Source organism: Lepisma saccharinum, chromosome 1, assembly GCF_977018435.1.
Source record: "Lepisma saccharinum chromosome 1, izLepSacc3.1, whole genome shotgun sequence".
Lineage (NCBI taxonomy): Eukaryota > Metazoa > Arthropoda > Insecta > Zygentoma > Lepismatidae > Lepisma > Lepisma saccharinum.
The window spans coordinates 211,092,751-211,164,839 of NC_139229.1; the positions used below are offsets into that span (position 1 = coordinate 211,092,751).

A 72,089-nucleotide genomic window follows, 5' to 3' on the forward strand; every position below is an offset into this window, starting at 1 on the left:
TCTTCTGTTTTTGATATTAGCAGGTAATGGCAGATATGTAGAACCTTTTAATGGGCTGAATTCAGAAATATTAACATATAACTTGTGCGGAGAGCCACATAGGCTCCATCCAGACTCTTTTGCCGCAAATTCAGAGTGTTTAATGTTCAGTTGATCCATCAATCTGCTTATTATTCTGTCCAAATTTGCATTTGAATATACCGGTACAGTTTCTGTTATGTGGGGCTGTGTAAATTTTGTGCCATTTGGCTTCTTATATTGTACAAACAATTTGAGGGACAGCTTATAAGAGCCATTTTGTGCATTTAGAATTGCCTGCAGATCAGAATTTTTACTGTTCAAAAAATTCTCAATACCACATCTTGGCTCTGATACAAAACGGTGATCCCTTAATTGGCCGTTAAAACTGCTACGGATAGGTGCATAGCGTGGCTGCTTTGCTGCTCTGGCATTAAGAGGTGCTTCGTGCTTTCTTTTCAGACCAGATGTAGATGGTTGTGTTGATGACTGTGCAGAGCAAGTATCTTTATGTTTATATGTGAAATATTCCATGTTATATTTTCTATTGCATTTGGGGCAAATTTTTGTGGGAGTTCTGTATTTGTCTGGGTTACAAATTTTTTGGTGTCTGGCCCAATTAGAGCTAAATATATTTTTATTGCACTGATTGCAATATTTTTGATTCGGCATTTTTGCTGTTGTTTATTATATACAATTTCCTGGGTTTCAATTCAAAACTTTATAGTGAATAAAAAATATCAGTTGGGTTCAGCACTGTGCTTTGTATGTGTGTGTATGTGTGTAGGTGTGTATACACTTAATATTTTTAGCTTTGGTATTTATATAAAATTTCCTGGGTTTTAAATCTAATCTCTATGCTTATTTTATGACAGGTTGTAAAGCCAATAGCCCACAAGTGGAAAAAGAGAATAAATATTCATTCACACTGACTCTAAATATGAGTGGATTACAACAAATATCAGATTTTATATTGTTCAATTAAAGCAAACAGGCCTGTAAGTATGAAAAGCACTGTATCAACACATCTGTCCCCCTCAGTCAATCTCACAATACTGGCTGATGCAATACTCGGGAATTTCTGTAAGTACTGGCGCTGAGGAGAAACATGCAAAACAAAAATCAATACTACCGTCTCGGGAATTGTACACACTGACACAGAGAGGGAAACATGCAAACACGGAGCAATTCTAGAGGGGCTCTGCATATTGCATTGTTTTAATATTAGATAAGCAAATTAAACCTGGTATCCAATTGAACTTAAACTGGAAGTAAATATGTGTGTGTATGTATGGGTTTTTGCTTAATTTCAGGTGTAGTCAAAAATATATCAATTTTTGACAAATTTATGGACAAAAATCTGGCTGATGCAACTTTTGTAAGTATGCACAAATCAATCTGAGAAGAGCTCTTCTTTTCTGAAAAATTCCCGAGGGCATTTTTTACAAAAATCTTGGATTAAACGGGGTACCACACTTGAGCAAAAAGCTCATATAGGCATGTTGAGCTAGTTTTAAGTGTAGCAAAGCTGCTTGAGGGGAGCTCTTCCTTTCTCGCACTGTCCCTATTGTAAATACCACTACTTGCGCAGCTCTTCGTGGATGTATCCGATTAAAATCGTGTGCAATGGCATGCGAACTTCTCTCCCTAGACATCACTTTGACCTCGATGCATTACCGAAGCGCTAAACAAATTTTAAGGCATTTTTCTAACACCTCGAAAAGGAGCTAATTGGTACAAGAATTCAGTCATAACTTCTTACTGGTTAAAGATACATCGAGAAAACCTTCACCATTGCATTTCTCGTGACATTCTAGCCTGATTTGATATATCATATCACCCCCTTCCCATTTAAAATTCTGAAGTTGAATTCAAAATGGCCGCCGATCGCGCGGGTGGCTTCAATGTGGTTCCCCGTTGGCCTGATAACGATTGGTCATCACCATTTCCATGTTGCGCGTTGCAGTGGCCTTGTACCGGGGTGTTAAGTGACTTTTTGAGCCACCCTGTAGATTTAGTTTTTTCTGGCAGATTATTTTTTGTCATATTTTTATCTGATATGGTAAGATCACACATGACATGTCCATTGAGAAGTTCGCGTACTGATTTAAGCATTCTGGTGTCATATATGGGCATCAAATTAAACTCATTTTCTAATTAGTAAACGTTGAGAAAATATTATGTCGCTTAATTGTGTTTTTATTAATTATATTTCCAATCATGTACGACAACAACACGAGAAATAATGATTTAAAACTGTAACATAAAGCCTCTTCATTTTCTTATGAAGTATATCTTCACATTTCTTTGTATATTAAGGCCGATATAGAAGGAATACAGTGCTCATATGATCGTCAATTAATTGAAAATATTTTCCATTTAATAGTATTGTAAAACTTCCCAATTTCTCCCGACTGTTGACAAGAAAAGCTCACCAGGTTAGGCAGTGAGAGTCCGGGTCACCTCTGGCGCAGTGAACGCCCTCTGCTGTATTCTTCTCGTGTTTTATCTAGCTCGACGGAAGAAGCCGAAAAAAGCAGGGGGGGAAAACTGGGCATCGGAGCACGTGCCCTTCCGATAGAAAACTCAACAGATGGCAGCAACTGTTCGGAGAATGCCGATAGCGGCCAGGTGCGAGGTATTTTATTTTCGTTTTGTTTAGCTTCTGTATTGGGGGAAAGTAAGCAGATATGATAATGCAAGCACTGTTTGCATGCCTTGTTATAGTAATTCCTAAGATCTTCGATGCTTTTGCCTAATATCTTTTCTTTCCAATCCATTTCGCGAAAAATTAAAGCCGCAAACTTCCTCAACAACTCCATTGCAAAAAGTTGTCGCGCACCCGAAGCCTTGCAGTTGCATGCCGAAGGTTTTGTTTTCAAACACTATATCACCAATATGAGCAAATTTACACTTACATCGACATTTTTAATACGTTGATAAAAACCTTTAGATAGGGTGACCAGACATACTCTTTTTCAGAGTATTATACTCTTTTAGAGGTTCATATACTCTATACTCTTTTCAATTTGCAAAAATCCCCAAATATACTCTTTTCCTTGCTATTTAATTTCATTCATTATTTTACGCGTAAAAATGCCTTAAAATCCACAGAACGGAAAACGTCAAGATGTCAACAAACTGAAGTATTTACTCCTTGACTCAAGAATTTCCTATGAACAATTTCAAGAGTCATTTTCATATTTCATCAACAAGCAAAACATATTTCAAATTCATTGGAATTTAATGATAATGATTAGGGCTGAGCCGATACCACTTTGAACCGATGCCGATACTCTTATCGATTTCCACAGATACCGATACCGATACTTGAAAATTGCAATAATTAAAATTTGTTCAAAATATTGATCAATATTGGTGTGAAAATATTCTCCTCCAATTATATGCATAAACATACCAAGAAAATTGCTTTAGAATATTCAAGAATTGCATCAGAATATTAAAATAGATATTATGTAGTCACAAAATATAGTTTTTCGTGCAAAATTAGTGTAAAATAAAAAGGAAGTTCTAATTTTGCATAATTTCCAGGATAATTAGACTGTCAAGAAGTCGCGCGGATTTTTGCGGACCCCGTGAAAGACCAAAATGCCGGAAAGTATCGGCTGGTATCGGTAGCTGAATTCCAACCGATACTTTCCGATACCGATACATCGGCTCAGCCCTGATAATGATTTTTTTCCAACTTACTGTGCAATTTCAAAAGCCGTTGAAAAACATCTTGAAGATCGGGGGGAAAGAAGAGAAGCAATGATGGGTAAGTGGAGGTCAGTGTGCAAAGATTTAGTACAGGTTGGGTCAAATTTAAAGTGATTGTGCCTCTTATAAAATTCTTGTTTACTCTGCCTGGTACAAATGTTGGTTGTGAAAGACTTCAGTGTTATTAAAACTTATTGGCGAGAGGAAAAAAGTACACTCCTGGTGTCAACACTCGAACAAGTAATGAAAGTGAAATTCAATGTGGACATGACCTGTGAAGAGTTTGGACTGGCAATAAAGTACGATTTAAACATACTCAAGAAAGCAAAATCATCCCAGAAGTATGAATGATGGTGCCCATTGGTGAGAAAGTATTTGTAATTAGCTAATTACATTAGACCCATAAGTAATTTGAATCTGTAGAGTGTAGGCCTATTTTATAGGGGCTATAATAGAAGCAATAACAAATAGCCACCCTGATTTTCGTTTTCTTTTTATGTTTTGTGCATGCGCACCTTCAACCTATAGACTATACTCTTTTTGGTCAACAAATATCTGGTCACCCTGCTTTAGATAATGTAGACGGGTCAAAGAGAAAGAAGACGAAGACACTGCTAGTAGAAAATAATATTTATCTTGGTACACATGTAAGCGATTATGGATAAGTCTGGGCGTTCAGCTGAGTTTCTGTCATCTGCATTATTTTTTGTTTTGCATTTCTATGATCATGACGAATTGGCCTGTGCTGGTTGTTCAGTGGAAAGAATGACGTGTTAGCCTTAGTTTCGGTTCGTAAATGAAGTATCCATTCCAGTATATCACGCCATCCTTTGCTGCTTCAGATCCTCTCAACATTGGCCAGTTTGCATTCAGTTCTGAAATGTTTCCAGAGTATTGTTAGATGTTGTATATGCAGTATGTACAGTAATGTGGCAACACTGGTGGCTGTTTGTCAACGTTGCATCCCAACAACAGCGCTCCATTCCGACATGTCATATATTCAGGGAAGCATTTCACAACATTTGCCTGCTAGCGAATCTCACAAGATAACTAACTAACTCTCTAGCGTTCTTAAACCCGAAGGTTTATGGCTGCAGCAACACAAGCCTTCCATCTGTCCCTATCCTGGGCAATCCAATCTTTTCCACCCTTACCGATTTCGTTAAGGTCCATCACAACGTTATCCCTCCATCTTCGTCTTTCTTTCATTTTTCGAAACAAACGGAGACCTGTCTGTGTGCCATGACAACGGCATCTTTGCATCGATGAATACATCACATACGACCGAGGACTGGAGGAACTGTCTCCAAGTTCTGCCTTAAAACAGTTTTGCTGCACAACGGTAATGTTCTACCTTCAATTCCTGTTGTCTATGCAGTTTACATAAGGGAACTTCTGAAAACATGAAAGAAAATCATCAGTGATGGTAAGTGGAATTGCTTGGAATGCATTTCGACAAATGTGTCATAGTTTTCTGGGAAACATGAGAGCAGAAAACTATGAACAACTCTTGGAGAATCTTCTGACGTATTACGAGAAGACTGGGTGGGAATTCAACATTCATGGTATTATTAAATTACTTTTTTTCTTAGTGCTTTGCTGTTAGTGGTTTTTACTGTTCAAGGGATCTATTTCAGTAAAGAAAGGGTACTTTCTCCTATACTCTGTCCCAGCTAACTGTAGAGCAGGCAAACGAAATCAAGTCTCTGCGCAAGTACTGACGCGAGACGGCTCCACCAATAAACATGTGAGAGGAACGGAATTTTGGAGTGGGGGAAAGCGACTGCCTTCCCAGCAGCGTTTACTGCTTCGCTCTGTTCCCTCGATTTCCCTCGCTTCTCTGACGCTACGCGCCCTTACTCCACAGTTAGCTGGGATAGGGTATATGCAGCAGAAAAAAACATTCTTGTAGAGGATTCAGTAAACATTCATTTCAAGGCCGCTCGCAGGATTGTGCGTGTTTGTGTGTGTGGGGGGAAGGGGTCAGTGTTTAAAGTGGAGGAATCATAGAGTTATGGTTTCCCCCATTATGAGAATTTGCATCACCACCACTAAGTTAATTTGCATAGACGCTTAATCTGTCTTTCACAGCACCTCTCATCTATGTTTCCACGCCATAATTTCAAATTTTGAATTGTATTAATTCTTCCCAGATATCTTGGAGGGGCGAGTACCACCGGCCTCCTTTTGTGGGCGCCTTTTAATATATTTATCAAGTTATGCCCACATTGCTTATGATTAATTGTTATTTAACGTGAATTATGCTAACTTGAAAATAAGAGCCAATGCATTGTTTATGGGTAACATGAATTATGTCGTAACTTCAAATTAAGACCCAATCTTAGAAAATGAAGTGCATATTCGTGTTCAGGAGGTCAATTTCAGTGAGAAACAGCAACTTCTTTCTTTTCTGTAACAGAAAAAAGTGAAAATTTTTAGAACAGTGTAATCAGCCGCCCGTCCAGAAATTTTCAAAGGGATTGATGATCTGGAGGAGAATATGTTTTCTTCTTCAGAAGTAAGTATTATATGTGGACCATGTGGACCATAATATCATACATATCATACAGTTGCAAAATTAGAACGTAAACTTTCGGCCAAGATATCGTGGCAACGACTGAATTACTGTGTAGTTGATTCTCTTTCTTAACACGTATGCACGTGTTCTAATCTTACGAAATTGTACAAGCCTCTGACAATCGCATGAAATAATTTCCGTGATTATACGAAATTTTGAGAAAAAAACATTGTGTACAATCACGTTTATTTTCTTATAACATTGCAAGAGGTTTCCTCGTTTTTCTGTGCGTTTCCTCAAAAGTATTCATTGTCAATGCACTCTATTATGTTACTGAGTTATCACCAAAATAAGTGATACAGCATTCATTGCAATTGGTGTAACGCAACGCATATTTTTCTGATATGGTTATTACGTCACTCGTTCTTCTACCTCTTGGATTAAATGCCACAATGAGGGTCAATGACATGGGCGTCCGGAAGGGGGGGCAAGGGGGGGCCGTGGCCCCCCCCTGGAAAATGAAAGTCAACCAAAAATTATGTATTTCACACATGTAATTTCATTTTTGCCACAATAATATGTGTTAATTATTGCATGAACACCATAAATTCAAATTTAAGCAATGTTTTTTTTAGGGAACAACACTATTTTTGGGGGAAATGTGCCTTGTTTGCCCCCCTGGAAAAAATACCTTCCTTGCCCCTCCCTGGAAAAAATCCTGCGGACGTCCATGGTCAATGATGATATAATGATATAGATGACCATGCTTGACCAGAGTTCAAACCTGAGACCTTCGGCTTCGTAGCACTTCACCTTGGCCACACCACAACTGTATATACAGGGTGGCGTGCGGGAGTGGGAGATTTTGATAATGCCCTAATGCACAGTAATAATATATGTATTGTTATTTAATTCAGGACATAAAAGGGTACATGTACCATACGCCATTTGCAAAGAACAAAACATAACTCACGGTTTGAAAATAACGTCCTCTAAATGGCGTATCATGTCCACGACGATATGAACTGGCCTGCAAGATCGCCAGATTTGTGAGTGTATGATTTCTTTTTATGGGGATATTTTAAGCGTCGTGTGTTTACTACTCGTCCTCATTCACTACAGGAACTAAAGGCTGCGATGTGAAGAGATTTGGTCTATCACTGCGGACGTACTGCAGAAAGTTATGAGAAACGTTCATTCCCGAATGCAGGAATGTTACCTCAGGGAGGTACGCCATCTAGAGGACGTTATTATCAAACCGTGAGTTATGTTTTGATTTTTGCAAATGGCACACATGTACCTTTCTATGTCCTGAACTATGTAACACTATTTATATATATTATTACTGTGCATTACGGCATTATCAAAATCTCTCACTCTCGCGCGCCAGCATATATATACACGAGGGACATTCCGAAAGTAAGTTTCGTCATTTTTTTCACAGGGAAGCTGTATTACAAAGTGAGAAAACACAGTACCATAACAAAATACAATATTCCCTGAATTCACTACGGGAGGAGCGAGAACAGAGGAGCGATGGCGCATGCGCATAGTGCCGAAGAATAGAGATAAGCAGCAGACCGACGTGCCCGAGCTCATTCGAGTGCAAACCAGTATGGCAGAAAGACGTGTGCTGGAAACGTGGTCACAAATGGAAGTGCATGCTGTCGTGCGCTATGAATGGGCGCGTGGGATCAGTGTTTCAGATATTCATCGACGCCTACAGAGCGTCTATGGAGACAACGTCATGTCCCGTCAGATGGTTGGGCTCTGGTGTTCAATGAAGGAAGGCAGAGGGTGGAAGATGAAGACCAATCTGGGCGCCTTTCCACGTCCATGACTGCAACAAACGTCGACAGAGTACAGGAAATGGTGTTAGCCAACAGGCGCGTAACTGTGTCTGAAGTCGTATCCACATTGGGTGTTGGACGTGCCGAAGTCCACCACATGATTCACGACTTGTTGGGATATCGGAACGTGTCGGCAAGGTGGGTGCCGAAAAACTTCACCCCTGAGCACAAGACTGCGAGAATGAGAATAACCCTCGAACACTTGATGCGTTACGAGCGCGAGGGCAATGACGTTCTGTTCAGGATCATCACAGCCAATGAGACATGGGGGCACAACGTTACCCCAGAGACCAAGTCCACCTCAACGACATGGAAACATCGCAGCTCACCCGTCCAGAAAAAATCAAAGTGTCGCAGTCCGCAGGGAAAATTATGCTGACAGTGTTCTGGGACGCGAAGAGTATCATTTTGTTTGATTACCTCACTACAGGGACCATCAATGCGGCACGCTATTACCACACACTACGCAAACTGAAGTCCGCCATTCGATGCAAGAGACCAGGGCCCTTGAGGCGAGGGGTTTTATTCTTGAACGACAATGCAAGGCCCCACACAGCAATGGTAACTGCAGAACACATTCGTCGTCTGGGATGGGAGAGATTGAATCACCCGGCCTACAGCCCCGATTTTGCCCCATCAGACTTCCACCTTTTACCTGCGTTGAAGTCAGCACTATCGGGACGTCACTTCGGAAGCAACGAAGAGGTGCAACAGGCTATGAAGAACTTCCTTAAATCGCTGGGCACCGATTTTTACCAGGATAGTTTTTTGAAATAGATTTAACGGTACGACAATTGAAGACTAAAATTGCTAAACGCTGTAAGTGCCACAATAATTCAATCACCGTTTTTCACGTTAAACTGTGAAATGTGCCATGCTTTATAATGTGGTAAACATGAAATGTGGCTTATAGAACTCTAAGTAGTTCAATTGTATCAATGTCGGTGGCGACTATGTGGAAAACAACCAAAATACTGTATTTTGTTATGACATTGAATTCTTCTGTTTGTTGTAAAGCTTTCCTGTGAAAAAAATAACGAAACTTACTTTCGGAACGCCCGTCCTACATAAGAATGTCCTACAAAAAATGTCATGCCATACGCAACGACTTGGAAAAAATGATTTTTTATTCTTAATTCTAAATTCTGCAAAAAATTAATCGCTTTAGAATTCCTGCTAGAACATTCGCTGTTGTCTAAAATAGAAAATATAGGTATACAGTGTAAGGAAAGTATCTCGAATATCAAGACAAGGTGATTTTCCTCCTGAATTCTCTAGCAGAAATTCTTAATAGATTTAATTATTGTTGAATGTAGAATACCACTGTGCTTGGGACAAAATTAGAACTTACCAACCGATCCTTAACATAATAAATGCTACCAAATAAGTAAGAAATATTCATGCATATTCTAAAACTACAAAATATGTATTTCTTTAAATTTTACATTAAATGTCCCCTGTCAGTTGTCTATACAGAGCTATTAATTATATAATCTAAATTGTTTCTTTTTAACTTAAAACCATTCACTCCATTTAAAGACCCCTCTACAAATTGGTTAATAAGAAATTGAAGTATCACTTTAATCACTAATCAGGTACTCAGTTCTATTTATTAGTTAAATTTTTCAATTAAAAAGTGAAAATAAACTACATGTTCTGAAAGATAACAAGTGATAATTTTAAATTTAACCTTACTGATTTACAACGGACTCTGGCGTTTCTTTTTCGAACTACAACTTTTTCCAGCAACACAGACTCGTTTCATAGAGCAGCCTCGTTTTGGGATCAAAAAGAAAGAACAATCTTTCACTCGCGTGATTTGTTTCATTCCTGATACATTATTTTATTTTGGGCTCCGCAATGGTGCAGTGACTTGAAGTAAAACAGTCTGGGGATTGGTTTTTCAGTGTTGGAACATTGCACAGTGTTTGGGATTCCACGATTTGCTTACCTGGCCTCTAAGCAAATGTTGTCATTGTTTGTCAATCCTGTTTTCTACCTTCGCTTCATAGTAATATAATTTTAATAGGGGATGGTATTAACAAAATTGGGATTACCGGTATCCATTTAAAACACTCTAAATGAGACCTAAAATATGCTTTCAAAACCATGCCTTAACCAAAATAAGACCTAAAGAAAAATTATAGTAAACACATGTAGTGTTACATCACCAATAAAAGCAGAATAATCGTATTCGCAAAAGTTACAAACTTGTCTAAATGAACTAAAGCATCGAGAAACAGGCGATAATGAAATATGACGTCACAAAAATCCGGCTCTGATAATAAATGTCAGGAGCAAATTGCACTGATCGCTTGCAACAATATTTTATCTCAATAATGCTTATATGTTCCCATAGAACTTATCTTAGAAAAAAAAGTCAATGTAAATGTGACATGCAAAACTAATAAGAGACGAGAATAGAATGAAAGAAGCGAAAAGGTAAGGAGGACATTTGTATAATAACAAAAACATACATTTTTCGGTCACTCAGAACTTAAGAACTCGCAGTATCATTATAAATTTGTGTATGAGATCATGAAATGAATAACAATCACCAGGCATGTTAGGTTTTTGGAAGCTTATGGCTTGCTACATAATCAGAAAGATTTGCTGAACACATTTTTATTTCAGATTTGCAAAAACGATTACTTGATGGGAAAATATTGTCCAGAACTTGAGATTTTCAGTTTTGGAAAATTTAGAACATTTGCCACACGAAATTTAAAAAAATTCCCGTACCGTCCAGTCCCTGCCAAAAACATTCGGTCCTGCACATCCTTAATAATTCCCCATTCAAGATTGCACATAGAATTGCTCATCATTAGTAGATATGAGAATGTCCTGCGTTGTTCGTGTATCAATACTTTGACTTTATTGTGAAAATATGGATTCGTACAGTAACAGAAATGCCAAACATTGTCATAAAAGTAATAATAGCATTTCTAGTAGGCTACCTTTACTTCTTCTGAATCACAATGTCGCTTATTGTTTTAACTGTTTTAACTTTGCTGTCTAGCTTGATTAGTGCTGTACAAAATCACAAAAGTTCTTTTCTACGGATCTTGAAAAATAATTGGAAAGATTTGATGTTCAAATCCTCTTCTTTAATGTAACATTCAAAGATCACACAAGATAAAAATCCTTACCAACAGCTGTGCTTATTGTTATAATTACATGAAACATTTACCTGAAACAAACACTTTATTATAATGGAAAGAATTTAAACCATAGGATATCGTCTGAATCATCATGCACAATTCCGTAGGTAAGATTAATCTGAGTTCATATTATTATTATTATAAGCGAGCAAATGTTGAAAGAGAATATCGAATCAAACGCAACGTTCACATTTTACAAAATTTAGAAACCGCGTAAATAACATTTAAGCTCGTTTCCCATGGAAGTAGAATTCTTATTAGAAGACCTTCTAGCCTCAGCGATTAGAAAGGCGATCTAGCAGGAAGTCTATCTATGTATATTACAGGCTTCAAATCGCAAATGCCTCAGAACATTACAATTATACATGTCGCACAATTTGTTCAGCGTTAGTTTTTATACGGAAAGTTGTAGTAAGAATTTAATAGTACAAAAGAACGCATTTGTATTTCTCAGAAAACTGTCTCAAGATCCTTTGGGAAGTGGAAAGACGCCACCAAACCCACATTGCCTGATGACAGCCAAGTTCAAGATAAACTGAACACCAAGGCCTTCACGTCTTCTGAGTAGCATGGGCAGAGGACGGTGATCACGATGATCCAGGCAACAGCATCTACCAAGAGGAGGACTGTAAAAGCAACAGGTGAGAATTTTACATCCTGTATATAATGAATTTCGCTTATTATTCCAAGCAAAATAAGTCTCTATGTGGCTCTGCTCAATAGTTTGGGGTGCAAAGGGACTCTGTCCACAAAGCAAATTTGGCTCAAGCAAGAATTAAAAGTTCATATCATATGGGTTCAGAAGTAGCTAGAGATTGTACCATGACGACCTTTCAAATATCAAATTACTTAGCGGGGTCTATATTTGTAGGGGTTCATTACTGCATGGTTATCAGTTTTGGAGTGAAACATATTTAAGGCAACAAAACCTTTCAAACTTGAAGAAAGCTTTAGACAAGATTGTTCCATTTTTCTGTCGTTCGAAATCAGTAAAATCTCACAAGTGTGTTGAGAAGCAAATGAAAAGACTCTTTAGGAGGGCACTTTTGACCTGTTCCATATTTTTATTATTACACAACTTGTAGATTGACCCATTCCAGAAAAGTTCATACTGATTTCTTCATTCTTGACAATCTTAATAATAAGGTTGAAACTTGTCTTTAGTTGATAATGAATTATATCTCAGCATTGTGTTTATTCGTCTTTATCTTGTACCTTTCAGAGGCAACTCGCTTATCCAGGGACGACAAAATCAAACTGCTGCAAAGTAGAAGCGGAACAATCACAACTAATTGGTAAGTACCGTTGACTCCATACTCTGTACTTGCTGTTGACATAAATATATTTAAAAATTTCTCACAATGTTATTCTTGAAACTAGAGTCATTCTGTTCACATCAAATCGAAGATTACAACTCGTACATTTTCGCATTAGTTTTCAGCCAGTTCTAAAACCCTATCGTCAATGTCAAAGTTAATTTTTTGGCTGATTTTGCAGTAAAACTAACGAAATTTCAACTCCCGAGTACGAAGCTTTCAATTTCTTCGAGAACATCAACACAACTAATGTTATGTGATGAAAGAAAGCGGAAGAATTATTTCTCTTTTGTAATTTTTTTAAAAGTTGTATTTAATGTTATTTTGTTCACAGAGGTAATAGTTTAATTGTATGCTAATTTAAAATGGACGGCTTTCATATTAACGAAAGCAAAATCATAAGCCTCATGAATTTTTTCACACTATTTCTACATTATGTAATCAACTTTATTATTTATGCGTGCAGTGGAGTGCCCATGGGGATAGAAGTTATAATCCCCCTTTTGATTAAACTTTCCAAAAATAAATTAAATAAACACATGTCCCCCTCAAGAAGTCTGTGTGTGCCACTGATTGATTTTGTGGAATGCTTTCTTCACTTGATATGTGAGCATATGTTCAGCCCATATGATTGCAAAAGAACAGCACTTTTCATTTATACTGGTATTCGATTTAATTTGCTTCGCTGTTTTGAAGCTTTTGGCTAATCGCGAAGATCACGATGAATGATCATGTGAGGAAATTGATGAAGAGAGACTCACGAAGAACAACCATGGCCAGGCCGGGATTAGAACCCAGGTCGCCTGTCATCGTAACGCACTATGCTAACCACTCGACCACGGCGGTCGGAAGGAATTCTCGCGTAAATGTTACAAGATGAATGCGATAATATGATTGGGAAACTTATTTCTGCTTAAAAATTGAGTGAAATGGTTCAAATACAGTTTACATAGAAAAGAAAAATCATCACAACGAATCCTGTGAACAAAAAATGAAATAATTGGTTTCAAACTAAATGTGGAATAAGCAATAATGAAGCAAACTGGTTGAACAGGTACACCTAGAAATGCATAACACTTATGAAATATAAAACAAAACCACACACTACACCAGCCTGGGGTTGGGGGTTAGGCGGTCAGCCTGTGCGCCAAGAACTCAAATGCATTTGCCATTGAGGTGTCTATTCCTGCAAATAGCTAGTAGCAAATATTTTACAAAAGTTGTTCTACATGTGTAAGGTGTGGGTGGATGTTTCCTACACTGAGTTTGGAATAAGCTGTCACCATTTCTGAACTCGCCGAACGTTTCCATAGCAAGAACCGCGCGATGTTGTCGCTACCTACTGTCAACTGCCTTCTGGTGGGAGAAGCCAGGCCGCCAATAAGCTAAAAGAGAATGCACAAATGTTTGTGCAGCACACTAAACACCACCACGCTAACTGTCCAAAATGAACTTCTTGAATGACATAAAAAAGCTAGTAATACAGTAGGAAGTGGCAACACCGTGTGCTCCCCATTCGCTCTTCGCAGAAACTGTCGACCAATCGCTAGCGCGGGAAAGGTGACGAGTTGGAACAAGCGAGGTATGGTTTCCGCCTAGTGGCGTGCACAAGGGGTTTGGTGCGGGTCATATCACCCTTTTCTTTGGCCCAGTATTTCTAAGAAAAAAAGAACGTTTAAGAGAGGAAAATATGGGAAAATGAAGGCAGACTACTAAAAAAAGTATACGACCCCCTCTTCCTTTCGAAAATCCAAGCCACTTGCTTTCGCCATTTCTCTCTAGTCCCTTTTAACTCTCTTCGCACTCACGCCTATAGTTGGTTGCAAAATTCAACACTGAGAAGTCCACTTCGCTGATTTAGTGTCTTCATCGTTTGCACTGCATTCTGGAGCGGTCTAGAATGTGATCTATGGTCACGTGATGCGTGCTAACCAATCAAATGAACGCTTGAGTATCATGCAGGAGGCATTTGTTAAATTTTCTGAACTTCAACACCGCTGTTCTTGTGTACAACGTCTGCTTGGTTCAACACAATATCCTTGCAGCAGACTGAGACCGGGATGCAACTGAACTGCATCTGCTGACAAAAAGTTCAGCAAACTAGACGAGACCTCTGAATCACAATGTGCTCCACTGATCATTGGATTGCTCATTGTTTGTATTGCAATGTACCACTTTTATATTTCGTTTATACCAATAAGTTTCTCAAGTAAACTGATTAAAGGTGGGGGGGGGGGGATTTTACGCAGCCTTTCCCACCACAGTTCTGTGACGTCAGAAAAAAAATGACGTTGGAGACATCATTACATCCTTTTTCGCAAAAAAATTCATCGATATGATTTTGAAATTAAAATTCCAATTTGGAAGATGTCCCCTATTTGAAAACTTTAGCAAACCGGTGCAAACGAAATTTCCGTTACACGGATTTTTTCTCCGCTTTCAAATAGGAAGCCAGATCCCTAACTTTGAATTTTATTTTCTTCCTAACCGTAACGATAAAAAACATGAAATATTTCGATGATCGTTTCTGTGAGGAAAATGTCTCTCCTATACTGACATGTTGTTCTTGTGAATAAATTGTTAGTTAAGTGTTATTGTTTGTCATTATTTTCTAGATCACCGGTAAGTAACACTAAAACAAATACTTTCTTTTACAGGTTCCAGTAAATTAATAATTTGATAAAAAAAAAAGCAGATCTTTGCCTTAACCCTCCCCTCGAAAAAGAAGGCCTATCTTGGGCCAGTGAAAAAACTGGGGGTCCATTTTTAAAGGTTCCTTCAACTTCAGGGGGAAAGGGGTGGGGCAAGGGAGGGTACAGAGGGGGAAGAACCAGCGCTGCGGAGGGGTGAATGGTCCGTGGGGGATGTAACTCAGGCCAGGAGGGACGTAGGCACCAGCGGGTTGCTGAGAAAGCAGTCGTTGGTGAAAACTCCATACTTCCACCCTTTGACGAGCCCTGTCTGAATGGGCTCCTTGGGGCTCCTGGTCTCGGTATCGGGGTGGTGTGATGGCGTACAGGAGGCGTGGGTGACTGCTCGCCTCTGTCGGTGTTCGTGAGAGGCGGGGGAGGCCGTCCCTTTTCCCTCCTTAGTTGTGTAGGGGAAGGGTTGTAGGGGATGTAGTGGTTGCATGGAAACTCGCACGACTCGCTCCTCTACACTCCACACCGCTCGGTCCTCTGTCGCCTGGAAGCAGTTCGATCTCCTTTCCATTTTTTTCCAGATTGTTTTCCAGTATTCCTCCAGTGACTCATGGTGCCACAGTCAGAACAGCTATCGAAAAGTATGGAGCATTCTCAGATTACATTCTCTTTAGACTATTTTACGTAGTTTTTGTACGTATCTAGGTGCATCGCGACAATGGGGATGAATAATAAAACGTACCCCAGGCTTCACAGAGCGTAAGGTCAGTTAGGGCTTTTAACTAGGGCATCGGTATCGAAAAGTATCGGTTGGACTTTATTTACTGATACCAGCCGACAAGGTTTCGTCGTTCCGATCGATCGGGGGGTAAAATTCGAAGTTTTCATTAATTTTGTACCAATATTATGTGGAAAATACTGTATTTTGTGCTTACATAACAGAATATTATATTCTGATATAATTCTAAAGCCGTTTTAAAGCAAAACTCTGGTAAATAATTGCTTATAATTCAAGTGGATTATTCACCCAGCAATATTAGTCAACATGTTGAACAATTTTCAATTTTTACAATTTTCAAGCAACAGTATAGGTATCGGTATGGGGTAAGGGTATCCGTTTCAAAGCGGTATAGGTTCAAAGCTGTATGTTGCTTTAATGACACACAGAACTTTTCTCAGTTCTAGTATTCACTATTGTTTATTTCGGATCAGCAACACCAATAACATCACTTTTCTAATATTCTCAGATGAGTTCAGAAAACATTAATTGTCACAAAAAAACATGAATTCTATGAACACATATTCATGTTGCAGAGAAAAACTTCTAACAGTTTGAATATTCCGTTGAAATACTTCTGTTAGCTACAAACATTATAATTGCAGCCACCAATCTTACACATTGAAAACAAACTAACATTTTCTGTAATTTTTATGTACATTTCTTGAACAGTATGATAGTTCAATACTCCTAATGTTCATCTCTAAGTTTTGATTTTGCGAACTTCACAAAAAATGTGTTAATATTCTAAACATTCCTTACCCATAAGTGTGTTTAACAAAGCTTCTGCAATCGTTTTAAGCTATCGCTAAGTTCCATCTATGTAAATCCACACACAATGTGTTCAAATATACCTATGAAGAACTTTTCCAATACCACAGATATTTTGTGCCAGATAACACTGTTCGCTTGTCGCATTTACCTTTACACCTGTGGCGTACACTGCGTTCAAAACCTGGGATAATGTTTAAATGGACAGTAATTTGCTAATGGGGAGTCCTTCTCGTTCGTTATTTTGAATTGGAAGTGATGTGACATTGTGATTACATATACACATCTCCCAAGTAATTACGAAAGAGTATAATTAAGAGAACAACAATAAGGAAAGGATTTCAAGTACTTCATGATTATTTATAACAACTAGTTCTCATAAAATATAACATAGGAATAAACTTCTTACCTTGAATACTTCATTTCAACAGGAACTTCAATTTCAGGGTCACGTATGCACAACAAGTTCTTTTTCACCACTATTTTTATCAAAGAACAATCCTTATCCTGGTAACAACGAAATTACTCAACCGGAATTGCCCAGATGCGGTTCTGAAATGATTTAATCTTCTTAAGAGCAGAGAAACTTGCCTCAATCGTCGAAATTGTAGATGGAAATGTTAATACTAATTCTTCAATAAACTTACGAGTAAATAGTGTCATTGTCAATAATAGTTCGTTAAACATGTAAACCATTTTTAGTTCACTGCTCACAAGACAGAACACAGTGTAATTCACAGAAATATAGTTCTTTCACTCACAACACTACACTCAAGACCTTGCTACATGTATATAAATATTCCAGACACTGAACGCCGCCTGAGACCCGATGAGATTTCGGCCACTGGTTTCTCTGCTTTTTGTTATTTTTGAACTGCAGTCATAAACAATTGCCGGTCAGCCACCTTCTCGTCCTAGCTACGGATCCAAAAATTTCTCATCATCGGTATCACGCACCTATCCTGGTTGTTTGAAAAGGACAATACCCTCTTTTTCTAGTGTTCCTTGGAACAGTGATGTTCTTGTCCCAGAGGGAAATTTTTACGTCATATGCCATCCTTCCCCACTTTGCTGTAAATTTTTGTCTCCAAAATTGCCGTTTCTGGGAAAATTCTATGCTGGGTTGGCAACACCGTACAATGGGTACGAGACGACTGACTGCGTTCAACGTACGTCCCTCTTGCAAACTCCTAAGAAATATGCTTGCCAACTCCTAGAAAATCAGGTTGCGAACTCCCAAAGCTGAATCATCTGAAGGATTTTATTCAGATTTTCTAATCTTCTCTTCTGGTTTTAGTCCCTGGGCCTCGGTCTCCCCAGCAAATAGCTACGATGAGGATGAATGGTGAATATATTATGATTAAACGATGATACAAACGCAACATCTATGCCTTTACCAGGATTCGAACCTAGAACGTAAGCATCTAGCAGTTCCTGGCTATTGAACGTGTCCCACCATGAGTCACTGGACCCCACACACTATTTCATATATGTGTGTGTCCATTACCCCCCCCCCCCGTATCCAGTAAGGTAATTTTATTTGATATCTACCAGTAGGACTTTAGGAATTCTCGAACTTTTTGTATTGGCTGTTTTACCCAGCTCGGCTGTATGAACATCTTACATTAATAGTCTTTTGTTCATTCTTCATCTTATTTGGGTTCTTATATCTGCTTCTGCCCTCTTCCATTCTGGTGCTTACTGTCACTTCTTCCCTACTTTCATCTTTGTGTTTGCCTTTGGCTAATTTCCGTCACTTTTTACTCCATGGGATTAGTTGCGACGACGAGGATAAAAGAGAATTGATGAAATTCCGTAAGCTCTGGTGATTTTGTGACACTTTTCTTATTATTTTTTGTTTACCACAAGAAAGTATCAAACTGCAGCGTCTCGGTAAGAAACTACAATAGGAATTTCAAATTTGAACTTTTGAATGCTGATAATTATTTTGTAAGACATTTAGTGAGAATTGAAATAATGCAACAATAGTTGTCAGAATATCAACCGATGGATTCGGGTGACTTTGTGGCAGTGCAATTTGCAATGTATAGCTAAATAATATGCGGCCACAGATACGATCTTTTCTTGTGGTTAGCTACTCATGATATGTTGCTGTTCTTCACAAGCTGTAACATATTGGAACATTTTGACAAGGAAGAAGAGAACAATACCCACTGGGCCGCTGCAAGTGCTGGTATACTCCTCGTCCTGATTCCAACCTCACTTTACTTCAAAGAAAGTTCCGAAAGATCAGTTTTCCCCCTAAGAACAACATGTCAGATCCACGTGGAGTCCAATAAATCGTCCCTTGAAACCTTTCCCACCAATAGCGTTCGTCCAAGAAATGACAGCTCTCGTCAATTCCACGTGGACTAAATGAGATGTTGCTAATTCAGTTTCTTTAGAGATTTTTGAACGCGAAGTTGCGGTTGCGTTATCTTTGCTAGGGTGTGTTATCGTATTGTGCTACTTTTTTATACAATATAAAGACCTTGGGAGTTTAACCTGGCAGTGAATGAATGGATGTCTAAACACTGCAGGCAAAAGTGACAACATCGCTTTACAGAAAAACAGGTGGTGGCTCGAAACCAGATACGGTTCCGGTCAGCTTCCTCTGGGGTTGGGTCAAAGATGCCGAACTGCTGCTACATTCAGGACTTCAGCTATATATGCCCATGTTATGCTCACGCTAAAATCTTTATTCAGTCCAACAATTAATTGATTGATTGTCGCCTTTCTGCCAATCTTGTCTAATCGCGACGGTAAGGATGAGTGATGATATGATGAAATTTATGAAGAGACACTTACAAACACCAAAGCTCAGGCCGGGAATCGAACTCGGGACCCTCGGCGTCGTATCGTGCTGTGCTAACCACTCGACCACGGAGGTCGGTAAATCCTACCATTAATTTGAGATTTCAGAAACCTTAAATATATTTCGACGTCCAATTTTCATAGGGTGATCTATTTTAGACAATATTTCGTACCTTGAATAAAGATGTTAGCTTCTGTGGCAACTTCCAGTGTTGCCAGTTCTTTCTATTGCAATTACAACAAAGCCGCACCTTTGCACTTCCTTGATACGCTGGATGTAAAGTTGTCCCTCGAAGTACTTTTCTTCCACAGCGCGAGGACTTATTGGTTTAGATCTCATTTAAGTTAGGGCATCATTTAATCTTCACAATAATTTATGTATACTTATACGAGGTTCTATGCGCCTTTTGTACGTGTGTGACATTCTTCAGCCTCTGCAAGAACAGAAACTGACTTTAGAAACTGAAGTAGATTTATCGGAGCGCCCTTCGTGTTGGACAGAACGTTCATCAAAGTACAATGACCTGTACTATCCACACACCACGTCCCACAAACTTCACATCAGCAGCGTACTGTTTCGGTATCTACAAAACTCACAGTACCTTCCCCCTTCTTGCTCCAGAGGGCGTACACGAACAAAGATTTCTAGACAATGTTCGCACGGTCACAGTGCAGACAACGAAATGCAACTGTCTGCTGTTTTCGGCAAAGCATCTGGAAGAACAGATTGCTGCACAAGTCAGGCACGCAAACGACTCACTCATTGGGCAACAGAACAGAAGCCATTAGCGTGGGATACCAGAATCCGAATAACGCATCCTCTGTCACAAAGTCACCCCAGTTTACGGTAGAAGAAACGTCCATGCCTTACCGTTTATACCTCTCTAGAATAATCACGAAGACGATAATGGTGAATTGATGAAATGTCAGTGTTTTATCCAGAATTGGAACCTAGGAGTACAGGCTAGGTGGCATGCTACGCTAAGCACTCGGCCACTGAGGATAGGGTCACCTTCTTTTTAAAACCCCTGAAAAGGAGATCGGACAGCCTCTATTTTCCTTCCTTGCCTCTTTCTCTGAACTTAGGGTCTTCATCTAGATGACACTCTCTGTGCATTGTTCCATACCCTACGTTCATTGTGCTACTGAAGCCATGTTTAATTGTGGCGTGATCTTCTCCATCATCAGTTCAAATTTTCAATATTTTGACTCTTTGTTATATATTTGTCAGACACCTTAACTTTCTTCTTCTAAAATATCTTATGGTATTTTATGGTTCTAGTCAAATACTATTAGTACTTAGTCCTAAGAAACATGACGAATTAGTATATATAGGGTTTAGGCACCTTACAGGGAACCGCTCCTGATGTAACAAGAATTACCTACTATTTCTTTCATTATAGCTAATGTGTAAATAATAAAAACATGAATTATGGAATCTAGCACAGAAAAAGAAGATAGAAATGGTGTGTGAACCACATGGTAAAATGTACAAGCGTTGTGGAGTTAGGGATATGCTTCATGGATCAACATGACATTCAAAAATAATAAAAGATAGAATGTAAGCCTCACATAAGTTAGGAAGATAGGAGTAAAGACAATGGTGTGTATGCCATACCAAAAAATACATAGATGTCTTGGAGGATATGATTCAGCACGACAACTTTATAGAAAATTAGGATAGGGTTTATATATAATTATTACTATATCATAAAATCAAACAAAGGAGACATCAAGATTATGCACGAATGACAACCTGAAAGAAAATTAGAATAGGATTTATATATAATTATTACTATATAATGAAATCAAACAAAGGAGACATCAAGATTAAGCACGACAACCTGAAAGAAAATTAGAATAGAATTTATATATAATTATTACTATATCGTAAAATCAAACAAAGGAGACATCAAGATTAACCACGACAACCTGAATGAAAATTAGGATAGGGTTTATACATAATTATTACTATATAATGAAATCAAACAAAGGAGACATCAAGGTTAAGCACGACAACCTGAATGATAATTAGAATAGGGTTTATACATAATTATTACTATATAATGAAATCAAATAAAGGAGACATCAAGATTAAACACGGCAACCTGAAAGAATATTAGAACAGAATTTAGATATAATTATTACTATATCATAAAATCAAACAAAGGAGACATCAAGATTATGCACGAATGACAACCTGAAAGAAAATTAGAATAGGATTTATATATAATTATTACTATATCGTAAAATCAAACAAAGGAGACATCAAGATTAAGCACGACAACCTGAAAGAAAATTAGGATAGGGTTTATACATAATTATTACTATATAATGAAATCAAACAAAGGAGACATCAAGATTAAACACGAGAACCTGAATGAAAATTAGGATAAGGTTTATACATAATTATTACTATATAATGAAATCAAACAAAGGAGACATCAAGATTAAACACGACAACCTGAAAGAAAATTAGAATAGGATTTATATATAATTATTACTATATAATGAAATCAAACAATGGAGACATCAAGATTAACCACGACAACCTGAATGAAAATTAGGATAGGGTTTATACATAATTATTACTATATAATGAAATCAAACAAAGGAGACATCAAGATTAAACACGACAACCTGAAAGAATATTAGAATAGAATTTATATATAATTATTACTATATAATGAAATCAAACAAAGGAGACATCAAGATTATGCACGAATGACAACCTGAAAGAAAATTAGAATAGGATTTATATATAATTATTACTATATAATGAAATCAAACAAAGGAGACATCAAGATTATGCACGAATGACAACCTGAAAGAATATTAGAATAGGATTTATACATAATTATTATTATATCATGAAATGAAACATAGGAGATATCAAGATTAAGCACGACAACCTGAAAGAAAATTATGATAGGATTTATACACAATTATTATTAAGATTTAGCAGGAAAAACACACAGCTAATGTTAGGTTTAGAATATACTTTTACAACTATTAAAGGAAAAAGTTTCAGATTGGAGTAGAAAGAGTTTTCTTGTCGCACATGTACAAGAATATTTAGATAAAGTTTATATTAATTTACATAGGTTATAAATTATGTTAGGACTAAAATCAATCAAGAAGTTTGTGATGTATCATCCATTCTATCGGCATTTACGTCATCATCATTATTACCAGTTTATCAATTTCTCTTTTCTCGATTTGACACTTTTCGATGTCATCGTGGGGCTCTGGGATGGACGCCTACAGGGTCCCCGCTTTTTGTTAACCGTGACAAGTGAAACAGAAGTGGAGCGATAAGATATAAATATAATGTTATGAAAATACACAGTGTTACAGCACAGAGCATTAGCATATCCTTGTCAGAATAAATAAGGTTACCAGATCACTCAAAGGGAAACGTAGGGCATGCTGTCCCAAATTCAAGGACTTTGTCATAATGTAGGACACATATCATTCGCATTAAATAATACAAATTACTAAAGCATGTTAGCAAATAATATAAACTTGACACATTTTAAACTTTAAGAAATATGATTTTCTAGCTATTTATTAAATACAAAATTCCCAACTTGTAATTAACACCAAACAATACACTTCTTACTACATGTGTTTTAAGTCGTACTCCTCAGAAGAGCCATTCTTTTTTCAACATTTCAAGTTTAGTCAAAATATGCGAACTTTGAACAGTCAACTTTTATCATTGGTCAAAATGTTTTTGCAATTATACTGAATCATTATCCGATCTTTTACAAACATTAGAGAAATGTAATTCTCGCATCAGTCCATTGTACTGACATTAGTGAAAATAATCTATCAACATTTGCATTATGACCTGGATTGTTAAACGAATATTCAGCAATTAGCATAACTTGAAATAATATAAAACATACGCTATTGACATAAATTGAAATGATTCAAGAAGTTTCATTTGGGGTGATTTTTAATTCCATAACTTTGTTCTGTATGTTTCCTGCTTTACAATGAAAACATTGGAACGGAATGAGAAATACCTTCAAAGCTCTGTGATTGATTCCATCGGTACAAACCCCAAAATTGGGACATTTAATTTTTATTTTCAAAATCTTGTTGGATGCCGGTCATAAAGATAAAAAATAGGACATGAACGGGAAAAATAAGTAACTCTAAGAATATGTAAAGTATAATAATTGTGTTATTTAACTAGCTAAATTGGAATGTCTTATATATCTTCCATTTCATGTTACAACAAAGTACAAAATAATTCTATATTCTGTGCAAATATTAACTTTATGTAAAGAGGGCAATCATGATTTAAAACATTGAGTATAATCAGAACTATTAAATTATAGTTTCTCACTAGTAAAAGAACCAGAAATGTGTTAAATAAGCTGATATGCTTGATACCGTGCTCTGCCATTAACTTAGTCAACATAATGCTAACGTCAATCCAAAGTCTGCTTAGGGATTCCCAATCCTGAAGGCGTCCATGGCCTCAGCTTTGATCCTCTTCAGAACCTCATCTTGGTTAAAGATAAGCACCCGCAACAAGAGGCAAGTGGGAATGGCAAAGAGGCTGAGCCTAAACAGTATCTTACAATAAAACAATCGCCACACACCAGAGAGTTTCTGTGCTACCGCTATTTCTGAGGTAGCATGTGGGTATTTATTCATGTTTAGTGAGTAGGGGTGGTCTCCGGCCGTTCGAGCGGCTGGAGACCCAATAGTTAGTAAGAGTGACATCCGGCTGCTGTATGGCGGCTGGTGTCACCGTAGTGGTTAAGGGTGGTTTCCGGCCGTTCGAGCGGCTAGAGCCACAATAGATATTAAGGGTGACATCCGGCTGCTGTATGGCGGCTGGTGTCACCATAGTTACTAAGTGGTGGTCTCCGGCCGTTTGAGCGGCTGGAGACCCAATAGTTAGTAAGAGTGACATCCGGCTGCTGTATGGCGGCTGGCGTCACGGTAGTGACTTAGTGGTGGTCTCCGGCCGTTCGAGCGGCTAGAGCCACAATAGATATTAAGGGTGACATCCGGCTGCTGTATGGCGGCTGGTGTCACCATAGTTACTAAGTGGTGGTCTCCGGCCGTTCGAGCGGCTGGAGACCCAATAGTTAGTAACGGTGACATCCGGCTGCTGTATGGCGGCTGGACTCACCATAAGATAGTTCACCCTCCAATTCCCTCTTAGTTCTTAGTTACTACGTTATAGCTTTCTTTTTTCTTTGTGTGTGTGTGTGTGTGTTTGTATGTGTGCGAGGAGGTGTGTGCATGTGTGTATGCGTGGGCCTCTCTCGTCCCTTTCGGCACTCACTACGGAGGGTTGATCCCTAGATCTTCTTCTGCTGCACCATCACTACGGCGTCCGGGAACGCTGGGGGGCTCATTCCCACGGGGAGGGGGGATTCGGTGGGAAGGAGGGCGGAAGGCATGGAGGTACCCCACGTCCCCCTCCGACCTGGGCTCCCCCATTGCCAGGATCTCCTCTGCAGTGTTGGTTTTCCCCCTAGAGGGAAAATGGGGTCTGAAGGGGGTTCCAGGGGTTCTCAAAGGGACCCTAAGGAGCCCTGAAAGAGTTAAAGAGGGCCTAAAGAGCAAAGTTGAGCCTTAAAGGGCTCATGAGGCTCTCAGGGCCCAGGGAGGGAGGTGGGCCACTGGTGAGTGAAAACTCACCAAAGCATCCAAAGCTGAGGAACGTATTAGATAGTGGAACTCCAGTTCGAGCCAGCATGGTAAAGGAAATAAAGGGAAAAGCAAGGATCTGCAACAAATTATTTTGAAGTCCAGTTCAAGGATGCAGCATGTACAAGTAAGTGTTGATATTTTTTGTAGCAAAGTATAAAGTAAGCATAACTTGAAAAGGGTACAACATTTAGAAGGTAGAAAGATAAGACATTTCATTAAAATTACAAACGTACCAGCACACACAGAAACAAAGACGCACACACACGCGCGTGCGTAAATAAAGAGAGAGAGAGAGAGAGAGACAGAGAAATGCTACCATATGTATAGCATAAAACAATAAGTGCTTACATGTTAATTTTCTAAATTTTCCTTTAAAAAATGTTAAGCCTCACGTAGTTTCTTATAACTTTTGCGCCTTGTGGATCATAGGTCCTACACCGATTTCTCAAAATGTGGTGATATTTTCTCTCTTGACGAAGTTTAGTTAGTGGAAAACATTTCTTTGCGCAATGGTTCTTATCCTAGGTAGTTAGGATAAGAACCGAAAAAATAAACTGTCAAATAATATTATGATTTATATGTAGGTTGGGCAAATAAGTTTAATGGTTGTCTACATGTAACAATTAAGAATCAGTAACAATGAATGAGTAGCGCGAAAGTTGCATTTAGAAAAAATTAACATTATCATTGAGAAAACTTTTTAAAATACGTTCTAAATACACGTGGTCTACGAACTTTTGATATCACCTTAAAACACTAAGTGTTAACGAGGAAATAAGAATTTCTAAAAAGCAAAAAGAATCTGGAGGAGACCACCCTATACCAAACTCTACAGACAAGCACGCACACACATGTTTCAGTCACATTGAAGAGAAACGTTGCATGGTTGTTCAGTTTAACATGTGCACAAGAGATGAATCCCTCAAAAATCGACTCATCGAATGCTGTCTCTTTGGTACAGTGAGATGCATATATATTCTCAAGTTTTAAACTGGGTACGAGGCAAGTGGTATATGGTTCTGTGTAAAGAGAGCATAACGTGATGCCACTTGTGTCGTCCTTAGCCAGAAATGTTCGGAATACAATAGTTACTGACTACACAAGGTTGCGACTGTACATAATTTTCGCCATCGACCACTAGAACAGCGTTACTAATGTTCAGATTTTTATGACATCACATTTCTAGCTTGTCCTGCTTCCCCATGTCTAAGTGTTTTGTTTTTTTGGTCCTTTGTATTAAATGAATTACTTTTCAAAAACATATTTTAGCTTCAGGTCATATTTTGTCCAAAATGTGGCATAAGAAGCATAAGCATAAAAATCATTTTAAACCATTCAACAGATATGACATAATGCTTGTACAGGCTTCAAATTGAAAATAAATGTAATCTTCGAGCACAACCTATAAAATGGAGTCAAAAGTTAAGGTATGACTTTTTGACATGTAATTATTTCTTTATTAATAACATATTTGCAGTTTCTCTTTTTCCACCTCAAAATATTACAATTCTGATAATATTTATGTAAGGTCAACAAAGTATTTGCTGGACATTCTACTGCAAAAGAAAATAACGACTTTCGGAAATGCTTAATAAAATTAATAGCTACCTTGTTATTATTTCTTAGCAGTATTGTTAGTTTATATTTTGAGATATTGGATAATATTTGGTATGTTTTAGGGATATAAAACATCATAAAGATTTTAGGTCATAATTATTCGAAGTCGAACCCTAATAAACGTACTTCTTTCTGCTTGCATTCCTTACTAAGTTATTTATTTATTTATTTATTTCAGGGTCAAGATAGAACCTCTGAAGGTGTAGAAAACAGCAGTGTACTACAGTCTAAGGGAACAATTGAAGCCTCGATAGATGCTGATGTATGCAGTCACAATAAACATTCTAAATCTAAAACTTACAGCGTGTATCATTAATCCTCAATGTTTAACTTCTAGGATAAGGAGTATGTACATATATAGAAAGCATTTGTTTCGGTTGAGGTGTGTTGATTCTGACGCAAGTATGTCGTATTTTATCATATAAAATAAGCAATTTAATGTCATGATCATTATTACTTCGAATAAGATACAATAATATAGAATAACAGAAACTTGCTACTTGCAGAATTGATAAAATATCATAAAAGTTCTATAATAGAACATCACTTAGAAAGGTGGCACAACTCAAACCGTAGCTATTTTCTGTTAATGCTATGGTGAGATACACACCTTTTGGTGTGTTTGTTCTTCGTTTAGTCCGCTTTTGTATAATTAAGATCAAGAGGATAATCATGATCAGATGCAACCAATAAAGGGACATTTTCGAAGAACATCCATTCCCAGGCAGGACTCGAACCCAGGAACTTCAGTGGTGAGATCGATAGTTGTCCACTTCAACGCACCTGGCCACCGAATCGGCTACAAATTTTGATTCAATCATGTGGAAAAGTGACATATATCTGTGCAGTTTGAATCGTTACTGGAGAGAACTATGTCAGTTCAATGTATCAGTTCTCCCCTTTATATAGTATTTTTAAGCATCTTTCCTACTGCTATCATCCCCTTAATTTTTATGTGCGAACGAGCATTTTATTTTCCTTGTACACCATATGCCACTATGCATCCTAATAATTTATTTCCTGTGTAGAATTATTGAAGTGAGTCAATACGTTATTATGTCCTGAAGGTATTGAAGGATCATCTGTATGCAAAATAATCGCCAGCGTAACATTAGAGGTAATTCATTAGATTCATAACTTCTAACCGTGATACAAGATACAATATCCTATTTTACAGTCTGTAAATGTTACTACTAAATAGAAACTAAGGTGACCCTAACATTGTCTCAGAGGTAGATTTTTCCTTAATAATATTTTATGCTTTTCTATCGGAATGAGCATCACCGCTATGCCAGGGGCGTGATCAAATGGGGCTTACGAGGGACAGAGCCCCTCCTTTTTGAGATACTATTGCCGAACCAAATGCGACTACAGAGTAAATTTCATCATTTAATTGTGCTCCTTTAAAAAAAATCGCCCCCCCCCCATATGGAAGGTGCTAAACTTTAACATTGAATTTTTTTCTTTCCAGATTGACAGATTGGGTACGTAAAAGTACCATGTAATCAATCGCTATTCTAATTCGCTTTTCTCTCATTCCTTTCAAAGAAATAAAAATATATTGATGTTGGTGTTGATACCGAGGCGAGACCGATACATCCTCGTAAAAAAATCGAGGCGAGAAAGAAATTTTAGTTTCCTGGACTCTCGGTCTCGTTTGAGAATTGAAAAATTTACCTAAATCCAATTTACTTTACTATGTGAGTTAGTCAAACATACGAAGCCGATCTCTATTGTTCATTTAGAGATAATTCATATTTTGTTTATAGCCTTTACAAAGTCAATCCATTCGTGGCAATTGTCAGGCTGTAATACGTGGATCCTAATATTCAGCATAAAGTTTCGTTTTTCGAGGGTTCGTATTGTCAAAATGAAGGGTCAAACAGAACAAGGCTGGAGATGAAAACGAGACAGTTGTTTATATTTCAAGACATAATCGAGAATGACAGGCACGCAACTGGAGACGAAACTGATAAAAGCAAAGCAGAGGCTTATCCACATATTTCCACCTGGACGAATATAAGTTTGTATTTTGGGATGTAAGGATAAACTTAGAGCCAAAATTCTTATGTGGTTCTACTGGTTAACTTTTAATTGGAGTCCAAACTTGAGTGTCCGTAATTTTTAATCCGACAGTAGTCCGGTATAATCTGTTTACAACATTTAACACAACGCATTACAAAAGCCTAATATTTAGTTTTCTGACTGAATCGTTCCTTCTTATTCATTCAGAACGTTGCCATCACTTCAACGAACATTTCAAATTTTTCATAACATCAGAAAGTAGTTAAATAATACTGATAAACTTAAAATCCAATCTTTACCGTTCTCCATAATCTAACTTTATTTTACAAATTATCAAAGGAAAGAAGCAATATACAAGCTAGATAAATTTTTAATCTGCATTTGAAACTTACTCTAATTTCGCAAATAATCCCCAACCTCATATATTTATTTACTGTACAATAATTTACGGATCATAGTTCCACATGCAAACACATTTTGGAAAGTTTTATGTGGAGGAAGAATGAGGAAAAAAATTGTAAGATAGTAATTTCAGACTTTGAAAAAGCAATTCCAGTTTGTAATTTGCAGATTCATATTTTAAATTTTGCTGGTTCAAATTTAGCTGCAAGTTATCGTTGTCATAGTTCTAAAAAGTATTTTTTCGTATTAAGAAGTTTGCATATACACGCGTGCAGAAGACGAGCCAAAGTGAACAAGTACTAATTTAACTAACTTAACCTACTCGAAATACTTGATGGGTGCTATCAAACTTAAATGTCTTAACCTACTAATTCAAGCCTATAGAAATAGATTTACGATCACACGGAAAACGAAACGCTTTGAGAATATCGATAAAAAAAGTTTTTAGTTTAATTAAACAATAAAGGAGAAAAGTTACATGAACTCACAATGATTGACCGTGCAAGAGTACGAATCACTCATTATTCGTTAAAGGACTTGGTCCGCAGATTTCCATGTGCGTTTGAGTTGTATAACCGGAAAACCAAGGCTGATATGCGACACACATTTGTACTTGTAGTTCATTAACGAAGTAACTTGCATTGCACTAATCATAGATCTTGCTCTTTTTGACAGAAACATACTACAAAGAAATAATGTAGCATCCATTGGTTTATATTGAGTACAAGGGTACAAAATTATCCATAATGTATTTGTGAAATACCAAAATTGAACAGTTGCAAAAATTTCATTGATCTGTAATATTCACTCATGCAATGCTTAACTTCGTGCATACAACGCTATGTAACTGGAATTGAAGATGTAAGGGAGTTTCATTTCCAATAGCGTGAAAGTCAATACGCAATCTTTACACTTCGAAATGCACATTTCCGACAAAGTTTTTCACAATAATGTGAACATACAAATCACAATTAACATCAGTTTGTGTTAAATAAATGAATTTGTTAATAATTACAAATCCGACATACATGAAATCTACATAACAAATCAGTTAGGTTCACTACGTACTTCACCCTAGTTGAACACATTTCCAAGATATTGGTGACTTGTACTACTGTCGGTAAGGTTACGTTCTAGATTTTGAACTTTCTTATTTGGTTAAAACAGGTTGAAAGAGGTTGTTTGTAATTTTAAATTTATTTGCTTCATTATGCAGACGTGTGTTTCTCCTTTGTAAACGATCGAATATGTTTTCCAACAACAAAACATTGCTTGCAGTTTGTGTATATACACCTTCGTCTATATATTTTTATATTTTTTGGCAGCATAGTCTTTAGCCTGTTTAGAGCACGTCTCCTTATTGCATGTCTTTCGTAGCGTACATCTCTGCAAACCTTATCACCACGTCCTACAAGCAAATCATATTGTGAAGATAAGTGTTTAGGAGCACTACACCATTTCCTCGATTATTTGGTACTAAAGTAATTGGGTGTAATTTTAGCAAGGTCTTTGGTGGGAAATACAGAAGTTCTGCTTTTGGATCTCACACATAGTCTTCTTCACAATAATTGGCACTGCACACTTGCATCTTTTACATTTTGTCTACAAGCATGAATCCACTGTTTACTTACGCAATTATCGGCTGGAAATCTATGAAATTTTATGTAAGTTCCTTTAGTTTTCTGGTTATAGTTTTCATAGCTTGCTACAGCACAATTAGACATGATTGCAAACTACAAGTACAAAAATACAATAAAAATAAATCGAACGCTACAAAATCAACAACTTGCATGTTTCAATTTTAGCGACGCGTTAGCAGCTGAATGTGCCCCGCACGAACCGGATCCTCCAACATGACGTAATGCATCCACGGACGACTGCGCATACGTACTGCACATAGCCAGGGGGGGCCACTCCGCGACTTGCACGTTATTGGCTAGAGCTTGTGACGTCACCAAGCGGACACGAGCGGTTGAAAGCTATGCGTAGAATGTAGCAGATGGCCCATGAAACGCTGTGTTTTCATGCATCTTTTGATATTATACACCAAAGCTGTTAATTTGATTTGATAGCAAGAGATCAAATACGCGATAGAAGAATACATTTATTCCAAAACAATGCATAGTTTATTTTTTGCGTGATATCTTGTCCCTGCAGGCTGTAGTCCACTGCCGGCTTTTCTTTCCAGCTAACCTATTGCATTTATTTTAAATGTCTCATTCTAAGGAAAGTTCTTGTCCGGGCATATTCTGATATGTCTTTTTACTGAATGTCCTGGAATTTCCCTTTAATATTTTTACGCTACTTTTAACATTCTCCAGTTGATCGCCACGATGAGGATAAATTTGTTTTTGTTATTTATCGTCTTCTTCCACTTTTGGCTAATCGCGACGAACAGGATGAGTGATGATTAGTTTAAATTGATGAAGGGACACTCGTAGCAGGCACGTATCCAAGGGGGAGCTTAGGGGGCTCGAACCCCCCAAAAAGTTTTCTGTTTACAATAGATAAAATGAGGTATTTGGTTTCTTGTGGTCGGAAATAAAATAATGTGACGATAATTTAAGGAGAGGAATAATTATCGAGTCAAGCACGTATCCAAGGTGGGAATCAGGGGTCACCAGCACCCCATTCAGGAAATTACGATACATAAAATTACGTTCATGGCTTCTTAAATAATGTGATGATAATTTGAGATAAATAATTTTCGAGCCAAGACACAGAATGTTCTAGAACCCTGTTATTGTTAATAGCGCGCACCCAAGGTGGGATCAGGGGGCTGGAGCCCCCCTTAATTTTTTCAGTTTACACTACATAATTTTATTTTTTTATTTTTTTTTGGATTTGATTTATTTTATTTTACTTCGCGTTTTGTTCCTCTTAGCTAATTTACGAAGATGGGAATGAGTGATGAAATGATGAAAATGATAAATGGACATTCACACACAACCATGGCCGAGTGGGATTCGAACCCGGGACCCTTGGCGTCGCAGCGCGATGTGCTAACCACTCAGCCACAGGGTCCGGCAAAATTAGGTTCTTGTTTTCTAAAATAGTGTGCCGATAATATATAAGGAGAGATATACTTACCAAGGCAACACGGAGAATGTTCTATAACCCTGTTGTTGATAATATTGCATTAAAACTTTTCTTGCGCTTTCGGTGTTGTCGCAACACTATGCAAAGACTTGTCAGCATTTGGAAGCTGTAAACGTAGCGCCACACGTAGGACGATTCATGGTAATTTTTTTATCTCTGGAAAGCGCGAGAGGGAACGTTCTTGAATAAGAGAAGGAGTCGAACTACTGGCAACATTAACGAATCGTTTTATCTGTGGAACGTTCTAGAATATAATGAGGTTAAAATACGCGGCTTCAATTTCCAAGTTGATCTGTACAACAGAATCGGTTAATGAGTATTCAAAGGTAAGTATGACAGTTCATACTGTCGATTAGTGTACAGTCAGTGTCCATTGGTGGCTTTATAAGATCTAGTGATTCGAAGATGAAAAGGACTAAATACCGTAAAGTAACGAAGTCTACTACTAGTTCCAGTTCGGGTCCAAACCAGAAGACATTAACGACAGCGGAATTTCCGGAGCCTCAGTGTAGTGCTAGTTCGGGTCGAGGGCTGAAGAGATCGAAGGTCTCTCTCTTAAGTGAATATTTAATCAGTAACGGGTATTGGAGCGGTTAATTAAAAAAGAAATAAGCTGCACAGATCAACTGAAAATCAAAGTTTTGAGTGATGAGTTAGTTGTGCCCGGACCAAATTTTCCCAGAATTTTAGAAGAGGAGGGTTATGCATACTATTTTTGGTGGTCAGTCCTCATTTTGCCATCTTTTCCTCTCTTTGAAGTTCTTTATTTTAAGGAATACTTGGTCAAATTTGGTTATGACCTCACCAACCTTCCCTTGGGCACGTCACTGGAGATAAATGAGTAAGCATTTAATCATATTGGGAGAAGAAACACTAGATGTGTTGGGATCGGAAGGGTTTTCATTGTGAATTAATTGTTTCGAACTGTATTCGAGAAGACTTACTCTGTTTTGTGCCAATATACGACAAGACTGCGGAAGTTGTGACAGACAATTGTGAACACTTGCGAGTGCTTAGGCCTCAATATGAATAATTTGGTGGGTTTCAGCTTTTATAAGAACTGTAAACATGGGAGGACAAGACACAGTAGTGGTGTTCAGGCTCGAATCAGAGAGAAATATTCGAGAAATTTCTGCGTCCAGTTCTCAGCCCACAGTTTGAGTCTCGCGTTGTCGAGTGGATTGTCCATCCCGTGCGTGTGTAACAGCTTCGTAAAAAACACTCGAAGACGCCATAGATGTTTTGATGTCTGATGATAAGAAATGGGCAAACACACATACTGAGATGGTTCCGGCACACAATGTTAATGCATGGAAACAGAGGAGTTGAGTGGTAAAAAATGTTCCGATTTCACGTTCTGAATAATTTGGCAGCCTTGAACAGTGGCGACGATTTTGGGGATAGTTGCTCCCCATTTTTTTGCCTTCACACTATGACCTCTTTATGCTAACCCTTGCATACCAAGGGAAGAGAAAGTAAACTTTTCTTGCACCCCCCCCCACTCCCGTTTTGAACCCAATTGCCACCATTGGCCTTAAACATACAATTGTGAGGTTCTATATATACCCCTTAAAAATATGGTGTTTAGCCCACCACGAAAGGAATTCCTGGATACGTGCCTGACTCGCAGAGAAAACCTATGCCCATGCTGGGACTTGAACCGGGAACTTCGGAGGCGAAATCGAAAGTCGACCACTTAACGCCCTCGGCTACCGAGCCGGCGAATGAATTAGATAATGGCTATTGTATAAATGGTGTATTTTCGGGAAACATTCAAATAGCAATATTTCTTCCAGGTAATATATCCTAGGAACTTCAATCTTGCGGGCTTACTAGGTTCTGGCATGTGGGCCAACAATCTGTGTAGTACTCTGTACTGTTTGTGATCCACATGGATTTGTGATCATCCATTTCATCTACTCACCATTCATTTTCATCTTTGCGATTAGCCAAGGGGTAAATTATACTTGAAATAAAACAAAAGCAATACAAATACAAAACAAAAATAATGGAACGATTATGCTGTTACGTTTTCCTGTATTTTAGGCACGTCGCATTTATCAGCCAACAGTCAGAGATTGCTTTTCGGTCGAATGATACTTCTAATAATCGGAGGTAAATGCAAGCTGAGAATTATAATTTGGTCTCTTATCCACCTAAGTTGAGGATCTAAATTTCTCGATTTTATTTGTAACAATATTTACTACTGCGAGGAATTAAAAAAAAAACTTACGGCTAATTTCGTCACTGGCTTCCTATTCTGTAATAGTTACATTTGTTGTAAGAACATAATGCGTTAATTTACTTTGTATAAATATTACATTATCCATCGCTTTTCCTAATTAAATCTCATACCATATCCAACACACACATAAAATGTGTTTTACTAATAATAGAGTGCGCAATTAGAAAATAAGTCTTGTCAAGCAACACAAATATGGCCTCCACGATGGTCTAGTGGTAGCGCCGTCGCCTTGTAGTCAAGGGGTCCCGGGTTTGATACCCGGTGTAGGCACATAGTGGTTAGGATCCCACTTTAGACTGTAGGCCCAGTCCAAATTAGCCTTTCTGTGCAAAAAGCGGACTTAAAACACCAAATCAATCAATTACGATATCAAGTAGGTACAGTCCCTATTAGCCTATTTATGTTAAACTTTATATTCTTTGGCAACCTGGAAAGGTCATTATCGAAATATTGCTATTTGATGTTGCTCGAAGTTTTTTTTTTTTGGTTCGTTGCAGTTTCAAGATACCATCCCTTTTCTGTTACTTATAGCTTTTGGGGGAGGGGGGCAAGTACCTCTGTGTACCCTACCATAATATGTGCCAATGCGACACAATATGTTAAAAATTTGCCCCCTCTAGGATTGACTTCGCTCCCCCCCCCCCTACAAAGAATTCCTGGCTACGGGCCTGATTGAATAGCTTCTTTGGTCATTATTTACATGACAGCTCCTCTCATTGATTGACGAGAAGATTGAAAGGATGTGCAGGGGAGAAACGCCTGTCCTGTAAGTCGTACATTATATTTTCAGCACAATTTCTCAACAAACGCACATAAAGTAAAGTAACAGTGCAATTGTTAATTAGTGTTGGCTACCTACGAGATGTTCAAAGTATTATTTTCGCGGACGATGTTTCAACTTCAAAGCTAATAAATCTTATCTTGCACTCAATATTCAATGAAGCAATACTTAGAAACTGAGTTCCGATTGTGTAAAGGTTTTTGAAAGTTGCATACGTGATGATACGGAAGGCGAGTGTGGAAGAAAAGGCCAGAGGCGCAACCACGAATTTTTGTCTGGAGGGAGAAAGTACCAGGATAAACGTACCAATAATAATAATAGTAATAATAATAACATTAATAATGTCATTATTATTACTAGTCGTAGTAGTGGTAGTATCAAAGACGTTATTATCCTCATAAATTACGCAAAAGGTAGGTAGATGTCTGTGCTAAAGCATTTAATTGGAACAAACGATTTCAAATATTTTTTCAACACCAGAAATTTTACATTAGCTAATAATTGAAAACAAGCACACAAACTGTATTTTTGAATGTCAGAAAATGAATGATAAATGCGTGCCGAAGATATTTTTTTTGTACATATAACATGTATAACTTTCATATGTTTTACACATAAGCAACATGGAGCGACATAAAATAAGAAAATACATATGCAAGATGCTAACACTAAATTATGTACGTATTCAAAGTTTTTTCATTACACATATACAAGACATATTATTTAAATACATCACATTAAAAAAAACAATTATATTGCGAGCGAAGCGAGAAAGTAAATTTTTTGATCCAATTTTTGCAATTTAAAACAATATTGATTTAATAAGGGACAAATAATATCACATGGCGCTAAGGCATTCTCTCTTTCACATTTTTTTTAAAATTAGATTATTTGGCGCCCATGGCCGACTCCCGACGCCCCCTAGCTACGTCTCTGAACTTGACGAGACTCAGAAAAGCTGGCACTGCAAGCGAAGCGAGCAAGAAAATTTTACGAAATGTATTTTTATTTGTATAAAATTTGAAATAGAAGGGGGCAATTTCTCCTCTGTGCCCCCTGCAGGTGCCTTTGGCCATCAATGTTCCCCCCCCCCCTAGAATTGACTTCCGTCGAAGGTTGGGGGACAATGCCCCTGCCCTCCCCTGTGGTTACACCACTGAGTAAGTCCGAAATTTGGAGGAACAAATTGAATCAATCCTGCTACAGCAACTTGTTTTTTGGGAAGCGATGATGACTTTATTCCAGGCGATTTTCTTCTATTATTATTGCACGTGGCAAGAGCACAAACAGGATGATTTGTTCTCATTCTACCGGCATTCAAGAAAAAGTGTGTATAAGTAAATAATAGACCCATTTATCTCAAGCTTCCGTATACGATAACGAAGTAAGTTCCATTCTGTCCTCTTAATGACGTCATAGCGCGCACAGCATCATGGGAATAAATCTCGGAACCTCGGGAATGGCATACCTTATAAAGGTACCTTGGCACATAGCAACGAGCAAACTGCATTGCTGGCTGCAACAATATTTTAGCTCAATAATACTTATATGTTCCCATAGATTTATTTTAGAATGAAAGCCAATGTAAATGTGACATAAGAAACTAATAAGAGACCAAAATTCAATGAAAAGAACAAAAAGGTAAGGAAGATATTTTTTTTTAATAATATAAATATACATTTTTCGGCTATTTAAATCTTAAGAACTCGTAGTATTCATCATAAATTTGTGTACAGGAATACAAAATGAATCTCATCCAGTAGGTGTGTTCTGAATCCGGACAAATAAGTACTGAAATACGGAATGAATTGAGTTTCGAGCCCGACTTAGAGAAATCACTTCCCCACTTTTCGAGATCCCGAGCATTCGGGAAATTCCAAATGATCGTGTTTATGTGTGGTTAATTGTGCTGCTCAACGAAAGCTAATTCTAGGTGGCGACACGATAGTTTTGTCCTTTCACTTCAGACCGACAACTGTTCTCCCATTTAAGTACACGGGGATAAATTGGAAGTTTAATTTGATCTTAACCTCAGAAATTATGCCGAAAGACGATAGATGATTTTTCAGTGCTGTAATACTATGGATGGTCGTTAACAATAGAAAAAGATATCTGAACTAAAAAGAAAATTCAAATGTGCACAGTATTTGGTTATGTTACTTGTAGCTTTCACAATTTTTTTATTTTTTTTTTTTGGCTAAAGAATAATACATAATAATTCCGTACGACTGCACTTTAATTTTCTTATTTGTTGTTATAATTGACACTTCTACAAGTAAATATGATGCTCTACTTTATATGTAGCACATTTATCGAAAAGAGTAGTTATTACAAAACAATATTATCTTCTGTTTCACGTCTACCAGCCCCTAGGGCGCTTATATTTACAGGAATTATAATTTTGAAAGTATTGTAACAACAAAAAATAGAGAAAGGAAGTGCAAGGGGGAAATGTCTACTGTATGAAAGGAAAGCATACGTTAACATTAAAATATCGGATGGTGTAATTATATAATAATAAATATCATGCGCATACTCACATAATTTCCTTTCTGGATTTTTTGGTGAGTTTCTCCGATTCCTACACCCGCCGTTGAATTACACATACTCGCGACCAGAGAAAACATAAAGCCAAGTGTAAAATATACATTTGTGTAATGTCGAACCCATGGCAGCTAGGAACGACCCAAATAATGCCAAGTTTAGTGCTCTTTGTGCACAAACATACCATATTTGATCTGTTCGGGCCACCCTATCGTAGCACTTTAATATATTATTTCTTAGGTTCACGATACTGTAATTTTCAGAAGTTTGTGACTTGCTACATGATCAGGAAGGTTTAGTAAACACATTTTTATTATCGATTTATGCGAGAAACTTTTACAAAGTAACATTTGCATTGCCACTCCATCGTGCTCCAATGTAAAGTTTAGGTCAAGAAAATGAACAGAATTCTGTAGGGACACAACGATGATGGTGCCGCCACCAGTTTCCTTCGACGATATTTCTTAGTTTTTATTATGAACTGTTTTTCTTCTTTTGGGTTCTGTTGATTTTGAGTAGCTTCCAGTAGAAGTTGATGAAGATGCACTTCCAATCCCTTCTTCCTTTTTGGGAAGATATCAGTCGTTAGAATTGTGCCAAAACTATCGATAGCTTCCATCACCTTTTCGGACATGCAGTATGTAAATTTTATTTTTGTATATCACTGATATCTAAAATAACAAAACAACGCTGATCGCAGGCTCCTGATTTCATAAACTGAAAGAAACAGAGCGTGACGCTATTACCCCGGCTCACTTATTACACGTTCTATGTCCATTACGAGCTCGTTCTTGAACACATTCACGATCACTTAGTACATAACGATAATACATTAAATATACTAGAAATATATGTGCAGTGTAATTGACAGAAATTTAAAATACAGTCGCGCATGCAACAGACTTACCTTGGCTGTTTTACAACAGGCGGGAAATCAACCGCCTTTTGCACAACATAGAGAAATACTGGTGGCACAGAGAATATTCCAGAACGGTTTCTTGCTTTCTTGACTTCAGAACCTTTAATCAAGGTACTGCATATGTCATGTCTCTGATTTCATCCAAAATACGCTCCCCCATGGCGCAGTGGTAGCGTCATTGCCTTGTAATCAAGGGGTCCCGGGTTCGATACCCGGTGGAGGCACAAGTGGTTCGGATCCCACTTTAAACTGTAGGTCCAGTCCCGATTAGCCTTACTGTGCATAAAGTGGACTTAAAACAGCAAATCAAACCAACCAAAATACGCTCTTTACGAGAACTTGGCGTTATTACCCCAAGGGACCTACATTTTGCACATTTGGTTCACCGTTAGTTATTGTAGGGAAAGTTGCAGTTAGAATTGAATAGTACAAAGAATAAATTTTTCTTTCTCAGAAAAGTGTCTCAACATACAACTTTGGGAAGTGGAAAGACGCCACCAAGCCAAGATTGGCTGATGATAGTCAAGTTAAACCGACAGACTGAACACCATGGCCTTCACGTCTTCCGAAGAGCCAATGGGACAGAAGACGACGATTCAGGCAACAGCATCTGCCAAGAGGAAGACTGTACAAGCAGTAGGTGAGAATTCCTTTTCATTCTTTTACAATACTTATCCGTACATAATTTCGCTTATTATTCCAAATGTGACACCAACGAAAAATGTCTCTGTATGCCTCTGGTCAATAGCTGTGAGCGCAAAGAAACACTGTTGACAAAACAAATAAAGAATTTAAAAGTTCATTTCAATATAGGTTCTGATAAATCTACAGATTGTATCAAGACGATCTTTTAAATATCGAATTACTTGGCGGGCCTCTAGTTGTAGGCTTTAATTACTGCATGATTTTCAGTTTTGTAACGATACAAATTGAAAACAAGGAATAAAACCATTTCAAACTTGAAGAAATGTTTAGACAAGATTGTTCTATTTTGCTCTCGTTCAAAGCCAGTAAAATCTCACAAGTGTATTGAAAGGCATATTTATTTATTTATGCTGATATTATTCTACTGAAAAACAACTGACGAGCCTTAGTGCAGCAGTACATATATACATTTAAAAATGTATAAGAGACAAATTTATTATACAAGATTTGATGACAAGAATGTAAATATAAAAGAGAAATACTAAACACATTTAAAATTACATTAAAATATACATTAAAATGTACCTGACGAAAACATTAAAATACAATTGATCTTTAGGATCGGTGAAAATCATTATATTTGCTGATTATAGAATTTAGAAAATGATTGTTTTTATAATCTTTACATGTTGTTAATAACGACCCGTTTGTTCTTATACGAGGATAGATATATTCTGTATATGAAAAGACTTTCGGAGAGCACTTTTAACCGGTTCTGTATATTTTTTTTTATGCAACGTGTAGATTGACCCATGCCAGAAAAGTTCACAATGCTTGCTTCTTTCTTGACAGTCTGATGTTTTTACTTCTATCACACTGTTCAAGATTCCAGTTGCATTGCTTTTAATTATTAATTAATAATATCTCAGCATTGGGTTAATTTGTGTTTACCTTGTACCTTTCAGAGGCAACTCGGATATCCAGGGACGACAAAATCAAACTGCTGCAAAGTAGGAGCGGAACAATCAAAACAAATTGGTAAGTACCATTGGCTCCATACTCTGTACTTGCTGTTGACATAAATATCTTAACACATTTCTCACAATGTTATTATTCAAAGAACATCCATTCTTTAATTCGAGGATTATATCTCGTACATTTTCGCAGTAGTTTTCAGTCATAATACCCTATTGTCAGTTTCAAGGTTAATTTATTGCTGTTTTTGTGCTAAAGCAGATAAAGGTTCAACTCTCGAATACCAAGCTTTCGATAGCTTGAAGAAAAACAAAATATCTAATGTCGTGTGGTGAAAGTCAGCGGAAAAATTATTTCTCTTTTACTTGTTTTTTTTTAAAGATGTATTTAACGTTATTTTATTCATCGAGGAAATAGTATAATTTTATGATAATTTCAAATGGGGTGTAATTTGGATAGTTTTGTTAATAACGAAAACAAATTAATCCCAGGTCGGGATTCAAAACCGAGGCGCCTGGAGTCGTAGCGCGCTATGCTAACCACTCCATCACGGAGGCAGGCAGGAGTGCAGATGTTTTAATCGGAATGCAAGAATATAGTTGGGGAACTTCTTTTTGCTTAAAAATTACGTGAAATGGTTACATCTCGTAATTGGTTTCAGCTTAAGGGTGGAATAAGCAACAATGAAGCAGATCACACTAGAAATTCATAACGCTTATGAAATTTAACCCAAAACCACTAACCCAGTATGAAAGGGGGTGGTACGTGGTCGTACTTACAAACGAGGTATTTATTCCCGCAAATAGTATCAAATATTTTATAAAAGTTGTTATACATATGGAAAATTAAGGGGTGGGTGGATGTCTCCTACACCGCATTGAATAAGCTGTCACCATTTCAGCTCTCGCCGAACATTGAACTTTTTGGCAGAAACTGCGCGGTGTTGTCACTCTCTACTGTCAAGTGCCCTCTGTTTGGAGAAGCTACACGAAAATGCATAGTTCAAGTCCTCATTCGAATGCCACTTTACTTTAGAAAGTTCAGTTTCTCTCTGACAACCATATGTCAAGTCCACGTGGAACCCAGTATATCCTCCCCTAAAACCTTTCCCACCAATAGCGTTCATTTTAGAAGCTGGCAGTAATTGTAAAGTCCACGTGGAGCAAATGAGATGTTGCAAATTCAGTTTCTGTAGAGATTTCACAACGTGAAATTGCGGTTATCTTTGCTAGATTGTGTTGTAGAGTTGTGCTACTCTCTTTTATATACACGATGTAGACACCTTGGGAGTTTAACGTCGTGTTGGATGTCTAAACACTGCAGGTAAACGTGGCAACAGCGTTTCTCAGAAAAATAGGTGCTGCCCGAATCCAGATACGCGTCCGATCGGCTTCCTCTCGAGCTGTCAAAGATACCGAACTGGCATTCGAATCAGGACTTCAACTTTACAAATGTTCATACAGTACAATTGCCAATACCACGATAATTGGGCCAAATAAACTTCTTGAATGACATAAAGTGAGGAATAAAGTAGGAAGTGGCAACATCGCGTGCATAATCTCTGCTTCTCTGCTCCCCATTCGCCCTTCGCTCTCTAGCAGACAGCATTTACCTCGTCTGTGATTGGTAGAAACTGTCTAGTAATCCCTAGCGCGGAAAAGGTGACGAGTTGGAACAAGCGCGGTATAGCTTCCGCCTAGTGGCGTGCACAAGGGGTTTGGTGGGGGACATAACACCCTTTCCTTTGGCGAAGTATTTCTAAGCAAAGAACGTGAAAGGAAAATGAAAGGAGACTACTAAAAAAAAGTATACGAATACCCTCCCTCTTCCTTTCGAAAATCCACGCCACTGCTTTCACCTTTTCTTCTAACTCGCTGTCCCTTTTGACTCTCTTCGCACTCACGCCTCCAGTTGGTTACAAGGTGCAACACCGAGCCATCTACGTCGTCGATTTGGTGTCTACGCCGTTTGCACTACGTTGTGGTGCGGTGTACAGTATGGTTACGTAATGCGTGCTAACCAATCAAATGAACGCATGAAACAACATGCAGGAGGCATTTGATAAATTTTCTGAAATTCAATTGGTTGAACACAATTTCCTTGCAGCATCCTGAGACAAGGATACAACTGAACTGCACCTGGTGTAAAAAAGTTCAGCAAACCAGACGGGGCCTCTGAATCCCAATGTGCTCCACTGATCATTGAATTGCTCATTGTTTGTATTGGAATGTACCACTTTTACATTTAGTTTATACCAATAAGTTTCTCAAGTAAACTAGTTAAAAAAAAGGAGGGGCAATTTCACACAGCCTTTTCCACCAAAGTTCTGTGACGTCAGAAACACAATGACATTGGAGTGTCTGAAGTTTGCATCACATTCTTTTTCGTAAAAATAGTATCGATATGGTTTTGTTAACGAAATTTCCGTTACAAGTTTTATTTCCCTCCGCTTTCAAGTAGGGAGCCAGATCTCCAACTTTAAATTTTATTTTCTTCATATCCGTAACGATAGAAAACATCAAATATTCCAATGGTCGTTTTTGTGAGGAAAATGTCTCTCCTATACTGACATGTTGTTCTTGTGAATAAATTGTTAGTTAAGTGTTATTGTTTGTCATTATTTTCTAGATCACCGGTAAGTAACACTAAAACAAATACTTTCTTTTACAGGTTCCAGTAAATTAATAATTTGATAAAAAAAAGCAGATCTTTGCCTTAACCCTCTCCTCGAAAAAGAAGGCCTATCTTGGGCCAGTGGAAAAACTGGGGGTCCATTTTTAAAGGTTCCTTCAACTTCAGGGGAAAAGGGGTGGGGCAAGGGAGGGTACAGAGGGGGAAGAACCAGCGCTGCGGAGGGGTGAATGGTCCGTGGGGGATGTAACTCAGGCCAGGAGGGACGTAGGCACCAGCGGGTTGCTGAGAAAGCAGTCGTTGGTGAAAACTCCATACTTCCACCCTTTGACGAGCCCTGTCTGAATGGGCTCCTTGGGGCTCCTGGTCTCGGTATCGGGGTGGTGTGATGGCGTACAGGAGGCGTGGGTGACTGCTCGCCTCAGTCGGTGTTCGTGAGAGGCGGGGGAGGCCGTCCCTTTTCCCTCCTTAGTTGTGTAGGGGAAGGGTTGTAGGGGATGTAGTGGTTGCATGGAAACTCGCACGACTCGCTCCTCTACACTCCACACCGCTCGGTCCTCTGTCGCCTGGAAGCAGTTCGATCTCCTTTCCATTTTTTTCCAGATTGTTTTCTAGTATTCCTCCAGTGACTCATGGTGCCACAGTCAGAACAGCTATCGAAAAGTATGGAGCATTCTCAGATTACATTCTCTTTAGACTATTTTACGTCGTTTTTTGTACGTCTCTAGGTGCATCGCGACAATGGGGATGAATAATAAAACGTATCCCAGGCTTCACAGTGCGTTCCACTAAGCAATTCAAACTGTGAGCTGTAAGGTCAGTTTAGGGAGTTTAACTAAGGTATTGGTATCAGTAACGGAAAGTATCGGTTGAACTTTATTCACCGATACTGGTCGTTACTTTCCCGGTGCTTTGATCGGTCGCGGGTCCTCAAGAATACCCCGCAACATTTTCACAGAGTCTAATTATCCTTGAAAGTATGCAAGATTCGAAATCTCCATTGATTTTTTACCAATATTATGTGATAAGACTGTCCATAACAGTTATATTCTGAAACAAATTTTAAAACTATTTTAAAGCAAAACACTGGTAAATTAGTGGTTTTAATTGGAGTAGAATACTTACCCACTAGTATTAGTCAAAATTTTGAACAAGATTTAATTGTTAGTTTTCAAGCAGCAGTATCGTTAACGTTCAACCGTAGTTATAAGACTATTTGGTGGATATTGCTATAATGACTCACAGTACATGTAACACATTATACTATGCAGTTATGATTATTTCGGAACAGCAACACATGCAACCTTGCATTTCTAATGTTCAAAAAGTATATTGTGAATGTCACAGTGAAACATGAAGTCTATAAACAAATATTCATGTAAAGCAGAACTACTAACAGTTTGATCCTTTAAAACACATTGTATACTTGCAGCTACTAATCTTACACACCAAAGATGTATACATTTCTTGAACACATCGATATTTTAATACTTTCAAAATCTATCTCTGAGTTTTCATTATGCAAAACTTTCCAATAAGCTGTTTTTAACATTCTAAACGCTTCTTTTAACATAAAATGTGTTTAAAATATTCTGAATTCATCTGAGGTTGCCTCTAAGTTTCATCTAGATAAATTCTCAAATGTTCAAGTGCACCTCGCAATAACTTTTTCAAAAACACACATATTTTTGGCCACATTACACTGTTACGTTAGGACATACACCAGTGGCGTATACTGGGTTGAAAACCTGTTCTATCTCGCCATACAATAATGTTAAAATGAACAATAATTTGCTAATGGAGGGTTCCTTCTCCTGTTGTGGTGTGCCATTACTTAAAAATAATCACGGAAGTGTATCATTGAAAGACTAACAGTGTTCAAGTACAAATATTTCATGCTCGTACATAACTACTGGCGAACTATATTGTGAAATATTTGTATTCCTACATACGAACATAAAATGGAACATATTTTTGTTAACTTCTAATCTTGAATACTTCATTTGAACAGGAACTTATTTCTTCTCTTGTTCTAGGCAAATTTTAGGTCACGTATTGAAAAAAATGTTCCTTGTCAACTCTTTGCCAACTTGTAAAAAGTCAGGTTGCCAACTCCCGAAGTCATCAAAGTCATCTGAAGAATTTGATGCAGATTTTGTAATCTTCGCATATGAATTCTAGTCCCTGGGCCTCTGACTTACCTGATTTACACACAGATATAGAGATATAGTTAAGGGTTCTGTACTAAATACCTATGCTGGGGTAAATGACGTACTTCCTTGTTTTTACGTTGCTTTTTTAATCTGTCTACGTTAATCGCTACGATGCAGATGAATGGTGAATAAATGATGATTAAACGATGAAACAAACTCAGCATCTGTGCCTTAACCAGGATTCGAACCTAGAACGTAGGCATCTAGCAGTTACTGACTAATGAATGTGCCCCACCATGAGTCACTGGACACCAAACACACTTTTTTCAATTCCGTTTCTTGTTTCGTTATTTGCTCCGGTTATTTCATTGTAACTCGGTTCCTATTTGGTCAGATTTCAGTGTTCATGCATACGTGTGTGTATTCATTACTACACCGCATATACAGTACGTTCATTTTATTTGTTGTCTAGAAATTCTCGAACGTTTTGTATTTGGCTGTTTTACGCAGCTCGTCTAAATGGACATCTTACATTCTATGGTCTTTTGCTCATTCTTAATCTTATTTGGGTTCTTATTTCTGTTTCTGTCCTCTTCCATTCTCGTGCTTACCTGTCAGTTCCCTGCTGCCAATTTCCGTCACTTTTTACCTCATTAGTTAGTCGCGACGTTGAGGATAGATGAGAATGTTGCAATATCGTAAACTATGGTGACTTTGTGACATTTTTCATGATTTTGTTTACCACAAGAAAGTATCAAACTGCAGGATCTCAGTAAGAAACTACAATAGGAATTTCAAACATGAAGTTTTGAATGCTGGTAATTATTTTGCAAGACATTTAGTTAAAATTGAAATAATGAATCAAACCGTTGTCAGAATATCATCCCATGCATTCGGGTGCAGTTTGCAATGTGTAGCTAAATATGAGTGAAAGTACAGAAAGACCACATATACGATATTTTGCTGTGATCAGCTACTCATAATATACTGTTGTCATTCACAAACTGAAACATATTAGAATATTTTGACAAGGAAGAAGAAAACCGGGTCGCTGCTCCTACTCAGTGGGTGTTGGAAGAAATTTAACAGACGCTCATAAACACCAAAGCACAGGCCGGGATTCGAATTCGGGATCCCTGCCGTCGCAGCACGCTGTGCTGATCACTCCTCGACGGAGGTTGACATGTCCTATCATCAGTTTGAGATTTCAGAAACCATGAATATCTTTCGACGTCCAATTTTCCTAGGCTTGTCCAGATTAGACAATATTTCACCTCTTGAGTAAAGAAGTTAGCTTTTTGTGGCCACTTAAAATTTTTGCCAGTTCTTTTCTTCCACTTAGAATAGAGCCGATCTCTTGCACTTCCGTGATACGCTAGGGCAAACTTCGTCCTCATTGTACTTTTCCTCCGCAGCTCGAATAGTTTTTCGTTTAGGTCTCATTTCAGTTGGGGCATCATTTAACGCTTCTTCACAATAATTTCTAAATGAACGGTATCCTATGCGCTTTTTGTAGGTGCGTTACATTCTTGCGCGTCTGTAAGAACATAAACTGAAGTAGATTCATCGGAGCGCCCTTCGTGTTGGACAGAACGTGCCACAAAGTCACCCCATAAATTTGTCAACATTACCCATACAATCCACACACACCACGTCCCACAAACTTCACATCAGCAGCGTATGATTCACTACTGTTTTGGTATCTACAAAACTTACCCTGTCTTCCCCTTCTTGCTTCAGAGAGCGTACGCGAACAAAGATTTGCAGACAATGTTCGCACGGTCACAGTGTAGACAACGAAAAGCAGCTGTCTGCTTTTTTCGGCAAAGCAGCTGGAAGAACAGATTGCTGCACAAGTCAGGCACGCAAATGACTCACTCGTTCAACAGAATGAATACTATAAGCGTGGGACACCAGAAACCGCAAAACGTAACGTCTGTCACAAAGTCTCCCGAGTTTACGGTGGAAGAAACGTCCATGCCTCACTCTTTATACCTCTCTAGAATAATCGCGAAGACGATAATGAATGGTGAATTGATGAAATGCCAGTACTTTATCCAGAATTGGAACCTAGGACCACAGGCTAGGTGGCATGCTACGCTAACTACTCTGTCGCGGAGGGAAGGGTCACCTTCTATTTACAAACCTCTGAAAAGGAGATCGGACAGCCTCTATTTTCCTACCTTGCCTCTTTCCATGTACTTAGGGTCTTCATCTAAATGACACTCTCTCTGCACTGTTCCATATCCTACCTTTATTGTTCTACTGAAGTCACGTTTAATTCTGGCGTGATCTTCTCCATCATCAGTTCAAATTATTTTGCAATATTTGGACTCTTTGTTATATATTTGTCAAATACCTTAAGTTTCTTCTTCTAAAATACCATAAGGTTCTAGTCAAATACTATTAGTACTTAGCCCTAAGAAATATTAGGAATTAGTATATAGGGTTTAGGGACCCAATAGGGGACCTCACAAGAATCACCTACTATTTCTTTCATTATAGCTAATTTGGAAATAAAAACATGAATTATATAACCTAGCAAGGAATATGTGGGAAAACAATGGTATTCAAGTCACACCGTAAAATGTATAAGCGTCGTGGAGTTACAGATAATTTTGATGGAACAACACGACACTAAAAAAAATACAACCTAGAATGTAAGCCTCAAGTAGGTTTAGCAAGACAGGAGAAAAACAATGTTGTGCATGCCACACCAATGTATTGGAAGATAGGTCACAGTGGATAGATAAATATTACTACATTGGTTTATGCAACAAAAGAGATATCAAAATTTAGCAGTATAATTTCATAGAGAAACTGCGATAGATAAGTAATACTATGTTTGTCTATGCAACAAAAGAGAAATCAAAGTTAAGCAGGAAAGTTTCATAGAGAAACTACGATAGATAAGTAATACTATGTTAGTCTATGCAACAAAAGATAAATCAAAATTCAGCAGTACAGTTTCATAGAGAAACTTCGATAGATAAGTAATGCTATGTTAGTCTATGCAAGAAAAGAGATATCAGAATTCACCAGGACAGTTTCATAGAGAAACTGGAATAGATAAGTAATACTATGTTAGTCTATGCAACAAAAGAGAAATCAAAGTTAAGCAGGACAATTTCATAGAGAAACTACGATAGATAAGTAATACTACTTTAGTTTATGCAACAAATGAGTTATCAAACTTAAGCAGAACAGTTTCATAGAGAAATTACGATAGATAAGTAATACTACATTAGTGTATTCAACAAATGAGATATCAAAATTTATCAGAACAGTTTCATAAAGAAAGTGCGATAGATAGATAAGTAATACTATGTTAGCCTATGCAACAAAAGAGAAATCAAAGTTAAGCAGAACAGTTTCATAGAGAAACTACGATAGATAAGTAATACTACTTTAGTCTTTGCAACAAATAAGATATCAATATTAAGCATAACAGTTTCATAGAGAAACTGCGATATATAAGTAATACTACATTAGTCTATGCGACAAATGAGATATCGAAATTTAGTAGGACAGTTTCATAGAGAAACTTCGATAGATAAGTAATACTATGTTAGTCTATGCAACAAAAGATATATCAAAATTTAGCAGCACAGTTTCATAGAGAAACTGCGATAGATAACTAATACTACATTAGTCTATGCAACAAATGAGATATCAAAATTTAACAGCACAGTTTCATAGAGAAACTGGGGTGACAGATAAGTAATACTAGTTAGTCTATGCAAACAGGAGAAATCAAAATTAAGCAGGACAGTCTCATAGAGAAACTGTGATAGATAAGTAATACTATGTTAGTCTATGCAACAAAAGAGAAATCACAGTTAAGCATAACAGTTTCATAGAGAAACTGCGATATATAAGTAATACTACTTTAGCCTATCCGACAAATGAGATACCAAAATTTAGCAAGACAGTTTCATAGAGAAACTGCGATAGATAAGAAATACTATGTTAGACTTTGCAAAAAAGAGATATAAAAATTAAGCAGGACAGTTTCATAGAGAAACTGCGATATATAAGTAATACTACATTAGTCTATGCAACAAAAGAAATAGCAAGATTTGGCAGGGCAGGACAGGTTTGTAAGAAACCTGCAATAGGGAGGATAGATGTAGAATACGCAATGCAACACAGGATACTTATAGATATGAGATTTAGCAGAAAAAATACATGGCCAGTGTTATGTTTAGAATACACTTTTACAACTACGAAAGAAGAGAATTCCAGATCGGAGTAGAAACATAGTTTTCCTATCATACAACAGTAAGAATATTTAGATTAAGTTCAGATTAATGTACATAAGTTATAGATTACGTTAGGATTATGTTAATCAATCAAGAAGGTTGTGACGTGTCTGCTCTGCTATCGGTACATAGCACTTACCTCACGATCATCATTACCAGGCTACCAATTTCCCTTGTTTCAATTTGTCATTTTTCGATGTCATCGTGAGGCTCTGGCATGAGCGCCTGCAGGGTCTCCGATTTTTGGTCAAGTGCGACAAGTGAAACAAAAGTGGAAGGAAAAGATATCTATAAAATGTTGTGAAAATACAGTGTTACAGCACAAAGCATTAGAATACATACACGTACTTGCCCGAATAAGTAAGGTTACCAGATCACTATAACGAAAAAGTAGGACATGCTGTCCCAAAATTTAGGACTGTAAGTCAAAATGTACAAATCGTTCACATTAAATACTTTAACACAACACATTAACAAGTAATGTAAAATTGACACAGTTTTAGCTTTAAAAAAAAATGTGATTTTGTAGTGATTTCTTAAATATAAAATTTCCAAATTTGTAATCAATACCAAACATTACACTTCTCAGTACACATTCTTTCGGTCGCACTTCTTAGAGGAGACCCCGGTTGTCAAACTTTCCGTATTTGTCAAAATATATATTCGTACTTATGCAACTCCGAACAGTCAAACTCTTTGTAGTTATATTGACCCAATATCAAACCATTTACAAACTCTACAATAAATGTAGTAAGTGGCCTCGGTGACTCAGTCGGTAACGCGTCTGACAACCATGCTAAAGGTCCCGGGTTCGATCCCCGGCCGGTTCAAATCCGGGAACTTTTCTAACTTTTCTCCGGCGCCCAACCAGCGTCGAATAACATGGGCACCTGGGGGAAACCCTGGGGGTAAAGGCGGTCAGGGGCGTGATGCTGATCACATCACCCCCACTCACGACCGGATCAAGAAAGTGTGGGGCGTTACCCCCACACCCCCTATACGCCTTCATGGCGTGGTGCTATGCACAAGGGAGCACTTTTCTTCTTCTTTTACCATTTTTTTTTACAATAAATGTATTTCTCTCATTAGTCCATTGTGCTGATATTAATTAAAATAATCTATCAACATTTGCATTATGACCTGAATTGTCAAACAAATATTCGGTATTTATCATAACTTGAAATAACATGAAAAATAATGTCCTTCACAGAAATGTAAATGTTTCAAGAAGTTTCATTTGGTGTGATTCTTTGTTCAATAACTTCCTTCTGTATATCCCCCGCTTTACAATGAAAATATTGAATAGGAACGTTAAACACCTTCAAAGATCCATGATTGATTCCATCCCAAAACATCGAAAAGCGACATCAACAGAATGTGGCTCCATTGATTAAATATTCAGTCTTCGATCCAGCAGAAAATATTTGGATCAAAATAAATTTCAGTATGGAGTATGGGAGTGCAGTACATAGACTTGCAACTTGCATGATGTTTCTTGTGATTTCTCCTTGTTTGAATGGAACATGTATTTTTCTTAATTCGAATTATGTGACGCTAAAAATGTAGGACATTTATGTTATTTTTTTTAAAAAAAAATCCTCTCGGACGCTGGGAATAAGGCTAATGTGTAGGACATGTCCACGTAAAAGAGGAAAACAGAGTACACAGTAGATTTACATTCTGTGCAAATATTAACTTTATGTACAAATGCTAATCATGATTTAAAACATTGCGTATATTCCGGACTATTAAATCCTAGCTTCTCACTCGTAAAACAACCAGAAATGTGTTAAATAAGCTGATATGCTTGACTACCGTGCTGTGCCATTAACTTAGTCGAAATCACGCTAATGTCAATCCAAAGTCTGCTTAGGGATTCCCCTCCTGCAGGCGTGCATGGCCTCAGCTTCGGCACTCTTCAGAACCTCATCTTGGTTCAATATAAGCACCGACAACAAGAGGCAAGTGGGAATGGCGAAAAGGCTGGGCCTAAACATTATCTTACACTAAAACTATCTCCACATACCATAGAGTTTCTGTGCTACCGTTATTTCTAAGATAGTATATGGGTTTTTATGTTTATTTAGTGATTAATTGTGGTCTCCGGCCGTTCGAGCGGCTGAAGACCCAATAGTTAGTAAGGTAACATCCGGCTGCTGTATGGCGGCTGGTGTCACCGTAGTGGTTAAGTGGTGGTCTCCGGCTGTTCGAGCGGCTAGAGACCACAATAGTTATTAAGGGTGACATCCGGCTGCTGTATGGCGGCCGGTGTCACCGTATCTAATAGACTAGAGCCATTGTAGTTAACCCCCGATTCCTTCTTTAGTTTAGCTCATAGCTTTTGGATTTATTTTGTGTGTGTGTGTGTCTGTGCTTGTATGATTGTGAGTGTGTGTGTGCATGGGCCTCTCTCGTCCCTTTCGGCACTCACTACGGAGGGTTGATCCCTAGATCTTCTTCTGCTGCACCATCACTACGGCGTCCGGGAACGCTGGGGGGCTCATTCCCACGGGGAGGGGGGTTTCGGTGGGATGGAGGGCGGAAGGCATGGAGGTACCCCACGTCCCATCTGACCTGGGCTCCCCCATTGCCAGGATCTCCTCTGCAGTGTTGGTTTTCCCCCTAAAGGGAAACTGGGGCTGAAGGGAGTTCCAAGGGGTCCTCAAAGGGGCCCTAAGGAACCCTGAAAGGGCTAAAGGGGGCCTAAAGAGCCAAGTTGGGCCTTAAAGGGTTCATGAGGCTCTCAGGGTACAGGGAGGGAGGTGGGCTACTGGTGAGTGAAAACTCACCAAAGTATCTGAACTTGAGGAACGTATCACAGAGTGGAACTCCAGTTCGAGCCAGCATGGTAAAGGAAATAAAGGGAAAGGCAAGGATCTGCAACAAATTATTTTGAAGTCCAGTTCAAGGATGTAGCATGTACAAGTAAGTGTTGATATTTTGTGTAGCAGAGTATAAAGTAGGTATAACTTGAAAAAGGGTACAACATTTAGAAGGTAGAAACATAAGTAAATCTCATTGAAGTTACAAGTGATCCATCACTCACAGCCTCCCCAAAGAATAACCCGTAATGCTTCTATGATTGGGCAAATAAGTTTAATGCTTGTCAACAAGTAACAATTATGGATCAGTAACGATGAATGAGTAGTGCGAGAGTTGCATTTTTAAAAAAATAACTTTATATACCATATTGAGAAAACGTTTCGGAATACATTCAAAATACACGTTTCCGTGCTCCAGAAACTTTTCATATCACCTTAAAAATACTAATTGTTAATGAAAGAATAAGATTATTTTTAAATCTGGAGGAGACTACCGCGTACCATAATCTACAAGCACGCACACACACATGCACATGCTAGGAATACATTTGTTACTGACTGTACAAGGTTAGACCGGTAGCCAACTTTAGCCATCGTACACTAGAACAGATTTAATAATGTTCGGAATTTTATGACCTCACATTTATAGTTTGTCCTGTTACCCCATGCCTAAGTGAATTTTTTGGTCCTGTGTAGTAAGTGCATAACTTTTCAAAACCATATTTTACCGTCAGATCATATTTTGCCCAAAAACTTGTATATATTTTAAAAATTCAACAGACAATGATTTATTTTATTTTATTAAAAACATATCTGCAGTTTTGTTTCACCCCAAAAATTGTATAATTCTGATAACGTTTTGTGGAACATTCCACTGCAAAAGAAAAAACAATTTTGTGAAATGCTTAATAAAATTAATAGCTATTTTGTATATTTTCGCAGTATTTTTAGTTTATGTTTATATTTATTTATTTATTTATTTATAAGCAATCCCATAACAGAGCAATGCTCCAATTTCAATGGGATATCACAAACCCAATACTCACACTATGCAACACAAAAGAAAAAAAGATAAAGATAAGAAATACAATACAAAATACAATACAATATACCCACCGACAAACATAATACAACAAAAGAAAAATTATAAAACTAGAATAATACTATAGTACAAATATACATGAAGCTAAAGCTTCAGACTTCAAACAGTATAACGAAACTCCATATTAAAACCCGCACTAAACAATAGAGATAAACACCCAACTCTCATTTTGATATTTTTCAGATTATCGAACATATAAACATAAGAGATAATATACAAATCCATGAAGTTAAGTGCAATTCAATAACTTTGTCTTGAATAGTAGCCCTTTATTACTGATATGTACTTTGCGTAAGGGAATGCAAAATCTACATCAATTTTATCCTTAACAATACTACAGGGTGGCTCAATAAGTCACTTAACACCCCCAGTACAAGGCCACTGCGGCATGGAACGTGAAAATGGCGATGACCAATCGTTATCAGGCCAAGGGGGAACCACATTGACGGCACCCGCATGGTCGGCAGCCATCTTGATGCCCGCCATCTTGAAATCAACTTCAGAAATTTAAATGGGAAGGGGGTGATATGATATATCAAATCAGGCTAGAATTTCACCAGGAAATCAACTGTGACATTTGTTTTCATCTAACTTTAAATTTAAGGGCGATTTCCGCATGGAAGAGTGACACGTCTTTTCCTTTTTGCTTAAATGTTTATTGTTCAAATAATCGTTAGTATGTGATTATGTGGTATTTATTGTTAGACCAATCACTGAAAATGTCCGGATATTGACTTACCGGTATGTACCTATTTTGTAGTATTGGTTGGCATGGGAATTACGATTGTGTTTTGTCTTTACATAAAAGTTTAAAAGAGTGATGATGTGAATTGATCGTGTCAAGAGTAGCATATTTCCTTTTTCACTGATCTGAACGAAAATGCCACTAACACGTGAGGAACGGACTGCCATCATATTGATGTCAGAGGAGAGAAGTACGCGTGACATTGCCGCAGACTTCAATAACCGCAATCCTGCAAGACAACCGGCGTCACATGTGGCCGTCAGCCAGTTGCTGGCAAAGTTCCAAGATACTGGATCTGTGGATGACAAGCCGCGACATGGACGTCCGAAAACAGCCACGGATGAGGGTACTGCTGTAGCGGTGTTGGCATCATTTGCAAAGTCCCCAACCCGTAGCACACGGAGACTGGCGCTGGAAAGCGGTGTCAGCAGGGGTTCAATTCAAAGGATTGTACGTGACCACCACTGGCATCCGTATAAGATACAGCTGCAGCAGCACCTTAGTGAGGACGATCCAGACAGGCGTTTGCAGTTTTGTGAGTGGGCTATAGCACAACTGCAACGTGACCCTGCCGTCGGTAGCAAGATTCTGTTCAGTGATGAGGCTAATCTTTATGTGTCGGGAGAGGTGAATAAGCAAAATCTGCGGTACTGGTCACCCGAAAATCCACATTGGACAGATCCCAGCAAGGTGACGGGAGGCGGGAAGCTAATGGTGTGGTGTGGTACTTGGGGTTCCCGACTTGTTGGTCCATTTTTCATTGAGGGCAACTTAAATGCAGAGAGCTACTTGCTTCTGCTACGGGAGCAGATCTTACCATCCTTACTGTCCGAGGATGGGAGCTATCCTGAATGGTTCCAGCAAGATGGTGCTCCACCGCACTATGGGATGATAGTCCGTCAGTACCTGGATCAACAATTCCCTCACCACTGGATTGGTCGCCGAGGGACTGTGGAATGGCCTGCACGCTCACCTGACCTGACACCATTGGACTTTTACCTCTGGGGACACCTGAAAGCCATGGTGTATGCTACGAAAATCAGGGATCTGGCCAACTTGCGCACACGCATTGTGGATGCCTGTACTGCAATAACTCCTGAGGTTCTTCAGAATGTGGTAAGGTCATGGGAGAGACGATTACACGTGTGTGTTGCGCAAGAGGGACGTCATATTGAGCATGTGTTATAACTTTGTGGTATTGTTAACTCTGGAACAATTAAAGTTAGGTGAAAACAAATGTCACAGTTGTTTTCCTGGTGAAATTCTAGCCTGATTTGATATATCATATCACCCCCTTCCCATTTAAATTTCTAAAGTTGAATTCAAGATGGCGGGCATCAAGATGGCTGCCGACCATGCGGGTGACGTCAATGTGGTTCCCCCTTGGCCTGATAACGATTGGTCATCGCCATTTTCACGTTCCATGCCGCAGTGGCCTTGTACTGGGGGTGTTAAGTGACTTATTGAGCCATAACTTTGTGGTATTGTTAACTCTGCAACAATTAAAGTTAGGTGAAAACAAATGTCACAGTTGTTTTCCTGGTGAAATTCTAGCCCATTTTGATATGTCGCATGACCCCCTTCCCATTTAAATTTCTGAAGTTGAATTCAAGATGGCGGACATCAAGATGGCTGCCGACCATGCGGGTGACGTCAGTGTTGTTCCCCCTTGGCCTGATAACGATTGGTCATCGCCATTTTCACGTCCCATGCCGCAGTGGCCTTGTACTGGGGGTGTTAAGTGACTTATTGAGCCACCCTGTATTATGTAGTGTACACATACTAATGACCACAGAATTCTGATGGACCAAATTTTTGGAAAAAGTGTATATAAACAGTTGACACAATCTTAATGATTGAGGTTTAGTACAGAAGTTTAATCTTTGCAAAACTTCTTCTGTTTCGGTTAGACCGTTAACAACTTTATATAATAAAATATGCTTTGCAATATCAGATCTAGTTTTCAAAGAGGAAAATTCAAACTCAGTTAGTAGCATATTATAAGGTATTCTTAACACATAAGACGATTTTTTATATTTTTTAAAGAACAGATATCTTAAAAATTTATTCTGGATTCGTTCGAGTTTATCAATATATAATTGGAAGTAAGGACTCCAGATTACATTAGCGTATTCCAATTTACTCCTCACCAGAGCATTATACACAACTGTTAAGGCTTTACTACACTGCATTTCCTTTGTGTTTCTAAATATAAATCCCAGAGTTTTGAAACCATTAACTACTAGTTTATCAACATGGTTCCTGTAAGTGAGTTTAGAATCCAGAATTATTTCTAAATCTTTAATTATATTGACTCTCTGAAGACCCACATTACAAATAGTATAATTAAATAAAAAAGGAGATGAAATTCTTGTAATAATATATATATATATATATATATATATATATATATATATATATACAGTAGAGCGTCGATTATCCGAAGTAATTGGGGGACATGGGTGTTCGGAAAACTGGTTTGTTCGGATAATCAAACTGTACATGTTTATTTGCCAAAAAGAAGTACTGTACAGTAAATTTATTCATAAAAAGAGGCATCTCTTTAAGTATTACAAAGTAACGTACAAAGGCAACTTTAGTAGGAATATATAGTATGTGGTACAGTTTATTAAACAAAAATATGTACATATTACATACGCATTTTGCATGAACAATACATACACCGACAGAAGTGTGCTGATTGTTGAAACACAGCGACTGGCGGCTTGGCCGGTCAGCAGCGCCTTATGAAGGCCCCATTAGAAGCAATGTTCCGCCAGCGGTGGCTCAGTGCGGCGACTACTGTGGGAAACTTGGTTTGGGAGTGAGGGGGATGATGGACGGTAGGGTGGGAGAGTAACAGGTGCGAGCGAGTACACAGTTCGGTTAAGCGGTCGTTCGGTTGACCGACGTTCGGATAATCGACGCTCTACTGCATATATATGTATGTATGTATGTATGTGTGTGTATACGTTTTAGATATCATGAAGATTTTAGGTTATAATTATTCGAACCTTAGTGAATGTAGTTCTTTCTGCTTGCATTTCTTACTAAAGCATGTCTTGAAAATAATTAATTACGATTTTTATTTTGTTCAGGGTCAAGATAGAACCTCTCTAGGTGCAGAAAACAGCTGTGAATGCTAGAGTCTAATGGAACAATGGAATCCTCGTTGGATGCTGATGTATGAAGTCACATTAAACATTCTAAATCTAAAAACTTAAAGCGTCTATTATTTATCCCCAATTGTTAACTTATACTACTTATAAGGAGTATGTATAAAATATAATATAAATTAAGAAATTTAATGCCTTACACTATTTCAGTTATATGAACACTTTTACTTCGAATAAGAGGCAATAATCAAGAATAAAAGTAACCTGCTACTTGGAACAATTGATAAAATACAGGGTTATTCAGAAAGAAAGAGCAGATTTCAAATGTTTATTTCTCACGAACTATAAAAGATAGAAACACGTGCCATACATCAATGGATAATGGATGAAGGAAGGTTCAATTTTTTATAATCTGCTCTTTCTTTTTGAATAACACTGTATAATAAAAGTTCTATACAAAGAACATTGTATAGAAAAGTGGCAAATCTCAAAATGTAGCTATTCAGTTAATAGTTAATGTTAATGTTATGGTGAGACACATAACTTTTGATTTGTGTATTTCTTGTAGATAATCAAGTTCATCAAGAGGATGGTCATGATCAGATGAAACTGACAAAGGCAGATATAGAAGAAATGTGGTGTTAATATGCTCACTGAATAGCCTCAATTTAATAGTATTGTAAAATAATAAATTTTAATTATATTACAAAATTATGACACCGTACACATTGTTATAAGTAAAGCAACATGTACAATATTCTACTGTTAAAATTTAACAGACTGCCTGCTAAATTACTAAAACAGACGCAACCGTTTGTTGTTTAAATTTGAATGGACATTTCCAATATGACATGGAATACGTTTTAAATCCATTCGTTTTACGGCTAATGACACGAAAAAGAGATGTGCAAAAATCTCGGTGAAATTTGTTTTGGTCCTCGAGAAACACGCCTTCAAACACTGCTGAAATTCACGTGCTACGTCACTGAAATGAAAACGTCTTTTAATTGGCCTGACGTCATCAGTTAGAGAGACATGCAGACAGGGCTTTGCTGTCACATATATTTAGACAGCCCCCCACCTTCTCCGATTTGCACCAAAATGGTGCCAAACGTTAGTGCATCGTTTGTGCACGAATGTGCACGCAAAAATTTCGTTTGTGCACAAACGGAAAACACCAAAATTAGGAAGTTAATTTGGGGGGGGGCTGTCTAAATGCCAGCCCCCCCACCGTCTCTGATTTTCACTAAAATGGTGACAAACGTTAGTGCATCGTTTGTGCACGAATGTGCACGCAAAAATTTCGTTTGTGCACAAGGGGAAATCGGAGATATTAACACCTTAACTTTTGGGGTCAGCCCCCCCACCTTCTCCGATTTGCACCAAAATGGTGCCAAACGTTAGTGCATCGTTTGTGCACGACTGTGCACGCAAAAATTTCGTTTGTGCACAAGGGGAAATCCGAGATATTAACACCTTAACTTTTAGGGTCAGCCCCCCCACCTTCTCCGATTTGCACCAAAATGGTGCCAAACGTTAGTGCATCGTTTGTGCACGAATGTGCACGCAAAAATTTCGTTTGTGCACAAGGGGAAATCCGAGATATTAACACCTTAACTTTTGGGGTCAGCCCCCCCACCTTCTCCGATTTGCACCAAAATGGTGCCAAACGTTAGTGCATCGTTTGTGCACGAATGTGCACTCAAAAATTTCGTTTGTGCACAAGGGGAAATCCGATATATTAACACCTTAACTTTTGGGGTCAGCCCCCCCACCTTCTCCGATTTGCACCAAAATGGTGCCAAACGTTAGTGCATCGTTTGTGCACGAATGTGCACGCAAAAATTTCGTTTGTGCACAACGGGAAATCCGAGATATTAACACCTTAACTTTTGGGGTCAGCCCCTTCACCTTTGTGTTTGTGGGGGCGAGGGATGAATGACTTATTTGAATTCCTCCTGGTTAATATTCTTTATTCTACCAAGTTAAAGGTCCCGGGTTCGATCCCCGGTCGGTTCAAATCTCGAAACGTTTCTAACGTTGGAAGCGGCCCCGGCGACCACCCAGCATCGAATGACTTAGGTATACCCCAAGTCCTGAACGTAGCAGCAGTTCGGCATCTTTGACATAACCCCAGAGGAAGCTGACCGGAACCGTATCTGGTTTCGAGCCACCACCCGTTTTTCGGCAAAGCGCTGTTGTCACTTTTACCTGCAGAGTTTAGACATCCATTCATTCACTGTGACGTTTTACTCCCAAGGTCTTCATATTGCATAGAAAAATAGCAAAACACAATAACACAACCTAACAAAGATAGAGAACCGCAACCTCGTGTTCAAAAATCTCTATGAAACTGAATTAGCAACATCTCATTTAGTCCACGTGGACTTGATGAGAGCTGTCATTTCTTGGACGGACGCTATTGGTTAGAAAGGTTTCAGGGGACGATTTATTGCACTGCACGTGGACCTGATATATGGTTGTAAGGGGGAAAACTGATCTTTCGGAACTTTCTTTGAAGTAAAGTGAGGTTTCTTTGGGGACGAGCACTATACCAGGGGGAAACCCTGGGGGTATAGCGGTCAGAGGCGTGATGCTGATCACATCATCCCTAGTCACGACCGGTCAAGAAAGTGAGGTGTTACCCCCACATCCCCTATAGCTACGCCTTCATGGCGTGGTGCTAAGCACAAGGCGGCACTTTACCTTTTTTCTTCTTTTTAATATTCTTTATAACTGTGATTTGTAAGTTAACCTATATTGTTTATTTGTTCTATGCGACCTGTTTTGTAGCTACAGGGGACGAATGGAACGGTTGTCGATGTAAGGTGAGCTCAGACCGAGTAAAAAGATAATTTATATAAGATAGTGTCGATCACTTTGTCTTAGAGCCACTTGATTTTCTTTTGCGCATTATTTTAATAATTTGCAAAGTAGATGAAAAGAAAATCTTGTTCCTTTTGCTCCTGAAGCAGCTGTTTCGTAAGACACCTGTATGCCTAATAACTCCACACTACGGTATCAGTTCTTGATACACACGGTGATTCAAAAGTCCGGTGCAGAAAGCGAAAAATGTAAGGACGGAAAACGTGTCGTTCGGAAATATATTGTTTTCAGTCTAAAGCAGTGGCGGCGATTAGGGGGTTGAGGGGTGCAATTGACTTCCGCCACATTTTGCCACCTTTGTCCCCGCACTATGTTAAACCTTATCTAAAAAGGGAAATATACTGTCTTTGCCCCCCAGTTTTGTCATCTTGTACCCCGGTTTTGGAACCCAGTCTCCACCACTCGTCTAAAGTGATTGAATTTTCAACTTTGGTTCAGCGTGGAGGTTGTATATTTGTACGAGTTTTAATGGAAGCAGAAAATGTCATGTTGCCACATGCTTCGTTCGAAATACCGTGCATCGTCGCAGTAGCGTACTGGATAAATTAAGAATTGGTGACGATTATTATGGGCAAAGTTAAAAATTAAACAACGTGATTACTTGAACTGTTACACGCGCAGATCCTCCACCCCTCCTCCCTGCACCACCGCTATTAGAAAAGGTGGAGTGTGTTTCATGTTGTAATTTTACGAATGCCTGTGGCGTCAACTTTTAGTTTTGCATGACGTCGTCTGTCTTTCTCTGCGATTAAGCAGACACTTATGGAGTCAGCCATTTATCACGGGTGTACCCATATTATCACTTGTGCGTGTTTAGTCTTTTCTAGTGTACGAGGGAAGTGGAGGCGGATGCACGTGTCACATGTTTATTTCTCACTTTTTACAGTGCCTGTGCTTATTGTCAATAATTATTAATTTAGCCAGTACAGTATATTGCAATAAATATGATATTCTGGACAATGCACGTGGCAAAAAAGTGAAATAAAAGTAAAGTGCCCCCTCCTGTGTTTTTCACGACGCCGTGAAGACGTATAGGGGGTGTGGATCACGGTCGAACGTGGGGGTGATGTCATCAGCACCACGCCCCTAGCTGCCTTTACCCTACAGAGTTCCCTCCACTTTACACGACGCTGGGTGGGCACCGGAGCCCCTTGAACAGGTGGAAAAGAATCCTGCCTCTCCCCGTCGGGGATCGAACACGCGACTATCGCATGGTAGTTAGATGCCATAACACCTGAGCTACAGTGGTGAAAATAAAGCACGTGGCAAAATTGTATTTTGGACTACCATTGAGACTCATAGCATTGTAGAGCTCAATTGTGAAATGTTTAAATTCAAGCACTTCATATTATATTTAATCCAGCATATTTTCAACAAATTTACCCTTTCAATTTTTCACTGTACTAATAACAGAGTTGGCCTAAAGGACCGTTTTAATCACTTAAAAGATCGGTTGAGAAGCTAAATTAGTGCAAGGGTTAGCTGCGGCTCTATAAAGCGGCAGTCCTCTACGTAAACCGCAAGTTTTCAAAAAAGGCTATTTCCAAGATTAATATGCGTAATGTCTTGAATATTACCACATACAATAAACTGTTTTAACTTCGAACATTTGAGAGGTTTTGCGTACTCCCGTCTCCGTCATTGGTCTCGCCGTCGTAACTGATATGTACAGCTTTTTGAATGGGGCTAGCATTGTTTGCTAAAGAGTAAACAATATAATGTTTGGAAGTGGTTGGTTAACCAGGCACTATCCCTGTGATCGCCCATACGCCGAGAATTCACCGCACCTTTGAATTTGGACCGACATGTTTGTGTCGGCAAAACTTTGAAGTGTGAAAATAATCACATTAATTTTCGGTGTATTATGTGACTTACACATCCGGTGTTAATATCTCGGATTTCCCCTTGTGCACAAACGAAATTTTTGCGTGCACATTCGTGCACAAACGATGCACTAACGTTTGGCACCATTTTGGTGCAAATCGGAGAAGGTTGGGGGGCTGACCCCAAAAGTTAAGGTGTTAATATCTCGGATTTCCCCTTGTGCACAAACGAAATTTTTGAGTGCACATTCGTGCACAAACGATGCACTAACGTTTGGCACCATTTTGGTGCAAATCGGAGAAGGTGGGGGGGGGGGGGGCTGACCCCAAAAGTTAAGGTGTTAATATCTCGGATTTCCCCTTGTGCACAATCGAAATTTTTGCGTGCACATTCGTGCACAAACGATGCACTAACGTTTGTCACCATTTTGGTGCAAATCGGAGAAGGGGGGGCTGACCCCAAAAGTTAAGGTGTTAATATCTCGGATTTCCCCTTGTGCACAAACGAAATTTTTGCGTGCACATTCGTGCACAAACGATGCACTAACGTTTGGCACCATTTTGGTGCAAATCGGAGAAGGTGGGGGGGCTGACCCCAAAAGTTAAGGTGTTAATATCTCCGATTTCCCCTTGTGCACAAACGAAATTTTTGCGTGCACATTCGTGCACAAACGATGCACTAACGTTTGGCACCATTTTAGTGAAAATCAGAGACGGTGGGGGGGCTGGCATTTAGACAGCCCCCCCCAAATTAACTTCCTAATTTTGGTGTTTTCCGTTAGTGCACAAACGAAATTTTTGCGTGCACATTCGTGCACAAACGATGCACTAACGTTTGGCACCATTTTGGTGCAAATCGGAGAAGGTGGGGGGGGGGGGCTGTCTAAATATATCTGGCTTCTGTTCGCGCCGTAATCTTAGCATGGGCAACAGTCAAGAGTCATTAGCAGGAAACGGATTTATATGTAAATACATATTTATAAGCTGAAATCAATTATATTTTGTATTATCTTTGCGCATCATGGTATGTAGACACGCAATATCCAGTTTTTGTTTTCCATATTTGTACATATATAAGGTTTTGATTCATATTTTACATATTTATATTGTGCATATCGATACACACAAACGGAAAAGAGTGAAAGATAAAAGGCCGGCACTGACCAGGTGTGAAAATCTGGAACACGAATTGACATTATTGCCTAGCCTTTAATCCATTTTGGTGTTAACTTGTATAGACTGCAACTATTGAAGTATAATCCATGCATTTCTAGTTTCTGAAAATGCTTTCTGCTATGAAAAACGTATGTTCGAATATTTAAATTTGATATTTGACCTAAATCACCCTTTTTAAATGCTAAAAGTCTATTCTCTAATGATTTTCAAGCACTTCAGTGCATAGGACGAAGAAAAACGTGAGGTCTCACTTATCTCACAATCCTCAAACACCTTTTATAGTCATGCCCCTCCCTTCGTGTTCTGACGTATACCGCGTTTGTTAGAACCTGTCCCGTTTCCCGCGTTAGCGATCGCTCAACAGTTTCGGTGCCAATGAGAAACGAGGAAAAAATCGTCTGCTGGGCAGCGAGGAGCGAATAGAAGCCAGAAGAGAGGCGCTTACGTAGACACTGTTGAGACGTTGCGTATTTTAATTGGCTGCCTGGCTTAGACTTTCCCCAGCACGGAGAAAAGCCAGCGACCAGCTAGCACGGGAACCGGGACAGGTTGTAACAAACGCGGTATAAGCGCGGATAGCTTCACAAACGTGCATTGTTTCAACTGGTTTCAGGCTCAGACCCGAAATGTTTTCGCGTGGTTCATTGCGTCAGCCGCGTGGCATGTGAAGCAGTCATTGTGAAGCATCAGGTACGTTTTGTTATTTCAAGCACTGTTGGGGAGGGGGAGCTGATGGGGCAACATCCAAGCTTGAAATTTTTACAAAATCAAAACTTTAAAATGAAAGCAAACTGGAAGAAAGGTGGTAAAATCACACTCCGTTTAAAATGACTCCCGATTATTATTTTTGTCCTCGAACAGCTTAGATTTTAATACCAAAATTATAAGAGGAGATTGCAACATATTTTATAGTTTATCCCACCGCTAGCTAGAAAGCAGCTATGTGATACCCACTTTTACATTTCCAGTCACCTCCGAAAAAGTCATGTGTACGCCACGCCCCAGGGGGGTCCATTGTAAACGCATCTGTAGGAGCATCTTTGAAGAGTCACCAGCCGCGACAGTCTAACATAAGTGTGGATCCTCTTTGTGAGAATGCCTTCATCGATTTATTCAAATCATCACTAATCCTAATCAGAAATCATCACGATTAGCTAAAGGTGGCAGAAAAGCGACGCTAAATGACTGCAATGAAAATTGAAGTGTCTAAGTGTACGCCGAAAAAAAGCTTCATAGACGGTTACTTAACCATATTTTTTTTTATTTGTAGCGATCATCAAGTTCATATCTTTTCTTCGGAGACACTCTCTTCAAGGGCTGACTATTCTCCTCCCAGCCACTGCTATCCCTACATATCCTTATTCCATACATATCTTCTTTATATAACCAATGCTATAACCAATCTTAATAATCTGTAAACCAAGCTTTGATCTGTTCAACCAAATTAATAATTGGTCAACATATAATATCTTACTATATATTCCTACCATCACTACTCACCCTGGGCCTCCCCGATGGCGTAGTTGTAACGTCCTCGCCTTGTAGTCAAGGGTTTCCGAGTTCGATACCCGTTGGAGACACATGGCACAGTGGTTCGGATCCAACTTTAAACTGTAGGTCCAGTCCCGATTAGCCTTCCTGTGCATAAAGTGGACTTAAAACAACAAATCAATCAATCAACTACTCAACCTTTATCTCCAACTTTTCCATATGTAAACCTAGATACTAATCTTTTAACATTACTTACGCATTTATCTCTAACAATTTACAATATGTAAACCTACATTATTTTGGAAACTTTGCAAAGCAGAACAACCAAAGTACATATAGCTATAAATCAAAATTAGTGTAATATTAAATACCAGTGTAAAAGTTTTTTTTAATTTTTTAATGTAAATTTTTTAAAAAATTAAAGAAATTAGTACATAGGCTAATAAACGGGGGAACCAAAATTCTGAGGAAATTACGTCCTGGTTTATTGCTTAAAGGCACCAGGACATAAGCGTATACCCCCTGAATGTATGCTGGTTGAGGCCGGCTTCTTTAGGGGCTCCCGCCTTTATTATTATCTGTAGCGTTTATAGTTCACGAGATATGGACTGATTGTTCATACGGTCCTCTCGTACCTTTGCCGGTTTTCGACAATAACACGCAGGCACTTGATTAATTTTAAACATATTATTGAAACAAATTACCAAGGAGCGTCAGACGGTCGAAGGGAACCCATTGAAATGCAACGGGAACAGGTGAAGCGAAGACGTGATACGGAAATGTCGACCGCCGTGTGTCCAACGTACCGCGAAAGAATGGGTCAGCGATTGTTTCAACTGTTAATCAGACCAATTAGTGCTATCCTTGGTCTCCAGAAAACTCAGCCAAAAGAAACGATTGACCACAAAACTGGCAGTGACCTCAACGAAGGTCAGATGGTTCTGCACCAGCTGATGGTTCACCATTCTTCCTGTTCTGAACTCTTCAATAACCGTGACTGTGTATGTCGAGACCGGAGTCTCTTGTTGATAGGCTGGTGTGATGTGTTCACAGGGGGTGTCGTGTATTGTGCTTGTTCTTTTTGGACTCTGTCTGGGATTGGGTGCGTCTTCTGCCGCCAAAGACCTCACGGAAGTCTCAGCGACCAGATGCTCAGAGAAGGGTTGCTCAGAGGATGTACCGAAGCTTGTGGAACCATCGGATGACCAGGGGAAAGAGGCTGACCTTGGTGATGATGAGGCTGCTGATGAGTCTGGTAGAAGTCACTCTTCAAGGGTCCCCTTCCTGAGGTTCCCGATCTATCCTGGGGTGAGCGTTGAAGTTGCCGAGGACAGCGAAATGGATAGCCTCGTGGATATAGATGTCCAGTCTATAACAGTGGATGAAGGGCGCTTGTACATTTCTCCTTTTGCAGCTCTTCGGAAGTGACATTTGTGCCAACACTATAAGTGGCTGAAAGTTGTCCCAAAAGTACATTTTAGTCAAAGGTTCCTCAATGGTGCTAAATTAACACTGGCGAATGGTTATAATCAACATCATCGATGTTAAACATTGGTCAAAATATGATGTGGATCTCCCGTGTCGCTTTAAGATCAATTATTGTTCAGTGCAAGACTGTTCTAAGACCACTTTATGCACAGATAGGGTAATCGGGACTGCACATACAGCTCAAAATCGGAACGTAACCTCTGAAAATGTGCCACCAGCTACAATAGAACTCGGCAGCACTTGATTACAAGTCGACATTGTTAGCAACTACAGTATCGGTGAACGTCTCCTATTCTGAAAGCAGAGTTGTTAAAGGATTAGGAACCTAAAAATTCTAATGGGTTATATATTGGGTTTCGCTGCAGGACCGGAGTAGAGGGTAAATACGATCACGGCTGTCGCTATTTAATATTCGCAATTTATTTGCTAAAAACTAATGGAAAAAGAAGACAGGAAAAGCAAAATAAAATAAGAATAAAGGCATACAAATTAAAAGATACAAAAGTTAAAGAAAAATATCAGCAACTAATAGAAGCAAAGATACAAGAGAAACATGAAAAGGAAGAAAGAGACGTAGATAAATTGTGGGATGAATTTAAGAAGATTTTGCTACAGTCTGCAGAGGAAAGCTGCGGGACAACATACATTGGAAACAAAATGAAAAGAACGGCATGGTGGACAGATGAGCTGAAAGAAGAAGTCACGCATAAGAAAATACTGTGGAAAAAGTACCTATCAATTAATGATTTAGAAAGCTTCGAAGAGTATAGGAGGCAAAGGGATATAGTTAAAAAGAAAGTGTTAGAGGCTAAAAAGAACTCGTGGAGAAAATTTGGGGAAAGTATGGAAGAGAACAGCCGAGAAAATAAAAAACTATTCTACAAAGTTTTAAAGACCTTGAGAAAAGATAAAGAAAGCCCATTAAAATACATAAAAGGAAAAGATGGTAAACTAAGAACAAAACCAGAAGAAATCATGCAAAGATGGAAGGAATACTTCGAAGAATTGCTGAAGGATGAAACACAAACTAACAGGATGGAGGTTCAAGCAGGAAACGAAAGAACAGAAGATATAGAAATGGAGGATGAAGAAGAGGAAATAAATGATATCAAAGTAGAAGAATTAAAAGCAGCATTAAAGAAAATGAAGTTAGGTAAGGCTAGTGGACATGATGGTTTAACACCAGAAATGCTTAAATACATGGGAAATGCTGGAGAGCAACTGTTTTTGAACCTACTGAATGTTATATGGGAAAAGAAAACTGTACCGAAGGAATGGGAGATATCAATAATAATCCCAATCTTCAAGAAAGGGGATAATAGAGAATGTAGAAACCATCGGGGAATCTCATTGCTCAGTGTGCCAGGGAAGATATATTCAAGAATCCTGGAGAATAGACTCAGAAAATATGTCGAAGAGCAATTGGAAGAAAGTCAAGCAGGCTTTAGACCAGCAAGAAGTGTACAAGACCATATTTTCACCCTCAAACAAATAACAGATAAGACAATAGAATACAATAAAAAGGCACATGTATGTTTTGTAGATCTACAAAAGGCTTTTGATAGAGTTCCTTGGAATGAGATATGGAAATCCTTAGAGAAGAAAGGAGTAGATAAAAACCTAATAAAAGCAATCCAAAGTTGGTACAAAGGATGCAGATGTTACGTGAGGACGAGAAACCACCAGTCAGAGGAATTTGAAATAACAACAGGAGTTAAACAGGGAGATATACTATCACCATATCTATTTATAATACTATTAGATGAAATAATAAAGGAATGCCATATAAAAATGAAACAATTTCAGGTAGGATACTGGAATATGAAATCAATTAAACTAAGAGAGCTCATATACACTGATGATATTATACTAATAGCTAATACACAGGCTAGTTTACAATATAATCTAAATATTCTTAATGAAGAATTAAAGAAGAAGAATATGGAAATAAATACGGAGAAAACTAAAACAATGATAATCAGCAGAGAAAAGACAAACCATAAGATAAAACTGAATAACGAACCTTTAGAACAAGTGACAAATTTCAAGTATCTTGGAGTAATTATAAACAGTCAAGGAAAAGAAGAGGAAGAAATAAGAGATAGAATCATGAAGACAGGAAAGCTATATCAAATGATAAACCGAGGATTTATAGGCAAAAAAGAAATATCTACCCAAACAAAATTCACTGTATACAAAACAATTTATATACCAACACTTACATATAGCAGTGAAAATTGGACATTGACTGGAAAACACATGCAAAGTGTACAAACAATGGAAATGAGGTACCTTCGAAGAATAAGTGGGAAAACCAGGAAAGATCGGATAAGGAATCAAACCATTCGGCAATCTTTAAATGCTCAGCCACTACAAGAAACAGTTGAACGTAATCAACTTAGATGGTTCGGCCATTTGAGCAGAATGAGTGAGACGAGACTGCCAAAGCAGATATGGGAAGCACGTCCACAAGGAACAAGACCAAAAGGAAGACCAAGAAAGACATGGAATATGAGTGTCAAAGAGATTTTGGAGAAACGAAGCATAAGATGGAAAGAGGCACAGGAAAAGGCGATGGACAGAAACGTCTGGAGAACTCTCTGTAACCCCTCGACACCGGCAGGTAGAAGAGGACGCGACTAAGTAAGTAAGTAAGTAATTTATTTGCACGTATTCACAATTTATTTGCACGTATTTAGAATTCATTGGTATGTATTTAGAATAAATTTGCATATCATTAGAATACTTTACATTTATGTATGTGCTTATTTATAACTTTTATGAATATATAATTATTTATTTTATGAAAAATATGTATATAAAAGGTAATTAGAGGTACTAAACGCTATGCATATGTTTTTATATTCATTGCTGCAAAGTATGTAATGTATCAATCGATAATATTAATGTTCATAATATTGAAAATAAGTTTTTATGGTTTATGAACCGCTATGAAGGGTGTTAATGGTACGAAAGAAGACGGTCCCGGTACTCGAACCCGCGATATGTAATGTTAAAAAATGGTTAGGCCTATAGTGTACTATGTATAATAATGTATGTTATTATGGTATGAAAGACGATGGTTTGAAACAGGAGACTGTGAACTCCGCGCTGAGGGTAGACGAGAAAGGAATTTGGAGGATGCGCGATCTAGGTCAAATTACGTCAGAACGCCAGAACAAAGAAAGAACCCGATTGACCAATCAGAACCGATTTTCCCAAGGTTAATCAGAACGCAAGAACAGGAGAAAGGTATGCAACGCCGTAGGGCAGAGGAGGGATTGAACCAGACAACAAAGGATGTCTGGGAATTCGCAGCAAGGGTCAATTTTTTGAAACTGTGCGTCGCTTGCATGCTAGAACATGTTTCTGTCTAAGTAGGCCAAAGTTTTCTAGAACACTAGAACACTAGAACAAAGGATGTCAGGGACTGCGCGATCTAGGTCAAATCTCTGAAGCTATGCGTCGCTTGTAGAACCGGTTTCCGCCACCAATTAATATTCCGCTCAGGGTTGCCTCAAGGCACAGGACGCTGTAGCACGGGTTTTAGGGTAGAACGCTTGCATGTCAGAACAGGATTCTGTCTAAGTAAGCCAAGGTTACCGAGAACACAAGAAAAAAGGATTTTTGGATACCCAATTAGATTGGAGCGAGAATTTTAATTTGAACAAGGAGAACGAAGCTTAAGGGTTTATTATCTTTACTATGAAGAAGGGAGAGCTCTCAGGGACTGGACCTACAATTTTCACCTTTTGCTTTTATCACGGGGTATCGAACCTAGGACCCTTTGATTATTGATTTAGGTAGTAAATTTATGTTACTGTGTGCTATTTAACATAATATTGAGGTTATTTTTTACCAAACTTTGACTTTATGTCAAACATTTTCCCAGCTTATCCTTATTTTTCTCAAATAACACAATTTTATCTATTCAGGCAACATTTTTATTTTCAACACACGAACTGCGTTCTTCAATTTTTAATTGTTTATTTTTCAAGATTTGGACACACAAAGTGTATTTTGTCCACCTTTAAATTATTATTTTACCAAACTAACACAATTTCATGTATTCAGGAAACATTTTTTATTATATTTTAGACTTACGAAGAATTTTTTCAACTTTTAATTTATTATTTTACAAGTTTAGGCTTATTTTTACCAAAATAACACAATTCAATGTGTTCAGGAAAGACTTTCAGTTACATTTTCGACACACTAAGTGTGTGTTCTCAACTTCTATCTGTTTATTAGGCTTATTATTACTCAAATAACACAATTTTATCTGTTCAGGCAACATTTTTTGTTAAATTTTGGACTCACAAAGACATTTTTTCAACTTTTAATTTATTATCTTACATCTTTATGTTAATTTTTTACCAAAATAACACTATTTATACTATTCAGGCAACATTTTTATTAAATTTTGGACTCGCAAAGATATTTTTACAACTTTTTAACTTATTATTTTACAATTTTATACATATTTTTACCTAAATAACACTATTTATACTATTAAGGAAAGACTTTTAGTTATATTTTCGACACACAAGGTGTGTGTTCTCAACTTTTATCTGTTTATTTCACAAGTTTATTCTAATATTTACTCAAATAACACGATTTGAACGTGTTTTTTATTACATCTTGAACACCCCCCCCCCACGCACACACACACCCACCCACACACACACATAAACACAAGAAAAAGGATGAAAAGCTTCACCTTTCGTTTTCCAGTAGTTGGGCAAGTGTTCCACGCCCAATACGCCCATGGTGTAGGTGAGAGAGAAGTAATAGATATATTTAAAATCTCGTGAAATAATATATTTCTGGTAAAGTTCGTTTCGTATAATTTTTCCGTATTTGTTCGGGATAGCAATTTGGGGGGGGGGCTGCATAAGTATTATCAGGCAACTTGTCCATCGCCACGTTCATTCTCTTTGTTTTACGCAGCGAGAGCTTCAAGAATTGCAACAAAACACCATACAAGCTGCTGACAACATCTGTAGCAGTTGTAAGAATCCATTCCGCAAAAACACGTAGGATGCAGGAGACAAAAATAAACAAAAATAGTCATGGACGATTTGCCGAGTAATGCTTGGAACGATCATCACCTTTCCATCTCGCCTGTGGTGTCATAACTGTCTCGTTGGCAGTTTTCATTCCATAAATGAGTAAACAATCACTTAAGAGCATTAGAGATGTAAGGGGTGCCCCTTTCGAGAGACATCCAAATATCAAACTCTCTCTTGACTGCATTTTGCAGATTAGCGAGGCTCTGTCGTCTGAACCCACGGCCAGTAGCCTATATATTTTGTGGTACTTTCGTTGTGTCTTCCCTCGCTATATGTTTGTTTGAGTTTTTGCTTTTTGTCCGCTTTTTGCACAGATACACTAATCGGAACTGGACCTACAGTTTTAAAGTGGGATCCGATGTGTCTCCACCGGGTATCGAGCCCAGGACCTCTCTATGTTTGTGATCATTGGCGGCGATTGGGTTCCAAAACAGGGAAAGGGGGAGAATTGTCAAGGACAGTTTACTTTCCTTTGGTATATACGGTTTAGCTAATTGTGCTGGGGTAAAAGTGGCAAAAAGTGCAACAGCCAATGCTTGTGATTGTCCCTTCATCCACTTCATCTTATCATCTTTCATCCCAATCTTCGCAATTAGCCAAATGTGGCAGAAACGCAAAGTAAAATGAATCAAATCCTTCATTCATTCATTAACTTCAGGGCACTAGCATACGCAGGATTTCTTTTTCCGGAGGGGCTGGTGGATATTATGTAGCTGCCATCTAACAGGCGGTATACACCATAAAATATTTCGAATTGCGATTTTTAACCTTCGTTTTAAAAGCTGTTCAAATACAAAAGT

The 72,089-nt window shown here is 38.3% G+C and overlaps 1 long non-coding RNA gene across 1 annotated transcript; it reads left to right on the forward strand.

Moving 5' to 3' along the window:
• The first annotated feature begins 11,725 nt into the window (after nucleotides 1-11,725).
• LOC145991565 (uncharacterized) lies at nucleotides 11,726-17,391 on the forward strand. Its single transcript, XR_014442072.1, has 3 exons — nucleotides 11,726-11,908; nucleotides 12,490-12,562; nucleotides 17,221-17,391. It is a non-coding gene; the product is annotated as an uncharacterized LOC145991565 (long non-coding RNA).
• The last annotated feature ends 54,698 nt before the right edge of the window (nucleotides 17,392-72,089 follow it).